At 37.6% G+C, this 72089-nt stretch overlaps 4 protein-coding genes and 2 long non-coding RNA genes across 10 annotated transcripts; 3 read left to right on the top strand and 3 right to left on the bottom strand.

Moving 5' to 3' along the window:
• The first annotated feature begins 18291 nt into the window (after positions 1–18291).
• Positions 18292–19014, top strand: LOC147487507 (uncharacterized). The gene has a single exon (XM_086574051.1). It carries the CDS (start codon positions 18292–18294, stop codon positions 19012–19014), a length of 723 nt encoding a protein of 240 aa, XP_086430177.1.
• Positions 19015–23297: 4283 nt separating this feature from the next.
• LOC147487506 (ABC transporter E family member 2) lies at positions 23298–28593 on the bottom strand. The gene is made up of 13 exons (XM_086575028.1): positions 28463–28593; positions 28192–28347; positions 28018–28103; positions 27846–27943; positions 27654–27771; positions 27459–27548; positions 26087–26391; positions 25765–25960; positions 25494–25679; positions 25071–25337; positions 24650–24895; positions 23804–23937; positions 23298–23698 (listed from the first exon to the last, which is right to left on the bottom strand). The coding sequence occupies exons 2-12, from the start codon at positions 28292–28294 to the stop codon at positions 23818–23820; spliced, it is 1815 nt and encodes a 604-aa protein (XP_086431154.1). The 5' UTR covers positions 28295–28347; positions 28463–28593; the 3' UTR covers positions 23298–23698; positions 23804–23817.
• Positions 28594–31805: 3212 nt separating this feature from the next.
• On the bottom strand, positions 31806–34370 carry LOC147487505 (uncharacterized). 4 transcript variants are annotated; one of them, XR_015203105.1, is made up of 4 exons: positions 34231–34370; positions 33805–34128; positions 33606–33729; positions 31806–32251 (listed from the first exon to the last, which is right to left on the bottom strand). It is a non-coding gene; the product is annotated as an uncharacterized LOC147487505 (long non-coding RNA). The 4 variants fall into 4 exon arrangements; XR_015203106.1 differs by lacking the exon at positions 31806–32251 and adding an exon at positions 32258–32407; XR_015203107.1 differs by lacking the exon at positions 31806–32251 and adding an exon at positions 32281–32398.
• A 4518-nt stretch (positions 34371–38888) lies between these two features.
• Positions 38889–43812, bottom strand: LOC147487504 (glucomannan 4-beta-mannosyltransferase 1-like). Of its 2 annotated transcripts, none has more exons than XM_086572098.1 (9): positions 43377–43812; positions 42213–42311; positions 41847–42099; positions 40957–41067; positions 40623–40759; positions 40338–40451; positions 40007–40206; positions 39625–39852; positions 38889–39442 (listed from the first exon to the last, which is right to left on the bottom strand). In XM_086572098.1, the coding sequence occupies exons 1-9, from the start codon at positions 43686–43688 to the stop codon at positions 39283–39285; spliced, it is 1614 nt and encodes a 537-aa protein (XP_086428224.1). In that variant the 5' UTR covers positions 43689–43812; the 3' UTR covers positions 38889–39282. The 2 variants fall into 2 exon arrangements, with proteins under 2 accessions (XP_086428224.1, XP_086428225.1); XM_086572099.1 differs by lacking the exon at positions 43377–43812 and adding an exon at positions 42665–43013.
• Positions 43813–44732: 920 nt separating this feature from the next.
• On the top strand, positions 44733–46404 carry LOC147487503 (uncharacterized). The gene is made up of 3 exons (XR_015201450.1): positions 44733–44996; positions 45408–45596; positions 45823–46404. It is a non-coding gene; the product is annotated as an uncharacterized LOC147487503 (long non-coding RNA).
• A 1818-nt stretch (positions 46405–48222) lies between these two features.
• On the top strand, positions 48223–66577 carry LOC147487502 (transcription factor-like protein DPB). The gene is made up of 9 exons (XM_086571717.1): positions 48223–48606; positions 48682–48761; positions 48838–48881; positions 55915–55977; positions 56085–56231; positions 56326–56394; positions 56497–56595; positions 65796–65866; positions 66124–66577. Exons 1-9 carry the CDS (start codon positions 48365–48367, stop codon positions 66359–66361), a joined length of 1053 nt encoding a protein of 350 aa, XP_086427843.1. The 5' UTR covers positions 48223–48364; the 3' UTR covers positions 66362–66577.
• Positions 66578–72089: the final 5512 nt, after the last annotated feature.

Genomic DNA, 72089 nt, shown 5'->3' with positions numbered 1-72089 from the left:
GCTTTCATCAAGGCTTCTCAACCCCCTCTAATGGAGGTTTAGCCGAGAATCATGACGCAATCATTTTCGACTAAATTATAACTAAACATAATATAAATAATCGAATTTTACTAATCTAAATTAAACAATAATTAAATTCTAATTAATAACTAAGAATTGAATAACAAGTAATAAATGAAATTAGATCTAACAATTGTAAATGACAAGAATCGAAATTGACAAATAGCTATTTTATTTATCAAATTAATTAAGAACAATGATTCTAAGAGTTTAATCTAAAACAAGAATTGAATATAAACTAAACTTAATTTAATTAAATAAAAACTAGATCTAGAATTATCTATTGTTTTAGGTCTAACTAGCTACTATTAACTATCTACCATTAGCTATTTTAACTAGCTCTTATTTTTATACTTTCAGATCCAAAAATCGTGCATGGGCTTGGAGCCATGTTTTGGGCCAGAGAATCAGGCCCAAAACCCAATTCTTTCAATCCAAAAAGGCCTCTTCAGCTGCAGTTGGCTTCAACAGACTTTTTGTCTACTTGTACTCCTCTGATTGGGTCAAGTCTTAGACCATTGGAAAGCTCTTTCCGATCCGGTCGTTTTGACATAAGGTAGGCCCCATTCCAAGGTCTGAGTCCAAAGATACGACCTTCGGAAGTTCTGCTGACTTTATGTGTTGTTTCTGCCCGCGTCGACTTTTCAGCTTTTGACCGGGCTTTAGAAAGGCTTTGTCTTCTTGAATCTTGGCTTTTAATCACGGAACTCCTTAGTAACCGACCTTTGCTCCTTTATCTCGCTAAAGTAGCACATTTTCGCACATAATGGACTTTGAAGCCCACGAAATGCATAAAACACGAATCGGTGTTAACTCTTAATTATTACTCACATAATTGGTCTAAAAGTATGATGTTATAGGGTTAAAACTACAGTTTTGGGCTCTTATCAAACCACCCCAAACAGCATTTTGCTTGTCCTCAAGCAAAGATGAGAAATTAGAATAAGTGACCAAAATGGAGTTATATCTACTCGTTTCGTTTTTGAGTCGCGATTGCATTGACCATATGCAACAAGGCCTTAAACCACTAGGAATTCCCTAGTGGACGAAGTTATAACCTCGTGAGAGTTTTTCAAAGTGAAGGTACTCACAAACTTCATCTATACTACAATGACTAAGAAATAAAACTATTGTTTTCTTATTCATGCTCTAAATTAACTATACCTCTCACTAGAAATGCATATAGAGTAATCAAGTCGGAACCTAAGCTAATATATGCATAATAATCAATCATCTACAATAAACATATATACAATGAGTAATACTATGAAATGTCTAGCGGGTTCGTTTCAAACTTCGGAATAGCGTCCTTAAGTAGGTTCTCACAATAATAGTCAAGATACAACACTCTGATTTTTCCACTCAAGTTTCGTTACTCCAGTGTGCAGTGGGCACACTTTACCTTACAATCTCAATGACAACAAGGAAGCCGGAGTCGATCAAACACATCTGCCACTTACTATCACACTAGCCTATTCCTAATTGAGCTAGAGGTCTTTATTAGGTGTTGCGGGGATTAGGAGATGGTTTAAGAATGAAGGAAATGGATATTCAAAAAGGACAAGTCTGAGATAATAGAGTCTTCCTATTATGTAACTAGAGAAAACCTTGCTATTTACTTTTGCTTCTACACTTTGTTTCCATCCTTAGTCATATATATATATATATATATATATATATATATATATATATATATATATATATATATATATATATATATTTTCTTTGGCTTTTGACCCCTTTTATTCTATTTTTTTTTGGAGTTTTTATTTTATTTCTATTTTTATTTTTCTTTTCTTTGGATGGAAACTTCTTTTCTTTATTTTTCAAGCAATTAACTAACTTTTTGTTTACACGTGTTTTTTTCTCTTCTTCTTTCTTCCTCATTCTATTCTCGGACTTATTCTAGATTGGGTAGGTTGAATTTTTATTTTGTTTTGTTTTTGTACAGGGGTAAAGGAATTGTGGTTTATGGAAGGCTAAAAGAAGGGCTCAGAGGGGCTTACTAGCGGAATATAATTCATAGGTATGAATTTTCGACTATATCGATCCAAAGAGGGCCTAAATTCTCGCTTAGGATATGGTTTAGTGATCAAGCAAGTGGACGTGTGATATCTCTATCCGGATTTTACTTCTCCTTGTGTCATTTCTCAAATGTTTATTTCATATATAAGGCTTTTAGGTTATATTCTCACAGGATTTGTAGAATAAGTACTCTAGCCTAGATTTTTGAAACTCATCGCTAACAATCATAGATACTCATGTAATATATTTATAAATAGATGCAAAGATTATTACCTACATATTAACCTAAGTTTCTAAAAATTATTCTAATGCAAAAGCCTCATTGAGACTTCTAGATTATTAAGAGCATAGAGAAAGAAAACAATACCAATATTCCTAAGTGTATAGCATAACTTATTTATTTATATTTTTGAATTTTTTTAAATTTTAACTAGAAAACAAATGCATATTATACCTATCTATATCCTAACATATGCCTTAATTACACGTGTTTCTATGCCCCCCCCCCCCCAAACAAGAAGCATGTTTTGTCCTCAAAGCATTTTAAATAAAGAGGGTTGGAAAAATACCATTGAATCGCATGAAATTCGTGAACATCGCAAAACAAGGTTAGAACATACTAATATAGGAAATAAAACCGACGACGAACTCTATAATGAAGTTCTACCCATTATGGGGTTAAAAGAATGAAATTGCTTGGGAGATAAGCAGACACTAACTAGAATTAAAACTTACCTTATCTCCGCTTTTACTCATCATCTTCCTCATCCTCTTCTTCTATAAAGAAGTGAGGTTCCTTCGCGTCCTGCCATGCCATGATAATTTGCCAGGCTTCCCGCCATTTATCGGCTATTATTGCTAACCTATTAAGAGCCACTTGGTCTGATGGGGTGTAGGGTGCAACCTGATGAGGTTGTATCCTCCACCCTTGCCAGTCATCATTGCGGAAAGATCGAATAATACTATTGGTGGGTCGCATAAAGGTTTCGGCCGTAATCCAATCCGTGAAACGTGTACAAAAAATAGGAAAGAAACATAGCATAATACGGGAAATTAGAACAGGCATAAGAAGGTACTTATGCCTCATGCTATGGGATCGAGCTAAACTAGACATCAAGGTTCGGGGAAGGTCATGACACATACGTCCGTGGCTAAAAAGCAAGGAAGACGCGCAAGTGGCATCATTCACGTAAGAAAAACGCCATTCCCCTAAAATGTTTAGCATGATCCAAAACATAACAGTTCCTATGTTCATGGACAGGCTACCAAAGGCGACGTTATATTCCCTTTGGTCCTCGATACAAAAAATGCCCGCGCCATACGACTCATGCAAAAACTCGTAAGTGTAGACATACATATTATCTACCCAATAGCACCATGGGTCTTGTATTTCAGCAGGCATATCAAGTCCAAGAACAAATGCTAGCAAGAACCTGGTAATTTCCATTGGTTCATTATCAATGTTGATGGAGAACACTTGTTCTCCATCTGGTCTCTCAAAGAAAATGCAGTTATCGTAAAAATAATATGCTAGTATTGGAGAATACAAAGGTGCATCAGTCTTACCATGGCGGTTTCGATAACGTGATGTGATCGCCTCGCGAAACGAAGCACCATAAGTAGTGCTTTGGAACAAATCTTTGAAAGACTGTTCTGGTATCAATGTAGGAGATGTCATCTCAAAATTACGCTGCGAATGATCCGGAAACAACCTGCAGAAAACTGGAATTTTTCTGGTCCACGGAAGTCGTAGCGAGTCGCTCTGAAGATTTTGGGATTCCAGTGTTTGAGCGCGATTCGCTCTCCTTGAAGAAAATGCGCTCTGAACAAAAATTCTGAAAATGTGCAGTTAACGAGTGCGCTCCTCCTCAAGCGCAGCGCTCGAGGAGTCTTGAAAGATCGAAAAATGACGAAGCGTGGGAATCGCGGGGAGTGAAAGGTGAGTGATGGAGGTTAGGTGTAGTGTGAGTTGTGAGTGTAGAATGAATGAAGTTTATATAGGTTTTACGTTGCTAAAACGGATCGGGAAGTTGCCAAAAAGTTTTTCGGCGGTTTCGGAAATACTAAAATTTCCAAACCAGCGGAAACAACTCATTTTCTTGATTCTAAAACAAACCTAATATCTTTTAGGTTGAATTTAGGATAGAATCTACCTATTTAATCGAGATTTCATCCTACCATGATACTTATTCATAGATATGCCTAAAACGCCATATTTTCACCCGACTCATAATAACTTCTAAAAACGAAGGTCATATAAAAATCATCTTTGGAATAGATAAACACCCCAAACAATTTGGGAAGGTGGGATCAATATTAAACAACCACGCAAAATTAAAATAACGACATTATATTAAAATTGGCATTAAATGCCTGTTTACTACAAAATCCAAATTACGGAAATAAAACTTACATTAAAATAACTAACAATATTAAAAACTACAAATAAAAAACATCAAACTATACTATCCCTAACCACTTCGGTACTGGTAGCGGAGGGCACATACTCAGGAGATGGATCCTGAGCTCCCGATGGGCCAGCACCATTCGTCTTTCGGCGACGACGCTCGTGCCTCGATGGTGTGTCCTCAGAAGGAGAATCCCCGTGAGGTGGGAATCGTGCAAGCATGTCGGTCCGTCCAGAACTGGCGCTGAGCTTCTAGCTCGGCCCTCATCTGTTCCCACCTCTCATCCTCTCTCTGGGTACGGATCTCGAAGTTATGGTGGATAGTTGCCTGTCGAGTCCGGAGGTCTTCGCAGATAGTGTTGAGCGAACGCATGCCACGATGAATCACAGCCATGCGTTTTGCATCTGACCACCACCTCTCCAAGGCATCCGCATCAAAACAAGTCAAATCCTCCTCATCCTCCGAGTCATTCCCATTTCCCCCATCCTCCTCGTCATTCTCATTTCCACCATCCTCCTCGTCCTCTTCTCTATCCTCAAGTAACCTCCAAACTCGTTGGACACAATCCTTATAGATCCGAGGATTTTGGTGTAGGGTGATGTAAATCCTATCAGACGCCGGAGCTGCTCTCAACTTCAGCATGATCTTGGTTATTAAAACAGGGAGAGGTGCCATCAACTTTCCCACTCCCCTAATTATGCTAAACAAAAACTCCAAGATACAGAACTCATACTTCTGCTCCTGGAGTATCCATAAAATGTGGAGGCAGTTCAGACCGATCTCGCATTGTAGTTCCCTGCGGTAACTGTCACCTTCATCAACGGCTCTACCCCATTATATTGGGACTCTGTAGCGTGACATCGGATGGATTCTAGGCGGAATGCCTAGAATCTCAGCCAACAACCCAGTAGTTACTTCCTTCCTCCTCTTCGCCACCATAACAAAAATTCTAGTCCCCTCCAACTCCCTCGTGTTGTAGAACCGTCGGACTAAGTCTTCGTGGTAAAAGGCTTCGGTTGAGTACCACAAGCTATTTCAATCTCTACTAATCATTTCGTCACCGTAAAACGGCGCGAAGTGGTCGCCAGTAAATGCTTGCTCCGGCAAAATTCGACGTTGTTGAGCCATTGTAATGTTTGGAATGTAGTAGGGGTTTAAATGGGATGTGGGGTTGGAATTTAAGTCAACCAAATGAAACAACCAGTGGTGGTGGCGCGACAGCTTGAATTTTTGTAATTTTCGGTGGTTTTTGGTGATGTAAGTTGGTGGATTTGGTGGTGGTTTGGTTTTAGAGAAGATTTGAAGTGGATTTTTGATGGTTGGCGTGGGTTAGTTTAGGTTTCTTTTTAATTTTTTTTTTTTTTTTTTTTTTTAGGTTTTGGAGCTTTGGTGGGCGTTAATGGAGGTTTGGAAGGATGAACGCGACTGTTGGAGCAAAGGTAAGGGCGCGGGTGCGCTGCCGGTGCGCGCGGGTTGGGCCCAAGCCCAATTTGAAATTTTTGAATTTTTCGATTTTTTGCGAAACTTCAAACTAAAATTGCTGCTTCGTTACCGGTCCGATTTTTGCGAATGAGATATGGAAATGATCAGGAGAGAATTTCCAATCTAATGATCCATAAAATACTTTATTCCGACCATGGATGACATATAAGATAGTGGAAAACGCCTCAAAGTGCGTGCCTGACGTACGTTATGCGAACGACTGAACTCTAAATTCATAGATTATGTCAACCCGAATCGAAATACAATTAAACGGCCTAAGCAACTCTAATGGGACATAAAACATTCTAGGACGGAAACACGAACACCCCACCCCCAAACAAATTTTTTACAACAAAGTTTAGAAAATTTGTTTTTTTTTTAACAGTGGGTCTTTTAAAGTCAGATTCCCGAGACTTCCTAGATTACTATGTTTATTATATATATATATATATATATATATATATATATATATATATATATATATAAAACAATAAGCAAGAAAGACATAATTCACCCCATAGAGAAACATGACTCAAAAATCTGAGAAAACATGCAAGAGTGGAAAATGTGAATTATGTTAAACGTGGACTTAGTATCCGGTACTTACAGCCACACACTCCATAGGGAGGGCCCGGTTACCTTAATGGTGCACTCACCAATATACATAAATGAAAGGAAATGCACCAAACACAAAAGTTGAGTCGTTTATAGTCAGATACTCGAGACTTTATCTAAACATATGTATGAACATGCAGTTTATCATATATCAACAACCGAAATAGTTGAGGATCATTCCATAAATAAATATCACAGAAAATATATCCAAACACAATCAAGCACCAAGATTTCCTATAACGCAACCTAGTGAACTGAAAGCGAAGTTGGATAACCCTATAACGCAACCTAACATGCACCTTCTTTTTCATTTTTGAACGAGAGGGTGTCCTAGTGAATAAGTGTGGAAAAGTGAATGGTTGTGGAGAATATGGTGGATATGGATAAGTTGTAGAAGGAAAGCATGGAAAAAATGAGGATGTGGGTTTAGCACAAAACTCATTCATAGTGTAGGTAGGGACTGTCTCAAGTCTGAAAATGAAGGTGTCAAATGGTTTGTCCTTCTGAAGTATTTGTTTACTAGGTGGATTTAAAAAATTATGAAGCACAGGAGAAACAAAATGATCGAGTGCAAACTCGAGATTCCTTTGAAAGGGTGGAAGGAGGGAAGTCGAGGTGGATGTTGTGCAAAGTAGTTCTTGATAGGGTGAATCATCACCTGCTCTAAGAAACTCATTGAATTCCTCATCTAGGTTGCTCATATCTACATTACTATGGTAGTCCTCTATATCTTTGAGAAAGTCATCTATCTCGTCCTCATCCATAATATGTGTATCGACTAGTGTAGGGATGAAAATGTTGGAGTCTGAACTTCCAAAGGAAAGAAATTTGGGCATATGATTATCAGGGAACGTGTTGTTGAAATAGTCTCGAGCGAACCTCTCGATCATGCTAACCTCTCCATCCATAGACGAATCGGGTACATGTGTTTTTTTAAAACATTTACTTTAATGACAAGATGGCCAAAAGACATGGACATTGAACCATCGCGGCAATTAATGAGCACATTGGCAGTTGCCAGGAAAGGACGCCCTAAGATGATCGGGACAGAGTCGTTAGCAACTTCTGTATCGAGGATTACAAAATCAGCCGGATAGTAGAAATCACGAACTTTTACCAAAGACATTTTCGACCACACCCTTAGGATACTTAATAGACCCGATCAGCTAATTGCAACGCGTCATTTTAGTGGGTTGCATCTCGTCTAGACCTATTTGTTTATACAAATAAAACGGAGTAAGTTAACACTAGCCCCCGTGTCTAATAACGCGGTCGTCAGATAAGAATCTCTAATGTGCATTATGCGATGGGGCGACCAAGGTCCTTGTACTTAACAATTCCATTATGTTCAGATAAAGTTGGGAATTATTCTGTTAAAAAGGCGTCTTCTGGTATATTGGTCTTACGCCTAGTGGTACACAACTCCTTAAGAAACTTAGCATGGTGTGGTAGCTTTTTAATAGCTTCGAGGAAGGGAAGGTTTATAGTTAGATTCTTGAAAACGTCCCTAATCTCCTCATAATTTGTATCCCTAGTTAACATGGCTAATTTTTGTGGAAGCGGTGGTTTACGTCTATATTTAGCAATGGTATCACTGGATGTTTAACCGTGGGCTTTCGTTTCTTAGGTTGTGTTGTAACCGGTACCTCCTACGGTGGTAGGCTCTTCAGTTTCTATTTCGGTATCTAGTAAAATAGCATGTGTAGGGGCTATTGGTGGGGTAACTATAGGCATAGTTGCTTTGTTATCAACCACTCTGCCAGAACGGAGAGTGGTGATGGCATTTAGCTCACCTACATTTTCATATTCATTACTAGTATTATCGATTACCTCAAAGGTCGTGTTTGTTGTTTTAGGATTAGGTATTGCGTGACACGGCAACACACCTTTGGGTTGGGCTTTATCTTGGGCCATTTGTTGGGTTAAATTATTAACGGCGGATTGAAGAAGCTGTTGGTTAGATTAAGCCATGGTTTGGAAAAGTTTTGGCTCACTTGTATGAAGGTGTCAAGACGATCCGGTTGTGTGGGTGTAGTAGTCACGGGTGGTGTGACTGGAACTATTTCACGTGAATTATTTATGGGTGGATTTTGATAATTATTATTTACCGGAACGATACCTCTATTAGCATTATAATTATTATAACTATCTTGACCTTGTGTTTGACCTTGTCGAGGTTGCACTTGGTTGTTATAATTATTAAAATTACCCTGACCCTGTCCTTGTCGTGGTGGAGCTTGGTTAAAACTGTGCGTTGGCTTAACATATTGATTATTGTACCCTAGAGTAGGGGTGGGCAATGGGCCGGGTCGGGCTAGCCCGGCCCTAAACATTTAAAGCCCTTGAGGATATTAGGGCGTCGGCCCCTAAAAGTCAGCATAGAGATTGGTCGGTCGGGCCGGTCACAAGTCTAAACCTCAAGCGACGACCCGAACCTCTAGCCCTATTTAAAGGCTTTTAGGGCGGGCTTTAGGGCGGGCCTATATATTTTTTTTTTTTTACTACATCAGTTTTAAAACTCATTTATATTACAAAAATGTACAATAATCTACAAACTCAAAGTCCAACCAATCTAGTAATAATCTGTATAAGTCCAAAAAATTTAAAATGCACATCCACAATCTAATGAATCAAGTACATCGAGAGTTCGAATTTGTTCTTCCTTGTACTCAAACCTCACTAAAATTACATTTAACATTGAAATACATAGACAAATAATTATATTATCATTTTAAAGGAAGAAGTAATAGATATAAAGAAGAAACATAATAGTTTTGGTTAAGGGTCATGGAAGTTGTTAAACTATTTGTAATATCATAAATTATTTCTATAATAGATTCAAACAAATATAATATTACATTTCTTCTAATTTAAAAGTGATTCAAGCTTTGTATATGGAAATGAAAATATTGGCTTTTGAACAAGTGATGGAGAAAGGTTTGAGATTACAAATGTCATTTTTCTGACAAATGTTGTTTTTTGGTTTCTATGTTACAAATGTCCGCTCAGATTTTGCTTTTAATGGTGTGGAAGGAAACCTTTAGTTTTAGACTTGGCTTGGATGTGAATAAAAATATAATTTATAAGAAATGAGTGAGAAAAGAAATTGAGAATAATAAGTTATGGACTTTGACTTGATGATCAAAGGAATAAAGTCTTATTTTTTATTAGGCTAGTGTTCATTGTTCTTCATGGCTGCTAAGTTGACAAGTTTTTGTTATATAAAACAAGTTATTGGAAGTACCCTTGGGTGTAAGTGATAAATTACAAAGGACAATGTTATTTTAATTGAAAATATTTAACAAAAGAGTTGGACAATTATGGTATGTGTATTTATAGTGAAAGTATGAAAACGGGGCGGTTAGGGCTTGGTTAGGGTCGGGCCTATGTTTTAGAATCTTAGCCCCTAGCCCTGCCCTAGAAGGCATAGGGGGCGGCCCGCCCCGCCCTAAACTCTGTGAGGGCTTTAGTTGTGAGGGCTTTATAGGGCTTAGGGTCGGCCGGTCGAGGGGCGGGTTAGGGTCGTTAGGGCCAAATTCCCACCCCTACCCCGGAGGTGTGGCGTGTTGGTTATTTCTCCAAGTTGGGATTTTGTCTCCAAGGGCGTTAGGTTCACTATTAATGGAAGAAGCCTCGTTCATAGGCTATAGTGACGATGGGAGTCGGGATCTTTGAGGGCTCCAACAAAACTACATGAATTTGAATTTACATTCATGACGGGGGATAGGCTTTTGTTGAACGTAAATGGCATCTACCTTTTAGTTAGTGATTCGATTAGAGTTTTAAGCTTCGGGATCGTGTTTAATTTCAAACATACCGGCCGGCCTTAACTATATTAGAAGAACTAGCGGAGCGTGGATATCGTCACTACCCCCGGTTGTTATTTCGCTTTTAGTTTCATCCTCTAAAAATTTATAAGCCTCCGAGGCTCCTTTGCTTAAGAAACTACCCCATTCATTATGTCAAGGACTTCTTTATGGTGGTGTAGAAGTCCTTTGAAAAAGGCACAAACTAACGGTCTTTCGCTAAGTTATGATGTGGACACTCTATAAGGAGATCGGTGAAACGATTCCAAGCCTCGAAAATGATTCATGAGGATTTTGTCGAAAAGAAATGAATCTTGGAAAGCATCTCATCCGTCTTGGGGTGGGTAAAATGTTCCATAAACGGTGAACAAGTTTAGCCCACGAGTCCTGAGAATTAGGCTTTGGGCAGTTAACCAAGGCGTCGCCTTTATCCGCTAAGGTGAAAGGGAATACCCTTAGTTTAATTTGTTCGCACCAACCGTAGGATGGTGGAATGTTGTTAGGACTTGTTCAATCCTACGCGTAGCCGATAAGGTTTTCATGGTCTAAACCATGAAAACGGGTAACAAATTAAAAATATTTGAGGGATTCGAAATCCCCCCAATCGGGTCCGCTAAAACGATGCAAGATTTTGGGCTATCGCTCGAGGCTTTGTAGAAGTCGAGAGAGGAGTCTCTCCTTCTTGGGCATTATATCGGTGGTGTGTGTGAAATAGTAGCTAGAGGTGCGATGGGTGGTATACTAGATAGAATTGTTTGTTGGACGTTGTTGTGTAATTACGTTTGGTGTTTTTGTTCGACCGGACCTTAATCTCATACAAGGCTAAGACCAAACTTAGCTAAACACATCAACACTCCAAACAAATCGATATACTAGTATAAACCTCTAACAGGAGATGCGAGGTGTGGAAGAAAGGAATACCTGATTGCGTCCTTGCTTCGCTTTTATGAATAGCGTCTTGTTTGGCGTGTTAGGTGTATATAACAAGTTAGAACATTGAAAGACTTGAAAAATCAAAGTTGAATCAAACCGTAGAAATCCGGAAAAATTTAGCTTAGAGTGGCGCTTCGCCCTTAGAAGCTTGATCGCTCTGCGGTAACTTCAAGTTACATTGATTTAGGGGTCGCTCCACGGGGGGCGGTCGCGCTCAAGGTTCCAGGCTTTTGGGCGCAGGTGCGCTCCGTTTGGGCGCAGGTGCGCTCAGTGTAATTTTTCGCGAAACTTTTCAACGCTGAAACGGACAACCACAGTATGAATCAAACAAGGGTGGGTGGGTGAAATGGGACTTTAAGAAAAGTATTTATACTACGAAAACAATGCGAAAGTGAAACTAAGACGGCAGCGGCGCCATTTGATAACACATAAAAATGATAGTTTACCTACGAAATGAACGATAAAACTCAAAACGTAAGTAAACTAAAACTTTATGCGAGTCTATATTTTCATCAAAGATTCTACTCTCTATCTATTGAACAGATATAGTGGAGTAGGAAGTTCGTTCCACTCCTAGTCCTTCTGCATGCTGTGTTCTCTACGTATAAGTAAACTTAACTCTAAAGTCTAATGAGAGATTTACGAAATGGCAACTAGACTACGATGCAACTACCCACGAGATGCAACTAGTCGACTATTAGAACAACTATGGGAATGCTACGTTGATTCTATGATAAGGAGTTAGAGGGGATTGATTCCACCTTAACTTCGACTTAATCCTACTAACGTCGAATCATTCAGAATTGAATTGAACCGCTTCACGTAACAACAGTTACTCCTAATCCCTAATTACACATGGCATTTCTACCAATTCATAACTAGCATGTGAACGATTACACCCATTCTCATGGTGAACTAATCGTTTCTAGAGTGGAAGGGAAATTACGACGACTCTACGATAATCGGAATCAAGCTTTCATCAAGGCTTCTCAACCCCCTCTAATGGAGGTTTAGCCGAGAATCATGACGCAATCATTTCCGACTAAATTATAACTAAACATAATATAAAGAATCGAATTTTACTAATCTAAATTAAACAATAATTAAATTCTAATTAATAACTAAGAATTAAATAACAAGTAATAAATGAAATTAGATCTAACAATTGTAAATGACAAGAATCAAAATTGACAAATAGCTATTTTATTTATCAAACTAATTAAGAACAATGATTCTAAGAGTTTAATCTAAAACAAGAATTGAATATTAACTAAACTTAATTTAATTAAATAAAAACTAGATCTAGAATTATCTATTGTTTTAGGTCTAACTAGCTACCATTAACTATCTACCATTAACAAAGAGTCAAGCTCTTGTTTTTATACTTTCAGATCCAAAAATCGTGCATGGGCTTGGAGCCATGTTTTGGGCCAGAGAATCAGGCCCAAAACCCAATTCTTTCAGTCCAAAAAGGCCTCTTCAACTGCAGTTGGCTTCAATAGACTTTTTGTCCACATCTGCTCCTCTGATTGGGTCAAGGCTTAGACCATTGGAAAGCTCTTTCCGAGCCGGTCGTTTTGACATAAGGTAGGTCCCATTCCGATGTCTGAGTCCAAAGATACGGCCTTCGAAAGTTCTAGCGACTTTGTGTCTTTTTACGCCAGCGTCGACTTTTCAGCTTTTGACCGGGCTTTAGAAAGGCTTTGTCTTCTTGAATATTGGCCTTTAATCACGGAACTCCTTAGTAACCGACCTTTGCTCCTTTATGTCGCTAAAGTGGCACATTTCTCGCACATAATGGACTTTGAAGCTTTGAAATGCATAAAACACGAATCGGTGTTAACTCTTAATTATTACTCACATAATTGGTCTAAAAGTATGACTGTTACAGGGTTAAAACTACAGTTTTGGGCTCTTATCAAGATGGATTGGTTAACTGGGTTTGACTGAGTTCGTATGGATGAACTGCCTACATATCAAGTTCTCTCTCTTGGGGGGGGGGGGGACTTGAATCAGCTCAGACGTAGTCCCTGTCCCCTTTATATAGAAAACCTTGGTGGTTCTTCCTTTTCTTTAGCGTCAGGTCAGATCCTGATCTTCAGGTCATGATGGCAAGTTATGGCGATTGATGAGATGCGCGACTGAAACAGCGGCCTTGAATGCATTAGTGAAGGCGTGCGTTACTAGCCGTTATGGAATGGGGTGAGCGAACACTATGGAGGTCACTCCAGGACAAGGTCGTCCATTCGAATCGAGTCACTTTGGAGTGAGGTCGTAGGGTGAGTATATGAAATCGTTAGGTGAAGTGAGTCTATTGGTTCGTTGTGAAGCGATTTGTCATGAGTTCGTCGGGGAAGGTGTCTTCTGATAGTGTCAGTTCGTGATGGAGAGACAATTAGGTTCGCTATGAAGTGAACTGTTATGAGGGGGGAGTGCTCTTTTGATGAGTTGTGTTGGACACGTGTATAATATACATTGGTTGTGTATATTAGCCCCTTCTCATTAGTTCGTTCCTATCCATTGGGGCGAGTTGATGAGAGTTTAAGTTCACACGTGAGAAGCAGATATATAAGGTAACGACTAGCTGTCCAGAGGAATTTGTGTGGAGTGTAAGCTGGATAAACAGGTTTCTTCTGTCCTCTAGGGTAGTTTTTGGATATGGAGGAGGTGATTATGGTAATTCTACCGCCAAATTTGAAAAGGAAGGTCGGTGATGCTGCTGATAATGTGAGGACCGTCGAAACTTGTGATGGGAAGGTGGCGATAGATGATCCATCTCTCTCTAAAACTATTGACCTTAGTGAGTTTGACTTGGATGTTTTTGATAAGGAGGTCCTCTACCTGGCATGAGTTACTTTGGAGTGAGCTCGTGAGGCGATTTCAGGTTGATTTGCTCCTAGTTTCAGATCGTCCTGCATATAAGTACCGATCTGTAGGTTGGGTGGCACTTCAGTAGACTGAATGGCCGTTCCAACATTGAGTTTCTTCTGGACGAGGTCATCCACCCAGCTTGAGTTACTTTGGAGTGAGCTCGTGAGGCGATTTCATATTGATTTTCTCCTAGCTTCCGCTCTCCATTGGTATGATACCATGATAGCTCGATCCTGAACTGGTCCTAGAAATATAGGTCCCCAGCTGGCGAGACTATTTACCCAGCTGGAGTCACTTTGGAGTGAGCTCATGAGGTAAGTTCATGTTGAGTTGCTCCTAGCTTCCGCTCTCCATTGGTATGATACCATGATAGCTTGATCCTGAACTGGTCCTAGAAATATAGGTCCCCAGCTGGCAAGACTATTTACCCAACTGGAGTCACTTTGGAGTGAGCTCATGAGATAAGTTCATGTTGAGTTACTCCAAGCTTCCGCTCTCCATTGATATGATACCATGATAGCTCGATCCTGAACTAGTCCTAGAAATATATGTCCCCAGCTGGCGAGACTATTTATCCAGCTGGAGTCACTTTAGATTGAGCTTGTGAGGTAAGTTCATGTTGAGTTGCTCCTAGCTTCAGATCGTCCTGCATATAAGTGACCGATCAGTAGGTTGGGTGGCGCTTTAGTAGACTGAGTGGTCGTTCCAACGTTGAGTTTCTCTTGGACGAGGTCGTCCACCCGGCTTGAGTTACTTTGGAGTGAGTTCGTGGGGCGAGTTCGTGATGAGTTGATCCTAGACGAGGTCGTCCATTGGTATGATACCATCATAGGTCGATCTTGAATTGGTCCTAAAAGTTTAGGTCCCCAGTTGGCGAGACTATTTGCTCGGCTAGAGTCAATTTGGAGTGAACTCCTGAGGCAAGTTCATGTGATGACTGCTGAATTTGATTAAATCTTTTGTAAGTATTCAGCACGGCGTTTTAGTTGGCCTAAAAAAGAAATGCGACCTTACACGTGGCTGTTAATACAGACTAATGGTAGAAGATCCGTCCGGATTGGTGAGGTGCTTCTATCGGTGCATTTGTTTATTGGCGAATTTGCACTGTGCGACTATGATTATACGTTGATCTTGGTGTGGGCATATGACTGATATCGATCTGCTCTGAGTATGTGAGATCAGGGGATGTTTGTGGCTCGGACGTATTGGAGCGTACTACTAGTTGATTAGTACGCTTCGTACTATGTGGTTTGTTGACGTCTCTCTTGAGTAAGAGTGAGTTTTGAGTTAGTTAATGTGTTTTTCGTATGGACGGAGTTTCTTGGGTGCATCGTCTTGGTGTAATGTTTGTCTCCCTTGTTATGGGGGATTTGAAGTGTGACTTCTTGGTTATCGTAGTTCGTTAGTTGTTCTAACGTGTGTGTGGAAGCGAACTGGTTTGACATTGTGAACTAGGTATTTTTCTATACTTAATTGTAAGTATGGAGAAAAACATGTTCCATGAAAGAGGGATAACTTTATTGATGAACAGAAAGATAAGACATTGACGAAATAAAGAAAACATGTCGAATGGACCTTTGTGAAAGCCTAAATACTCCTTTTCTTAGATGATAATGGTTCTTGGCGAATTGTGTGTACCGTGCTGAATTGGCTGATGTTCGCTGCCATACATCGTCGTTGTGGTAAGCGACCTAGCTATAGGTCGGTGAATCTAGACAATATGGGTGGACCCACTTGCGAACTGGGAGTGTGGAATGGGGGGAGTCATGTTCTAATATGGTCTTGACTGTTGGGACATGTGTTTGAGTAAAAGCTGCAGTAGTTCGACCTCTCTTTTGTTTTTGTGGTTCGCCACTGTTGGTGTTCTGGTGGACATAGTCCCTTTGTTCTCGACCTCTGCTAGGTTGTTGCAGTTCATTGTCAACGAATTTTTTCAAGAGTCTTTTGCTGATCAGGTACTGTATGTAATTTCTCAAGCACTTACACTTGTCGGTGTGATGGGAGTGAACTTGGTGGAATTGACAGAACGGCTGACCGGTAACGTTTGGAATTGGTTTGATGTCTGGTTTGAAAAATGGAGTGTTTCGGATGCTATTGAAAATGTGGTTTAACGATTTGGAGAGTTTCACAGATTGAGTTGTGCCATAGGGGGTAACCAGTTCAATTTCTGGAATCGCTAGGTACTCATATAGGTAACCTTTATTGAGAAGGTCTTGAATGTGGCATTTCAAGTGTTGACATTCATTGGTGTGGTGATTGCAGAGTTGGTGATAATGGCAGAAGCGATTGCCTGGTTTCTTGGGGAGCTTGTCTGCTCTTAGGGGGAGGGGTTGAAAAAATGGAATGCGTTTGATTTCCTCAAGGATTTCTTCCATTGGTTTGGATAGCGAGTAGAAATGTCTGCTCCCTCGTCGTGTTCCTTTCTTCTGGTGGTTTGAAGTTGCTTCAGACTTGGGTATTGCGTTCCTCGTGCTATATCTGTTGTCATGGCTGCGATGGTTCTCTAGTTCATATGGAACTGGAATGTATGGCGTGGTCCTTGTGGTTGCGCTAGTTCGGTCTTCTGAGTAATCTTCTAACTGGAGTGGTTCGTCGGTGTTGAGGGCGTTAATGCCGGATGCAGGGTGCCTGGTTAGGAGTGAAGTTCTCCTCAAGTTTTGGTTGTCTTATTCTAAGTTTGAGATTGCTTGTTGCATTGTACTCATGGCAGAGACAAGTTGTTTGACTGAATCCATGAGGATTTCATGCTTCGTGGGCCTCAGAATAACGACTTGATCATGTTGTTTTCACTAGGAAATCTACCCGCAGACGGCACCAATGTAAATGTTATATTTCGTCTAACCTAACTAGAGTGAGTAATTTGGGGGAGATGGATTGGTTAACTAGGTTTGACCGAGTTCGTATGGACGAAATGCCTACATATCAAGTTCTCTCTCTGGGGGAGGGACTTGAATCAGGTCAGACGTAGTTCCTATCCCCTTTATATAGAAAACCTTGACGGTCCTTCCTCTTTTTTAGCGTTAGGTCAGATCCTGGTCTTCAGGTCATGATGGCGAGTTATGGCGATTGATGAGATGCGCGACTGAAACAGCGGCCTTGAATGCATTAGTGAAGGCGTGCATTACTAGTCGTTATGGAACGGGGTGAGCGAACACTATGGAGGTTGCTCCAGGACGAGGTCGTCCATTCGACTCGAGTCACTTTGGAGTGAGGACGTAGGGTGAGTATATGAGGTCGTTAGGTGAAGTGAGTCTGCTGGTTCGCTGTAAAGCGATTTGTCATGAGTTCGTCAGGGAAGGTGTCTTTTGATAGTGTCAGTTTGTGATGGAGAGACAGTTGGGTTCGCTATGAAGCGAACTGTTATAAAGGGGGAGTGCTCTTTTGATGAGTTGTGTTGGACACGTGTATAATATACATTGGTTGTGTATATTAGCCCCTCACAAACTGTTACTTAAGGATGTAACTGAAGACAATGTGGTGAATTGCATCCAAGTTTCCAAGTAGTTGAAAACTTCAACACTCCTTCTGAGCACATTCAAGTTACGAACAATTTTGAATTGTTGGGAGAGGAAGACATGGTTCCATAAATTCATAGTCAAGTTGCTAATGAAGTTAACACTGTATATGGAAGATGGTTTGATGAGCCAAAAATTGAGGACCCTACAATTCAACAACTAATGATTAAAGCCACCAAGAGAGGGTGACCTAAAGGAAGCAAACAGGGACAGGCTGCACCCAATGTACCACCCCTAGTTACAAGGTTGCAAAATAGGATGCAAGACCCCTCCACAATTGTTCCCCAATGAAGATCATCTTTTGGAACATTAGAGGTGCTAGAAAGGAGATTGTAGTTACAAGAATAAGAGAGATGGTTAACTCACTTCAGCCTGAATTGGTATGTTTAGCAAAACCTAAAGTTACACCATCCTTTTCAAGTATAGCTCGACTTGGTTTATATAACTATGACTGTCAATGTATTCATAATAATATTATTGGCAGGATTTGTAATATCTGGATTTTATTTAGAATTGATGTGAAGGTGACCCTAATATCTCTGTCTCAAACAAATTACTATTTCTATTGATGGAAATATGGTGACAGTAGTTCATGCGCATTGCCTCTTTGTTTATAGAAGGAATGTATGGTCGGAACTAAAAGCAATAAACTACCTCATTCCATGGGTAGTTATAGGTGACTTTAATTGTGTTATGAGATATGGGGAGAAGAGAGGTGGCCAACATCCTACTAGATCTTCTTTACTTGATTTCTGGGAGGTCATCAACTTTTGTAATCTCATAGAAGCACATTCTGAAGGCATGCAACTAACATGGACCAATAACCAGCAAGTACAAAGGAGGGTATTCAATAAATTAGACAGGGCATTTGTGAACAATGCATGGCTAATGAAATACAATGGTTGGAAATACAAAGTCGAATGCAGATATGGTTCAGACCACTCACCACTTGTAGCTCTTAATGTACACATTCCTCAACCTCCAAATACTCATTTTTGCTTTCTTAAATGCTGGATTTCACATCCCACTTTCCTTGATACTGTAGAGGCTTGTTGGAATCAAGAAATGGTTGGTGGTCCTATAATGATAGTTAAGAAGAAGCTAGAAAAGCTCAAAGTTGAGCTTAAAACTTGGAACAAAGAGGTTTTTGGTCATGTGGATAATAATATCGCAAAAGCACAAGTAAAGTTAGCCTTTTTACAACTCCAAGCAGATGAAGTAGTGTTAACTGATGACTTATGCAATGATATTTACCAGAAAGAGCACGAACTGAATACTGCTTTGAACACAAAGGCATAAATGGAGAACACAAGGAGCACGAAACACAACATACTTCCATGCTACTTACAAGTTACGGCAAGGAAGAGCACTTATGTCCGATGACTCTATTATTACTGATACGGAGGTTCTAAAAGATTATGTTGTGGAGCACTTTAAGACAATGACTTGCATGCAAAGGGTAAAAGAACTGAAGGTTTATCACACAATCACTGGGATTCTACCTGGCCAAGACAATTGATGATAATTGTGAATCATGTGATATGTTTTTGATTTTATGGTGTGGACTCATAGGGATGAGTGTTATTTGTCAAAGTGATGAAACAAACAGATCTTGGGGTATACACACACTCTCCGAATATTAGGTTTCCGGATTCGTCTTCTTTAAGATCACTTTCATGGTAGATCACTGTGTCGTGTTTTTCATTGCGACTTGCTACTTCACAGATATCATTATACGTGTGCTAGGCCGGGTCACACGAACTATTTGCCATGTGAGACACAAATGGTTGAGCATTCTACTTAAATGCTTCTCTTAGAAACCTTCTTCGCCGTTGTGGGCGAGTAGGAGATGTTGGAAATAAAAATTTGGATAAGCGCCACCGGGATAAGGATAAACCACCAAGATAAGGATAACCACCAAGTATTAGGATGAGTGTAGGGCTATCCTATCGATATTATATGAGTATAGGACTCTATCCTATCGATATTAGATGAGTATAGAACTACATCCTATCAATATTGAGGAGGTGGGAGAGCTCTAAATAGACCCCACCCCTCACATATTGATCATCAAACAAAGAAAAGCTCTCTCTCCTTTAATGGTGGCCTCAACATTTTTCTAAAGAAGAAGCTAGCAATTTGTGGAGATTCCATAGGTGGTAACCTCCTAGCCATTTGTCGGTTCTTGGTTCGTGAACAAAGGTTGCTTCCGTTAAGTGGTTGGAACTTGACTCGGCTAAGTTGAGAAAAAAATCTTGAGTGTGCCAAGAACATCATCTTCTCACGTAGATCAAAGCTTGGAACTTCAAATTGAAAATTTGTAACCAAAGGTCACGATCTTACGTTTCATTGCGCTATTTTATGCATATGATATAGTGTAATTATACATATCGTAGGAATCATGCATGAGATATCGGTAAAAACCCTACATTGGTATCAAAGCTTATCAGTGGATATATGTTGTAGATCACAAGATCAAAACTACAAACAAAAGCAAGCAAACCATGGAAAACCTGGCTCTGATACCAATGTAGGGTTTTTACCGATATCTCATGCATGATTCCTACGATATGTATAATTACACTATATCACATGCATCAAATAGCGTAGCGGAAACAGAAGATCGTACCTTAGTCACAACTTTCAATTTGAAGTTCCAAGCTTTGATCTACAGGAGAAGATGATGTTCTTGGCACACTCAAGATCTTCTTCTTCTCAACTTAGCTGGAGTCAAGTTCCAACCACTTAACGGAAGCAACCTTTGTTCACGCAACCAAGAACCGACAATGGCTAGGGAGGTTACCACCTATGGAATCTCCACAAATTACTAGCTTCTTCTTTAGAAAATGTTGGAGGCCACCATTAAAAGAGAGAGAGCTTTTCTTTGTTGGGATGATCAATATGTGAGGGGTGGGGGGTCTATTTATAGAGCTCTCCCACCTCCTTAATATTGGATAGGATAGAGTCCTATACTCATCTAATATCAGATAGGATAGAGTCCTACACTCATCCTAATACCTGGTGGTTATCCTTATCTTAGTGGTTTATCCTTATCCTGGTGGGCGTTTATCCAACCTTATTTCCAACACACTCCGTTCCAAGGAGGTCTCAGTATCAAAAACTTGAGGGAGACAAATATGGCTATGCTCATGAAGATTGCCTGGAATGTTCTCAATGATGATGGTGACTTTGATGAGTTTATGAGAAAAAAATTCTTTAACAAAGATGGAGAGATGATTCACTACCACAAACCAAGCAGTATCTAGTCTGGCATAAAGATGGTTTTAGCTGAAATATTACCAAGAACTCAATGGTACATCAGCAACGGTAAGAAGATAGATTTATGGAGAGACAATTGGGTGCATGGACAATCTCTGCAGTACATTATGAATCCCAGTAGCGATACTCTGAAAGGATGTAATGCTACACTTAATCTCATTGTTGAAGAGAATAATTGGATGATTCTTGATGAGCTGCAATTACTGCTGGACGAACATGGCATTGACATCAATTCACTGCCTAAACCAAATAGTGTCATGGAGGAAGAAAGATTGTGGATGCCTGATCTGAAAGGGGCCTTTTCGGTCAAATCAGCTTTTGAGGAGATAAGAATGAAGAAACCTACAGTGGGGTGTAGTCAGATAGTATGGAGAAGTTTCATTCATCCACAGCTGTCCCCAATTGCATGGAAACTAGTTCATAAATGTGCGCTAGGAAACAGTTAGAAGAAAAGGTATACATCTTGCTTCAAGATGTTGTGTTTGTGCTACAGATGTCGAGGACATTGATCATTTGTTGTGGTTTTGTCCCCTAGCTCGCAAGTTGTGGAATTGGACAGCAGCAAAATTTCATGTCACAATAGATTTTTGGAACTTCAATGATGCTATAGACAAAGGGAAGAGTTCCAGTTCTTTAATTTGTAACATTTGGCTGGCGGCTATACTAGGGGGTATGGTGGTGTTATGGAAAAACAGAAACAAAATTTTTCATGAGAACTCTCAAAGTAGTCTTAGTTTTTGTAAGAGTTTTGTAAGAAGGCAGATTCTCACAACTGCCTCTCTTTTCCAAAAGCTTCAACAAGCCACAAGACATGGATGTTCTCCATAACTGGGGAATTGATGGTAAAACAAGAAATGCTCCACGCATTATGCAATGTAGATGGAATTTGCCTAATGCAAATGTAACTAAAGTCAATACAGATGGAGCTGCAAAGAACAATCATGGAGAAATTGGTGTTGGTGCTGTTGGTAGAAACTCAAATGGTGAGTTTGTCTTTGTCTACAGTAGAAACATTGGCATTGCAACAAACTACATGGCCGAGTATACTGCTATACTTGAAGGCATGGAGATTGCATTTAGTAAAGGTCGAGCATCCATTTGGGTCGAATCCGACTCAAAGGCAAGCTGAAACAAAGATGGAGAGAATTGCAGGCCAAATTGACCCTTTGTACCATCACTAGTACCTGGTGAGAGGTGAAATTTTACTAATGATAATTAAAGCCGCAAATTTTGGAGTAGAATTAGGTACCAGTAACAGTTACATATGTGATGGTAGACCCCCATGGGTCTATAAATGGGAGGTACCAGATGAAATCTACTATAGGTTTACTTGAGTGTGCACTAGTGATGTAGGAGGCTAACACTCCTTACTCTCCAACACTATACAATTCTTTTCTTTTCTATTTTTCTCATTAATGAATTTCAATCCTACTTAGCAAAAAAAAAAGTTAACCCAATAAGGCTTATTAGATTCAACAAGACAACTTTTCTTTGATCTTCAAATCTTTATACCACTTCACAGTTCACAGTTCACACTTCATTTCCATATTCCTCCAAGTTCTTTTATTTGCACCATCCGAAAGCATAAATTATGATGACAGTATAAGTTATTTGTTTAGTTATTTTCAATTGCAAACCCCATACTTATTAGACATGTTTTATTTTACTTAATTTTTGTGGTTGGATCACTAATATGCATTTTTAAAAAATATATAAAGTTAATTTTATTGTTTATATATATAATTAATTAATTAATTAAATAAAACCATCTAAGAACCGTCTAGAAGGCATAGGCCTAGGCGCCCGACTACCCCCTAGTGTTTTTTAGAATATTAGATACGCCTAATGCTAACATTAATCTTCTCAAAATCTACTTCGAAGTTTTAAAAAGTCCGGCTCTTCTCTGTGTCCACTACTCCTCAATGTAGTTAAAAAGTCCGAATACATCCCAAAGTTTTTCGACGAGAGAAAATAGTAGAATATTGCAATCATAACAGTTCTATTCTATATAACCAGCGAGCTTGAAGCACACAGATGACGTTGTCGTGATCAGCCTAGGCTGCAAATTGCTAGTGGTCTGTACTAGCATAAAAAATGATTGAAGTGGTCATAGATTGCATTATTAGCAGCTCTTCAACTGCAAGCATAATTTTTCAGGTGCACCAAAATCAGCTAAACGAACATACATAGGGATAATTGTGGACGTCTGGACGACTGTTGTATTTATTTTTTAAACATTTTGCTGTTAAAAATAGATAATACATAGCCACACGCTCAAGTGAAAGTTGCAAGCAGCACACACAAGGCCAAAGAAATATCAAAATTGAAAACTTCCCGTCAAACAACATTTCATAAACATCCTCAATATTCTTGTATGACGATAACAAAACTAAATGCTAAAGTTACTCTTTAAATGCAGTTTCCCTACAATTTCTGACATGTCTTGTGAATTGAAAGAGATGGCACAATCAACAGTCTGATCAAGATATACTCACTGAATGTAAACAAAACTGAACCCAATATCAAATCCAGACGAGATCATACTATGGCAATATTACTACATGACTGCTTGTGCATGCCCTAAACATCAGGGCACAACTTCCCCCCACACATTGCCCTAGGTTAGGATGTCTGCAGATGCTTCAGTCGGAGTCTTACAATCAGCAAAGCGTGATGACCGACTAATCTTGCAAAACAAACATACCTACAGAGGATGGAGGAAAATCAAAACCCTAAGTTGGCAAAAGAAAATAAAAGCAAATGAAAAGGATTACATGTATGGAAACATTTTTTTTTTTGGAAACATTACCTGTATGGAAACATTCAGTCATCAAGATAATAATAAGACCCAGCATGCTTTTGCTCTCTGTCTTTGAGGGAGTCCAATTTATTGATCCGTGGCCGAAAATTAGTAGGGTCCCGCCTGAATGTAATATCAAGATGCTGCATCCAAATTATAGTGAATAAATTAGAACATAATTGGCCCGCAATCTGTACATATGAACATCAATAAGTCTTCGCTATTAATATGGAAACTTTTCCCTTCCAAAGGGTACATGCAAGTTTTCTAACAGGTTCTCTTGTTGTTTTGTGTTTCTTCATTTTCCCCCTAATCTCAGATGCGCTTCACTGCTTCTTAAATAGAGTATTAAACTATCAAATAATGTTGAAATGATGCTTATCATACTGGACGAACTATGATTTGAAGAACATTATTACAATATCACCAAGGGAACACTAATACCCCTGCAATGGCCCCACAAGAACCGCCTTTAAAGACTATATTTCAGACCTTTTACAAGGTATCAGAGCAGGCTATATCTTTGGCCCAAAGGACCCGTTTGTGCTTCACGTCACCCACTAATCAAAGTCCATGTGCTATGCTTATGTCATGCCACACAGTGTTGAGATTAAATCCTCATTGGGAGTCTAAAACTTAGCCAATCAGTAAATAAATTATGGGGCCACTCCACTCATCACCACTTGGTTTTTGAGTTGGATGTCCACATTTAATAACTTCTTGTTCCTCGTCTTTGTTATGTGAGATTTCCCTACTTCTAAGAACAGGCTCATGTATACAGTAGAAGGAAATAAAATACTGCAATATTCAGAACAATAGTTGATTAGAACTAAGGAAACAGGGAAAGCGGCTTACAGATAAGAAAAGGTTCATCCCTGTCAACAAGGACTGTGGAGCATTGGCAGTACAATCAACTGATGCTTTACCCTCGTATACGATCACTCTGTCAGCCAAATAAGTTGCCATAATGAAGTCATGCTCAACAACAAAAGCAGTCTTCTTGGCATGGAGAATAAACCTCTTGATGACTTTCGAAGCAACAATACGCTGCTCCGAGTCAAGATAAGCACTCGGTTCGTCTATCAGGTATATGTCAGCTGGCTGCATAAACACCAAAAATGAAGCCATCAGGAACCTAATACAATTGTCTTCCACCTCCCACCATTTTAATTTGATCACTAAACCAGAACTTGCTATTGATATTCAATAGTACTTCAGACATCAACATTCTCATTCAAGCACCAAGAGAATCGAACAAACAAGAAAAGAAACACACCTTTCCCAGGCATAGGCACAATGCAACTCTTTGCAACTCCCCACCAGACAGATTTACAACTTCCTGATCCATTAACTGCTCAATTTGAAGTGGTTTCATGACATCTGACATGAATTGAGGATGCATGTACGAATCACGAATTTTTTGATGCAGTAGGGCCCTGACACTGGATTGAAATTTTGGGCTGATCTTTTGTGGCTTGTAAGAGACATTAAACTCTGGTATTTCTGCCTCGCCCTCCACTAGATCGGGTTTCAATAAACCAGCCTGTCATACCAACAGAACTAAGATACATTATCTTCTATGACACATATTATCACAAATGTTATAGTGAGAATGATACACAATGGGATTACCAAGTAAACGAACTTGATTTTCGATCATTACAAGAAATATGTAAATTCAACGAAAGAAAAAAAGTACCAGCATACGAATGAAGGTTGTCTTCCCAGTTCCATTCTCACCGAGCATAACTATAATTTGAGAATCAGTGAATTCACCTTCCATACAACGAAGCCTAAAATTACCCTGAGTTTTAGTCATTGTTGGGTATCTGTATCGTGCATATGTCTGAATTTCTTCAGCACTTTCTTGCGGAGTTTCTGCAACCTGTAAAAAGGATGGATACTTATCATCACTAAACAACTTACGAAAGAAGGTCATATCTACGACGACAACAACAATCTACTGTCACCTTAAACGTAAGTGATTCCTCTCGGAAACGTAGATTCTCAGTAGGGACAAAGCCAGCTAAGAAGATATTAATTCCTTCCCTAACTGAGAATGGAAGAGTCACAACACCGTATGCTCCAGGCTTTCCATATAAGCAGCAAATGAAGTCTGATAAGTAATCCAGGACACTGAGGTCGTGCTCCACAACAATCACATAGCTGAAGACACAAACATCATATGTTTTATAGAGTGAAGTTATGTGAGGAAATCAAGAAAAGATGCTTGACGGTTATGTGAGGAAATCAAGATAAGATGCTCAAAGGCTGAACACAGTCAAACAATACCTGTTAGGTCTGAGCAGAGATCGAATAACTTGGGCAGCTTTTAGCCTCTGCTTTACATCAAGATAACTAGAAGGTTCATCAAACATATAAATCTCCGCATTCTGTATAGCAACCACAGCAATAGCAAACCTCTGTAGCTCTCCTCCTGATAAGTCGCCAACATTTCGATCTATAACCTGATTTAGATCAAGATCCTTACAGAGTTCAGCCTTCATATCTCTCTCATCTTTTTGGTCAAGAACTTGCCCAACATTCCCTTGCACTGCCTTCGGAATGTGATCAACATACTGAGGCTTGATGATTGGCTGCAGAGTTGAACTCATTCAGCAGTTGCAACAACAGTAAATTATGCCACCAATTTCAATTGCGAAGGAAATCTAAAGAAGCAAAAACTAAGGAATTCGAACATATTAGATAGAAGGAAAATCTCTTGAGAAAAGTCTTGCATCTTGTGGGGCCAAAACTAATTGCTAACAACAATTTGGACAACTAAACGCTAAGCAAACTAAATACATCTTCGTCTTTCTATGGTCGGAGTTTTGGGAGGAGTGGACACAGACTTTATGTTTAGATGGGGTTCCTTGCTCGGCCATCCATGATAAAATCTTTTGCTTTAGTTTTTTCAGTTGTAGATTTTTCATGTTTTGCTCTTGTATTTGTCTTTCCCTTTCTTGTATCTGATAGGGATATCTCATTCTACAAAGTACCTTATGATTATATGTATAAAATAAGAATAATCAACCTACAAACAAATAGCATTGTTATTTTTTACTGATAACTGTTTTTGTCTAAACCTATGTTATTTGACGAAAGAAAAATAATCAAAGAGGGTCAGATGCACGAGCCCTGAGATGTAGGGATGGTGGGATCCAAATCGCCCTTCCATAGTAGATAGAAGATATGTAGACACAGATATACATGAGTGATTGAGTGTGGGTTTGTTAGTGATTGGCTTAAATATAAACAGATTCACGTGCTTTACACATGAGTGATTAAGAAAAGGATGTGTTCGATTGAGCCATTAGGGCAGTACAAGAAGATCAGAAGAGACTTTGACTAGAACTATACCAATATAACAGCAATGGCATATCTCAGACGTCTATGGATAGTTGAGAAAATCGTCCATTTTGGTTAATAACATAGTTAGTGATATCACATACTCATATACAAATCTAAGGACGATGGATCCCATATGTCTAACAAGGCTGATGGAATGATTGATGATATTTTGAACTTCCATCCAGTTATGATCTATAAATTACATGACAACCCTGTTCTAAGCTAAAATATAACTAAAAATTAACGGTTCATGATGTGACATAATTACTGCAGTTTGTTAACTAATGAAATACGCAATTGGATAAGGGGGCACCTTCAGGTTGTCCTCTAGTATACGAGTGAAATAATTCTGGAGCTCAGATCCCCGGAAATATGTCAATATTTCTTGCCAATCGGGAGGATTCTGCAAAGGCATCAAAGATAACAAACAGATGGTTATGCAATCGCCAAGGGGTTGGCACTTGGCACTAAAACAGAAACAAATTTCACTCTTTATTATTATTATTACCTTAAAACGGCCCAAGTTAGGTTTCAACCTTCCAGCCAAAACTTTAAGAGCAGTCGACTTCCCAATACCATTTGTTCCAACTAAACCTAAAACTTGCCCAGGCCTCGGAACTGGTAACCTGTAATTAATCTTCTCAGTCACCTCCAATAAGAAATCAATAATGTAACCATTTTACAACCTTAAAAAACTAACCTGTGCAACTTGAAAGTATTTGGGCCGTAACGATGAGTTGTATCTTTATCCAAATCTTTGGGCAAGTTGATAATCTGAATGGCTTCAAATGGGCATTTCTGTAACAAAATTCAATAACTCAGTTTTCCATTCCACCACACACTCATAACTTGGAAATTTTCAAGCATTTTACCTTGACACAAATACCACAACCAATGCATAACTCCTCTGAGATGTAAGCAATCTTAGCTGCAGGAGTTACTTCAATACATAGTTTACCTGAGAAAGAAAAATCATTACACTTTAATCAGTATAAAATAATATTGTTCGATGGGCAATTAAGTAAAAATAAACAAAGAGTGTGTACCGGTTTTCACGACGGGGCAGCTTTTTTTGCATTCCTGACGACACTTTTTGGGCTTACATCTATCCGAGCTGACGATAGCAATACGAGTCAATCGATCCGACATCTTTCTTTCTTTTTTTTTTTTTATGAGATCGAGAGACTGCCTCAATATATCGTCTGTTTCAATTAACACACGTTTTTTTTTAATTATATTGTAACAAAGATCCAGCGTGGAATATTTATTTGTTTAATTAAAAAAAAAATTGATAATGAAAATAGATTTGTAACATACCTGAGCGGCGGTTTTGTTGTGGTGTGTGAGTGAGCGAGAGAGGAAGAGGGTTTTTAATTGGATCGCGTGGTTGGAACGCTCGCTTCCCTTTTGTCCGAGTGGTTCGATATATTGGAGTCAAGTGTCGTGGGCTTGGATGGATCCAAGTCTGTCTATCGGTTTTAGAACAGAGTCCACGGTTAATACCACCCGGGTTGTAATTTACTACTAGCCATTTGGCCCGGCCTATGGCCGGACTTGCTATATAGATAGCTAATGACTCAAAAGCCTAAAGTCTACTTGAATAAATAATATATGTATATTGATAGCTAATGATTCATTGCTTATAATATATGTATACTTTGTTTGAAGGGTTTTATAATATATGTATACTTTGTTTGAAGGGTTTATACATTCTAATTCACTGGGATAGATTTCATATTGGGAAATTTCATTGTAAATGATGTTCATAACTACATATGTTTAGACACTAAATTTTGCTATTGCCCGAAATAATCTAAGGATTGCTTCAATGTATCATGTACTTGAAGTGACTTAGAAAAATCTTGCAAAACCATATGTTATTATGGGATATTGTCTTTATAGCCGGCTTGATCATTTGGACTTCATGATCAATGCCTCATTTTAAATTACATCATATTTGACACACGTCAAACACCTATTTTTGAAAATTTAGATTACCTATTAGTTTACTCATAGGTGAAAAGGTCAATTAAATGTGTCGCTAAACTTGAGATAGTTAGCTGGGTGCATGAAGCGGCGAGCAACCAGCAACCATGCGGCCCAAGGTACCATCTTATGAGTATTACAAAAAAAATACTCCCTTTCAATAATTCTATTGCTCGACTCATGCTTTGTGGTGAGCTGTTTTGTTCTTCTCTTGTTGTTCGTGGTGAGGTGACATTTGTTGTTGATGCGGCTTCAATTGAAACATGTTAAGCTTGTTAGTCTGTTGATGCTATTCTTTGGAACATCCGGGGTTTATGGATAATTAAAAAGCAAAGCTGGAATTGTGTACTTCTCCACCCAATCGTGTTGTAGCCGGAACCCGATCATTTGGACTTCATGATCAATGCCTCATTTAGAAGCGCCATATTTGACACACGTCAAACACCTATTTTACTGAAAATTTAGATTACCTATTAGTTTACTCATAGGTGAAAAGGTCAATTAAATGTGTCGCTAAACTGTTCGATTTGGTTCCATTGTCACAAAAGACCCCAATCAATTTGGTTCCATTGTCACAGACACTTAGACCCCAATCAATTCAACACAAACAATGATAGTTAGCATTTCATAATAAGCTTTTTTTTTTTCAATTTCGAATTCATAAAATCAGATAAATGATAAAATGAATAAATCATCAAAAAAATAAGAATGGGGTATAAAAAAACTTTAAGTTCTAGGCATGTCTTTAGAACGAAATTGTCTAGTTACAACTCTGACTGCACCAACACCACTTGTGAAGTTGACTGCCTCAAACGTCACTATATTTCATGTCTCTAGCTCTTCAATTTTGGTGTACAAATGCATTTGTGCATAGATTAGGTAAGTAGGATTGTAGTACATTCTTAGTTGATACGTTCTTTGTCATGAAAAAATCAGTAGCAATGCATTTCATAAGAGAAAGTATTTCATGGTTGACGTTTTCACTAAAGTTCTATCATCTCTCAATTTGCAGAAGATGAGCCAGCTGAACCCATCAAATACCCAATTGATGATCTTCTTGTGCAACCCGATGTTGATGATCCAGTCCTCACCGATCGCCCCTACTCCATCAAAGGGATTTCAATGTTCCAATGGATTGTGTGGGGACCTTTTAATGGTTTGGGATTTACGTTCCTCATTTAGCAAATGCAACTGTCACCATTCTCTCTTGAAGACTTTGAGAATGCACCGCCACAAGGACAACAATCTTATTCTCATTGTAGAATCACATGCGGCCAGTTCTTAAACTGGCGATCAAAGAGGGAGAATACTTCACGACCATACATAATAAGAATCGGAGTGGGATGGTAGGAATTTTCATTGTAGTACCTTATGTTTCAGTACATAAAATGAGATGAATCTCTCTTGCTATCTTGTTTTATTGCTTCGGCGATAAGTATGATTTATTGGCCTTTTTTTCGATAGCGTCGCATTTCATCGATTCACGATGATCAATTGGACAAACTATGTGTGCGACTTCTTAGAGATGGTTGATGTACCCGGTGCCTCAAACTCGACCGCACCAACACCAAGTTACATTGACATAAAAGACACCACACCTACAAAAAAAATATTCAAAGGCAAAACAAAACAAAACAACATACTTAAATGTAAAGTAAACTGCGATTGGGGCTACCAAGCTAGTTAAAGTGAAGCGAAGTTAACACCGATTCGCGAATTACGAAATATTATGTGATATATCCAAGTATCTTTGGTACTATCGGCTTGCACCCAAAGGGCCTCGGAAATGAAATCACCGGGGACCTTGCCATTTGAAAATCGTCAATCGGTTTACCTCCAAGTGAAATCCGTCCATATGGCTGAAATCGCTCTTAAGTCTTTGTCAAAAGATGATTATTGTTACTGAATCAACTGAAGAGTCACCGAAGATGATATTTGCTAGAACTTTTGCTCGATGTGAAAAATTAGTAATTAGAATTGGGTTAAAAGAGCCATGGCACAGTGCGATAATGTGCCATATATATTTTGAAATCTCAAATGATATGTATGGAAGTAAAAATAGCAGTTCTTATAGCGAATAATGTGATGAAAGTGGTAGGGAAGAAATCAAGAAAGTCGGGTTTGATTGAAGTTGGAGGGAGATATTTGTTGTGTGCACTTGTGCTTCTTGATTTCGTCTAGCAAATGTCACATTTATACCTTTATATATGCACCAAACTTCTCTCTCTTCTTAATTACATGCCGACTTACCTTAACCAAACTTAAACATTTGATCGATAAGGAAGAGACAACGATATTTACTAATTAACGTCCGCGATATCGATCCAACAACAATAATTCTATATATCCAAGGCGAGGAGGGATATTGTTCCAATTCACGAAGATATATATGGCTGCTTTTCTCCTATTCATAGTAGATTATGAGATATTATAGGCCTAGAAAGCGTTGGCAACTTCGTTAAATGGGCTTGTTATTATTAGGATTTGTCTATTTCTTTTCTAGGCACTTTATGTACTATTCATTATCACCACTTTCGAGAGAACAAATATTACGATAAAACTATTTTTAACCTTAGTGAAAATTATCAACTTCAATCAACAAATTATTGACTTCATATCCTAAAACCAAAACCATCACACCCCAAACTCATAAAAACAACAACAAAAACAAAAATTCCATAACAAAAATAATATATATACATTACCTATGCAAGACCCATTTCTTATGACAATAAGCAAGTCCTTTCGAGTCATTTGAATATCTGGCGAAAGAACAATATTGCGATTAAAAATACTTGACTTCTAAATCACTTACCACTTATTTGGTAGTGTATCATTTATATGTAATGGCACTTTATGCAATACTGATGAAGGCTAGAGCAAAAGATGTATAAAAGAAACATATAATGCTTCTTATTTGGGCAAGATTTCACCTTTGCTAATGTGTTGATCTTCTTCCCCGCTAACTTCTTACGGATCTTCCGATGATTCGGATAACTTTGTGTTTTGCATCTATCTCTTCCATAGCGGTTGAGGATTCCATATTGGGTATGGGTGACTCTTTCGGATCATCGGTATCATCATTTAGAGATGTTAAGAAAGACAATAGACCAAAAGGAACTGGATCTGAAATCAGTGGATGATTAAAAACAAAAGCTGTTAGCAAAGAAACCATACTTAAGGATACAAAGGAATCTGTTTCAGCATTTACACTAGGAGAACCACGTTTGGATTTCTGGACACTTGACATGCAATTTCTACTATCACCTATAACTCCTAGACCACTCTGATATTAGCATACTTTCGATAACCACTTCTACACATGAAAACTTATGGTTGGCGATCACAATCTTTAGCCAAACTTTGTAAAGGTCGGGAGAGGGGGAGCACCTTTTACTATTGTGAAAAGTAAAATATGTTATATACTACGACGAAAGAAAAGGAAGTAGAGTATGAGATATTCTACAACACAAATCCAGTAGTGCAATAACCAAAAAGAGAGTCACTCAGTCATCCATTCATAGTTAACAAAACAATACTGCTGAATTGTTCCATGTAAATGCAACCAATAAGTTTTCCATTTCATACACCACAACATATTTGGAGGGAAAAAAAAAAGTCTGAGGAAAAAATATTTAGCAGCTGAGACATGAAACTTAAATACATCAACTCCCCTTAAGGGAAAATTGTAGACTATATAAATTTGAAATTTCTTATTTCCATACCTGATTAAGAATCCATACAACTTCATATTTTTTTGGGCAAGCTCATAGCTACTTATTATAGAGTGACAGTTTGAGATTTTGTCGGTAGACAATTGCACAGCAGGTATGACCATGAATGGACTGATGTATCCAAATCCACACCTCTTACTTTTTCACACAGTCAATAGAGGCATGGTGTTAAATAAATCAACTCAATTAGTATAAGAGGGGTCAATAGAAAAACATTTTTAGGCAACCCCTTTGAATGGTGGCTGTTATATCCCCTATAAAAGAACGTTCTATGATCACCTCTATGTTTAGATCAAAACATTCTAATTAGATTAAACAGAGTCATTCTATATATTGCTTACCAATTAATCATTACAGTGAAAAGGAGAACTTAGGAAAAGGCGCAAAACTGTCTACTTGTACGCTGACTCAAAACTTGCAATCTTTCTTAAACTTGGCCTTGCAATTTAGTTATGTTTTGATTATAAGACCTCGCATTCTCTTGCTAGGAAACATAACGTCACTACTATCCAATCAAATTGTAAATCAATTACACATCGCATCAGAACGCCTAATGTTAAAAAAAAAAATCTAAATTGTTGAACCATTCTATGTCACAAATTTTTGTATGGGATGTAGAATTTCAGGCATTTTGGATAAAAGGGAATTCTAGTCATCTTCTCTTATGCTAAAATGGTTTTACAAAATAAATTTCGATAAAACTAATGAATTTTGCAAGTTGGATAAAATAATATTCATACCTGCAAGAAATAGAAAGGGGAAGGCAAGGAAGAGAACCCAAGGGTGCCAGGTAAAATTGCTCTTTCAAAAGCTCTCTGAACACGTACTCTCTTTATGGCTAAGCTTTTTCTTTAGTTTATCAACCTGCAAAAAACCAGATTAATCAGTCAAAAAAAAACATTTGGTTCAGTGAAAAAAATAAAACATTCGGTTGAGCACCTTCTTTATGGATCCAAGGTAATACATCTTCTAGCAAAACAATTTTCTTCTCTGTGCCTGAGCACCTTCTATATATATTTGGTTTCTCAGAATCCAGATATCTTCCCCCCGCTTTCTTTATTCTACACTTTCTTCACTCAGTAAAAAAAATTCTGGGAATCGAGAAAAATTATGAAAACAGTGATAGGTGAACTCGCAAGTTCAAATCTTCAACTTTGTTCCTCATCATCGCCCATTTCCCTTTCTTTTGCTGCTGCAGCAGCCATCAATTGATCAATGTTCTCCATCAATTGACTAATCTCGTGACTCAAAAGCAAAATCTGCCTGTCAAGAGGAACAACAAAGTTTTGGTGAGTCACACACTGCTTGTATATTACAACATATATGGCAGTTTGAAAATCTTAAAATCAATGCATAAACTATCACCCTGTAGAATAAGATAATAGAGAGGGTTTAAAGAGATGGAGTGTTCCGTAGAATTGAAAAGAGAATATGGAAAAAGTGGAGATAAGATTTAAGAAAGAGGTTTTTATCTATTTATCTATTTTGGGTTTTTATGTATTTTGGGTTACGAACAATTGAAATCGCCAAAAAAAGGCGTAGAATTCATTTTTTTAAGTAAAATCTGATGTGGCAGTCTGAGAGAAAAAAAGGGGGCTGACGTGGGTCACTGGGAGCATTCTCAACTACTCAGTATTAATGGTCTTTGATTTCCATTGAATTAGTTGAAACCAAGGCCCAAAATATCGAATTCGGTGAATATTTCGGTGTACCCAAAAACCGATATATATCAAAAATATCAGAGATTTTTTTTTTGTTGACCAGTCAAAATTTTGTTTTGTATGTCGATATATCGGTCAAAGTCAACAATATTTAGTCAAAGTCAACAATATCGGTCAAAGTCAACAATTTATATCGTATATATCGGTCGATATATATCGTTACATCGGAAATTCCGATATATATCGAGAAAAAAAGGGTTCAATATTCGGTGGATATATATCGATGTCAATGTACAAAAAAAAACGATATATATCAGTGATATATCGGATATATCAACGATATTTTGGGCCTTTGTTGAAACATTAATTAGGGCTATGTCGTTTGTTTAGTGGCAAACCTTTAGAGCAAGTCCAATAGGGTGCTACCAAAATGTCATTCCAATGGGGCTGTTAAAAAGCTCTTAAATTTGGAAGGTATCATAAATCCAGCCCAAAATTTTGGTCTTCGCTAGCCGTTGCCATAATAAGTTGTCGAGAGACGGACGACATAGTTTATGTCGTCTGTTGGTACGTAATTTGTGGACGGACGGTAGAAACTTTGCCATCTGTCTCCCATTTTTGCTTCGGGCAACCGATCTTAGATCGTTGTGCCACTTCTTGAAATTCTCTCTGAAGAGAAGATAATTCTCACTCACCGGTTGCAAGCTCGTTGGATATGTATTGTCCAAATCGAGTGGACACCAAATCCTTGCTTTTTTTGTTGTTTTCACCAACTCTCTCTCGAAATTTCTCATATATTCTCTCCCGATAGTGTGTGACTCATTGCCCCGCACCAATAATTGGATCTTCATTAACATATATCCACGCCTTGCAAAGAGCCTCATCCTCTTGAATTGAGAAATTTGCAGACCGTTGTAATAGATTTCTTTTCTTTTGATGTAGTTGTTTGTTCATTTGGATCCATTGTTGTAGTTGGAGTAGATAAAAATTTAATGAGAATTGTGAACAAATGGTAAAAGAGTTGTGTAAAGTAGTTGCTCTAAATACGCAATTTCATAAAAATATAGCCGTTTCTAGTCGTTGGGATAGTATGGACAATACAGATGACAGAGTTTCTGTCGTCCGTTTCCTGAACTTAACAATTGCTAAAAACTGTCGTTGGAATGGTTTTTGGAGTTTAGACTGCCAAATTTGGCTGGGCCTGCTAAAAGGCCTATGTGGCACCTTTTAGCAGTCCATTATAGCACCCTCCATTGGACTTGCTCCTAGTGGTAGAATATGAAATTGGCTAGTGCAAATTTTTGTAGTGGGAAAACTTTTGTTTGCTAATGTTTGTTTGCAAAAACATTTAGTGGGAAAATATTAGATTTGTCGGTGTTTGTTTGCATGGTTTTTTCCCACCGCAAAATAATATTTCGACTTTTAGAAATATATCTTTTTTGTTTTCAAACTCAATGAAGTATGAAGTATAAGAAAACACAATAAATAATTATAAACAAAATCACTCGGCGAACTTCTCAACAATACTAAATATCTTTTTATGTGTAATTGTGCAAAATAGTACTAAAAACATATTCAACCATATAATTTTATCTATTAACACCACCGTTACATAAATAAAAAACTAATGAATGAAATATCTTGGTACCACCACCACCTTAGGATACATGAAGATGCAATCTCCCAAGTGATATACCATTTGAGTTAAAGATCTGTTAGGTGCTAGTTTTACTTAAACATGTGTATAACCTTTTTAGACCTATTATCAACGTTCATCCTCAAACATGGTTTTAGATCAATAACATTGTAGCATAAAACAGAAGACAGACACATTAAACACATCAAATATTAAGAACGGTTAATGTTTAATGTTTATGCTATATATTGATTGACTCTTTTGATAAACGTGCGAGGTTTTTTTAGTACTCTTTTGTAGATGAATGAATATACATGAGAGTTAAAAATGGTTGCAAAAACTATACGAATCCACACAGAAATCCGTTTATAAATATTGATTCTTTTAATTTATAGGAACAATGGATGGATGGTCCTCTCGTCAAATTTAAAAAAAAAAAAAACACACACACACACACACACACACACACACACGAAGATGAAGCGAACTCATCATATACATCACATATCAACAATGAGTTTAATGCATATACTAGCAAATTGGAAATGAAATTTCTTGCGTCTTCCAAATTCAACAACCGATGGAAACATGCTTCAACCACGGCAAACGAGCAACACGTCATTCTTGTCTGGTGTGGTAGTTTTTACACGTACTTTTACTTTCGGTTCCTTTATCTATATATAGTTGATTTTGGTTCTCAATTGATTGTAAATGAACTTGAGTTTGATTTGTTTTTGCAAGGATATTTCTCAATGTATATGAAAATCGGAAGTTTTCGAAAGGTGACCAATTTCTCAATATACGATAATCGAAAGTTTTCGAAAGGTTTCTTACTAAGAATAGTATGTCCCTGATTGATTCATAATTTTTCAAATTTTCTTGTGTGTGTTTTTTTTTTTTTTCTTGCCACTATTGAAGCAGGGAACTGAAAAAATTTATGGGAGTTGCATTTTCTTTCACAATTGTTGATTGTTTGCTTAATCATGGCCATGTATTTACTTCTTATAGTCTTAGTCTGAGGACATAATTTAGACTTGTTCACTGGCAAAATGATTGAAGCTAGGGCCTTTATTTTTTTCCCAAGTGATTGGATAATTATATTATTGGCCCAACAGTAACAATTCAATCTAACTATCTTTCCCTTATATTTGCATCTAACTATCTTTCAATCTCTTTCTATTTGCTCTTATGAAATTGAGCATAGACCTGCATGATCGATGTTTGAAATTTTATGGTATTTGCGACTATGAATTAATTTTCTTTTGTTTGTCATGTTCTCATATGTATATTGTTTGACTTCTTGAATGGATGGAGGAAAACGTCATAGACTCTTGATTAGTGAATTTATATAATATCATTTATAATTTTTATTCTATATTTATATCTATATCTTAATATTAAAGCTCCCACAAAGGGTATTTTTCGAACTCTATTAAAATTTCACATCATCATCTCCTATTGAAACTGGAATTCCTTTCATATTTATTAGACACTTATAATTAAAACGGGAATCAATTTCCTATTAAAACAGAAATTCCTCCTCTATTAAAAAAAAATAAATTCTAACACTTCTAATTAAAACGGAAATTTTTTTCCTATTAAAATGGGAATTCCTTCCCTATTAAAAAGGAAAAATATAGCATATTTAATTAAAACAAAAATCATTATCCTATTAAAATGGAAATCATGTTTCTAAATTAAGTCAACTATTAAAACAGGGTTAAAAAATGGGTTTATAAAACTTAATTAAAACAATTTGTTAGAAAATTAAATCGGGTTTTTAAAACTTAATTAAAACGATTTGTTATGAAATTACAATAGGTTAGCGACTAAAACGGGAATCACGATTTGTTAAAAAAATTCTATATGTATATAGTTATGATTGTTGAACATGTTTTCAAAAGAGTCGGTGCGTATGTACAGGCCTACTTTATAGTTTTAATATTAAAGCTCTCACAAGGGGTATTTTTCGAGCTCTATTAAAATTTCACGTCATCTCCTATTAAAACAGAAATTTCTCTCCTATTTGAAAAACGGAAATATTTTTTTTTAAAATGAAAATTCCTCTCTTATTATAACGGGAATTATTATCATATTAAAACAAATTATAGCACTTCTAATTAAAGCGTGAATATTTCTTTTATTAAAACGGGTTTTTATAACTCAATTAAAACTTCATTAAAAATAATTTGTTAAAAAATTAAAACAGGTTAGCGATTAAAACGGTAGTCCCAATTTTCTAAAAAAAATCTAAATGTTTTCAAAAAGCGGTGCGTATGCACGGGCCTATAAGCTAGTTCTAAGTATTAATTGTTTCTATTTGTTTATTTGTATGAACTAAATATATACTGTTAGTAGTGCTTTGATAAAAGTTATATAATTAAAATGTTATAATATACATAGGCTTATTTACTTGTTTGGGCTTCATTCTTTATCTTTGGGCTTATGCCCCTCCAAAAATAAATAAATAATAAATAAAATAATAAATAAAATGGTAAATTTATGTGGAAGCTGTCGTAAAGAGGTTTCCTGGAAACAAATGGGAAGGAGGAATTTCCTGAAAACTCCGCCATCTGTAATCATCAAACTTGTCAAATAGCCATGTAGGGAGTTGTGCCTTTTAGTATTTATAGAAGTTATCTATAGCAAGGAGGTCGTAACATTAAATTTAGATCCATATATGAATCCCCCCGGAACGTATGGATTGTTAACGAAGTATCTTGGTATTTGCTTCTCAATCAATGTTGAGCAATAGCACAAAAGACGTGCATTTTTCACATTGCTTATAACATCATATACAATTAAGCCAATTTACAGGTACAAACTTACAACCAACTCATGTACTAATTCGTATAAGGATTCTTTAACGTTGTGATTCCGTAACTTCAATCAGAAGTCGCTGTTCTAGAGCTACCTAGCTAGTAAACTACATTAATTATCGCACGATCAGCTCAAACACATGCAGTCCTACGCCCTACGTCTTAATCTATTCACAGTTGACTAGAATTGGAAGGGCACAACTGAGTTTTAGTTGGGCATGGGAGTGATATATGTAGAAGTGATCATGGCCAATGAGAGCGTAAAAGAAGTCACACTACATCAAATGTAGTTGACATGCATCTAGTTTGACACGAAAGTTCCCACGTATCCAACTCCCATTACGAAGAAAGCTGTTGCTTGAAGGAACAGGTATATAAAGAAGTGGCTATGACCAAAGAGAAAGTCATAAATAGCACAATACAGCAGAAATATCCCCATCACTAGCTCCATTACATGAATCCTGTTTTAGCAGTAAAAAAGAAGAGCATAAACTTGTGTAGCAGAAAAATATTTGTGTGCGTTTAACAATTTAAATTGTATCAGGTTAGCCCTATCTAAAATTTGACCAAAGGTGAACTGCAGGCCCAACCAATATGGTTTAATTTTTGTGAGAAGTTGAAAAAAAATAAAAACCTTGTATACCTTTCTCCAATGCGAAATTTGACCACATGTCGACTTTCAAGGCCACATAATCCACATCTCCTCCTTAGTGGTTTTGTATTCTTTTGCTTGATGGTGTTCCCCAGCTTCTCAGTTACAACCCACTCGTTTACACGGTTAGCCTCTAGGAGACCGATAATCGCTGCCTTGGTACGGTGGAGGGACATTACATTCTCAAACAGTATCCAGAAGACAACCAAATGCAAAGACCTACATAGCCAAAAGATATGTATGTTTTGTTTCACTAATAAGAACGTCCTCAGAAATTGAAAGAGGCCACGTAAATTCCCACTTAAGTAATTTCCAAAACCGCATAAATGGAATCGTGTCTGAAGCAATTAAATAGTAACAAAACATTTCTTACCTTGGAGTACATATGGCGTTGAGAACGGTAATTGTGGCTGGAATGTAAATGGCAATGGCCTTAGGGAGATGGACTTGAGGAACCAACACTGTCAATGGGATAATTACACAGTAGAAGAAGAAGGTGACCCAATGAGCTACTATTTTCCTCACAAAGAAGAATGAGTAGATGACATAAATTTTCTTCCAAATAGTAACTTTCTGCAAAATATAAAACAGAACATTGCAAAATTGTTAAGTCTCTTGTATTTAATCATTTGAATATAAGTTCTTTGTTCTTGGCATTGATCTTAATTTGTGATTATGTAGGTTGAAGAATGAAGATCGCTCACCTCACAGAGTATAATTTCCTTGGACATTTTCTTGAAAAGATTAGCAGGTCCACATGACCAACGATGTTGCTGAAACCTATATGCTTTGAAGGTGCTCGGAAGTTCATTTTTCACCTAAAAATATGATGCTTCCATCATTAGAGTTTGGCGCATTCAAAGCTTACTACTACGTTAGCCCAGACCAATAATCAGTTAGCCAGACCAAACAGCTAACTATTATTGCGTCCAAGACTCGGACATTGACATGTTTACTCTGGAGTTCGTTTGAAGAGGATAAAAACTCACACATAAGTTTCCCACAAAGAGAAACTTCCAGCCCTTGAGGCTAGCTCTTACTGCAAGATCCATGTCTTCTACCGTGGTTCGTTCTTTCCATCCTCCAGCATCATGAATTGCTTGGATCCTCCAAACACCAGCGGTCCCTGTGAATGCAATTCATAATTACATAGTTAACTAAAATGGCCGCACATGATTGTCCTACAATAAGAAACAACTGTGGTAGTCCCATGTTAATAGAGTTAATTATTATGAATTTATAATTATAATGATCACACATGATTTATCTACAATGCGAGTAAGAATCGTGCTATTTTATTATTAGTAACATCAAGTTGTTTACCATTGAATCCAAAGAAGGAACATGTAGAAGAACCAACTTCTTGCTCCACAGTGAAGTGATAGTCCAATGACATTTCTTGAAGCCGGGTCATCAGACACTCATTGGCATTCACTGTAGCATAATTGAAACTAGTAAGGAAATTTGCACAAACAACACACTCACGCACACACAAAAAAAAGTGACTCAGAAAATTAAAGGGGAAACCGCCTTAGAAAGTAAGAACTTGCACAATAGTAACCAATCCAAAATCAGAACTTTCAACACATGATTCTTGACTTTATATATGCAGCTTTTATTTAGTTACTTCGTTTTTTCAAATTCTTTTGAACTAAGGTTCACTTATGTTTAATTTTCTGAAGTAATTACAGTGTGTAGATATTTTATGGCAAGAAGATCTTATGCTGGAAATGTTTTGACTTGTTACTCCTTTGGAATCCAATTTGGGAAATGCTAAGAGATGACAAATGGAAATAACTGTTAGGTTCCAGCGACAACTTTTTCCCTAGAGGCAATACAGATTGGATGTAATGTATTTTGGACTTGAGATGAGGTGGCCTTGAGTTAAAACAAAAGTACACCGCTTATGTCCACAAACGCCATTAAACGGATGGTCTACCTAACCCAATTTTGGAGGGCCAGTAAACGGTGAACAAAAAAAAGACCGCAAGTACACATTTTTATAGGCAAAAAACTTTTCAGTACTGTGTCAATGAGCACGTATAAAGGGACTCACAATATACAGTCCTGATTTGATGAAAAAGTTCCTAGACATCGTAAACAATGCCATATATGGAATGGTCACAACTCACAAGTAGTAAACAGAACCACCCACATGCACCACTAGGGAGACAGGACCAAACTTAAAAACTGCGCAAGTGAGATATTCTTACCAAACTTCCACCTAGCCTGAACCAAGGCAAGCTCAGAATTCTCGAGAAGAAAGGGAACAGTCCTCCAAAGAAAGTCACATTCTGGTTGGAAATCTGCATCAAATATTGCTACGAATTCGCAGTCCTTGACATATTGTTGCTGTAATCCTTCTCTAAGTGCTCCAGCTTTGTAGCCATTTCTGTTGTTCCTTGTCTCATACTTTACATTAATACCTTTAGCTATCCATTTTTTGCACTCCAGTTCTACCAATTCCTGTATTTATTAAGTGAACAAAATTAAAGAATAGCAATAGAATGCATTGATGATCAACGGAGTTTCTAAATAAGGAGCTTCTCTTCGGCGCATATCATTAACTAAGTACATACCCGTAAGACTATGTTGGTGGAGTCATCGAGAACTTGGACTATGAATCGGTCTGAAGGCCAGGAAAGGCTGCATACAGCTCCTACTGAAAGCTTGTAAACCTGATCAAGACACAAGAGGAAATAATTAACTCAGTTGCTAATCATCTTTTGTCTTTCTATTTTCTTTTTCTTTTTGTTGGTTAGCTCAGAGAGCCTATAATCCGCGTGTTCATGACACATTAATTAATCAATTTCTACAGACTCGTGTTGCATGTGAATATGCTCAAGTACAACATAAGATAAGATATGACTCATAAGAAAAACGAAACTGGATTTATATGAATTGAAAACCAGGACAGATACACAAACTATCTTGTCGATGTTGCTGGCGCCAATTTAGATCCAAAGGACTGCATGTGAAACTTTCCATAGTTTGTGAGACCTTTATAAAATCAGGGCCCGTAGTGCCTTACCAGTATCTGCAAGTCTACGCCCAGAGAAGACATCAGATGCTTGTTTCGCTGAAGATCGGAGAGTGTAGATCATCTAAATGCTTATCTATATCATCTTTTTTGTTTTGCCTGTTTTAGATGTTGTATATGAAAATACTTTAAAAGTCTTGCCGGTGAAAACTTAAAACTACTAAACTCGAGTAAAAGCTTAGTAAATTTCCCTATAGAAAATTCTTCTACTAGAGTGTATCTATAATCAATTTTCTTTAGCACTTTTGCGAGAAATTCTGACCAGTTATATTACTTTGAAAATTTCTCTTCCAAACTCCTTATATTTCATATATAGAAGTATTTATTACTCTCTTTACTTACTAATTTTCTTTGCGTGCAGTATAATATATGCACTAAGTACCTGTTCAACACTCGGTCTGTAAAAATCAGAGCAACAATATTCCACGCCCTATGCGCGGTCTACTATTGACTATGCTCACACCACCTCTTTGAAGGCCAACTATGATGAGTAAACATTTTCCCATTTTATGACTTGTATTAATAAAGAAATTTAAATAACTTTTAAGGCCACGGATTCCTCAATGGAGGTATCCATCATCAACTGAAGGTCTATATGGCCGGATATAGATGGCACATACAGAGCATATAAGAACACAGTTTATAGTAAAAGAATTGGGAGTAACTATATATAGTAGTTGTATAGAGGAGATAATATGTATACCTCTTTTTCATTGTACATGGGTATTTGCACCAACACCATGGGGCAAGTGTTGTTATGCTCTAGATCTTGCTTCATGGCTTCCAGTTTGAACTTTGTATACCACTTGCTTCCCATCAACTTTACCGTCATGATGACTAATGCCATGTGAACTCGCTCTTTGAAAAGCATGATGGACATCACAGCACATATAATAATAGCAAAGCGGAGAAATGGAACCATAGGGGACTCTAGTAGTTGCCATACAAGCCTGAAATTGTCTGTCACTCCATATAACATTCCCATTCGAGGCTCTCCTAGACCTAGAGTTCTCATGGCCACTGCTTTCACTTGTTGCAGAAGAGAAAAGTGTCAAATAAAGAGATAGGACAGGTACTACTGCAGATGTACTTGATCTATATATGGCTACCCTGGACAGGGAAAGCTCTGCAGGTGTGTAAAATGCTACGCAGCCAGCTTTACTTTATATAAGGTAAAGTTGTTCAGAGGAGAGGACGAAGACAATGGCTAGGGAGGATTAGGTGTAAGCATGTAGTACGATGAGAGAACCGTTTCAATTAGGCCCTTGACATTGAGAGACACACGGTTCGCATGCAGGTGAAGGCGTTGCAACGTATACCATGAATAGCTGGATTTCAGTTCTTTTCTCGCCGACAATATATGATCAAAAGATTGTGAACATTCAAACTCATAGGTCAAGAAGTAAATAACAGATAGAGAAGAGGAATGCAACAAAAATGTTTTAAAGCTCTCCAGGTGGCATCCCTTGTTTCTTCTTATGCAAATTTTAATTGAGGAAAGTTGGAAGTGTGATATACAAAACGTATTGCCAGATAACCACAACAAAATCTTAAGTGTTTTTTTATTATATCACTTGATTTCTTTCTTATTTGGACTGTACTTGGCATCACTCAAAAGTTTATATCCTTGGCTGCCCTGTTATCAGATAAAGAACAATACACGAGTGGGTGAATGTGGAGCAAACATTCGGGAAACTGTCTATGCTCAAGAATAATGCTTGGGACTATACTTGGCACCTTGTAATTGAATCTGGAATGGTACATAAGCTAAGTAGTAATAACTATTTATAAGGACTTGTAAAATCGCGCCAAATTTGTAACAAAGTGGTTTGAAAGAGCTTATAACTGCACCTGGAAGTAACACATTTCATTGTATGTTCAGACGGTATTGCTAACGTTCTGCGCCATCCAAGCCCTTTTTACCTTGTCCGTGAGCGTAGCAAACTCTTGAGGTCGCTTTTCTAAAGTCACCCAAAAAACCACTTGCTTCGTGTCACCCTCTCCTTTGTCTGTCCGTACCCCCAAATAACCCTTACTTTGTGTCTGACAGTACCCCCCCCCCCCTCTTCTCTCATTTTCTTCGCCTCCAACCTCTCCCAATCTCTCCTCCATCCTACCGCTACAAACCTGTTCTCACAATCTGCTGCTTTACACAACCACATCCGACCTCGTTGGATCTAACTCTCCCGATCCTCTCTCTATTCTCGCTCTCGTATTCGCTCTTGGATTATTTAAGGGAAGGTTGTTCCACTGGATTCTTCTTCAATTTCTACGACTCCCCATAGTCAAGACAAGAGATGCAGTTTCATCACAGTCAATTCAGGTATGAAGAATGTCGACTACTAATTTGTTTACCAAATTGTGTTTGATATAATTTGTGGAGTTCTTTGGTTTCGCACAAATCTTTGCTTCTCCCTCAAAACCCTTTTGCCTCGAAGAAGACGAACTAGAGAAGAGGTAATTTTTTTTTCATCTTCTTATTGCTTTACTTGTTTGTGTTAATATATAAACAATGGGATTGTATAAAGGGTTTTGAGGAGATCCGGTTACTGATTTTGACACTGGTGAGGTCGTGGTTTTGTGTTTTTTTTTCTGTTTTAAGTCATGAATTGTTTATATCATATCTTGTAGAATTCGTATGTTGTTGTGAATGGTGTATTGTTGATACTTGGTATTAGAGCCATGATTGGACTTGGTGATCATAAGATTCTTTTGTTTGTCAACTTTCTTCTAGGGAATCCATGGCATCAAAGTTACATCAATTGCAAACTAAAGCAGTTTAGGCCTTGGGATTTGTGGCCAAGTGCGGGAGTGCCTATTACAAGCAGTTGTTGGAGTAGAACAAGCAGTACATTCAGGAGCCTCCCACTGTGGAGAAGTGCAATTTATTGTCAAAGCAGTTGTTTTATACCCGCCTTGCAAGGTACTTCTGTTGATATCCATTTTCCACTTGCTAGATCTAATGATGAATCGTATAAAGATAGGAGTAACTATTTGATATATTATTTCTGTGAACTTGTAGTCATGTTCCATCATTTGTGATATACTTGGACTATTTTCCTTGTGCATTGTCTTTCTATAGACATATATTGGTCTTTCTTCTAAATTGCATTTTTACGCATAATCCCTGGACGTGCGGAGGCATTCAGGAAGGAAATTGATTATGTGAAGCATATGTGGAGGAACAAGCAGGACCTGAAGGTTGAGGATGCTTCCAATGCTTTGCTCTATTTGGCCTCGAGTGCTTTTGTTGGTTTTGTGTTGGTGAGATCGTGGGAAGAAGATTCACATTCACTGGTTACTGTGTTTGAGCAACTGCTTCGAGGAAAAGGAAAATAAAAAGATCAACAGTGCCTGTCGGTTTGCATTTATAACCATTTTTTTCTCCAAACCAAATTTTACATGGAAATTTTGTTGTTGCTTCAAAACATTATAAGCTGTTTAGTAGTCTGCAGGATAAGTTGGTTAGCCAGCTAATTACCAATATTCTATCCTCATACTAGGTTCTCATAATTTGAAATATTCACATTACAATTGATGCTGATGAATATTTGCATGAAGTAAAAAGCTTCTATATATAAGAGAAGGGCTTTCTTGTTCTTCACTCCTGTTCGTGTGTGTTTGTGCGTGGATGTCTTGCAGACTAAAATGGAAGCGGACATCTTACAACTTGGGAAGATTGAGGAAGAGATCGATATCACTGTTAAAAATTTGAATGAGAAAGAGGAACCGATTTTCTTTGAAGGAAAAAGAGGCAAACAAAATCGGGATGTGAAAGACTACGCTTAGTTTCATCGCAATGGCGAGATCGGCTGCCCTCGAAGTTAGGTGACCTTGAAGAAGCTAACACTTTACTTGCAGAGGCTGAAGCAGTAGACTCCGAGGCAAAACAACTTCAACAAGCCCATGATTTGAAAGAGGAAGAATTTGAAAATACAGCTAAACAATTCATCTCAATCGAACTTATTGCCAATCTGGGACGCAGACGATTAGCTTAAATGGCCGCATCCATTTCTGTCTCTGCAGTGTGAGAATTGCAGTTATCAACATCTGGAAGGATCAGTGGAGTTAAATGTTGTTGAACTACAATTACCCTTGCATGTTGCTATCCAGTCCAAAGGAGAAAGTGGAGAAGCCCGAAATAATTATTTTTATGGCTGAATGCCTACTGATAGAATCAATTCTAGGGCGGCAATTGGACCCTGGCTGGGAGCGACATACCAAATGTACAGAATGCTTCTATGGTTTTCATAATTTTTCCAATTTTGCAGCTTTGCCTATTTTGTTTCCGACTTTTCATGATTGAAGTATGTATGCGTGCTTTTTTACCCTTGTCACACTTCTCAAGTTTGTGTAATGTAAATGCGATGAGGGCTTATATCATTTGCCAAAAGTTTATGGCAGAGTTACTGTAATAAATTATCATGCAAAGTTGCAGTGCAATTTGTTTCGTTTGTTCAGTACTTGAATAGGTAAAGCTCAATAAAAACGATTAAGTTGTTATCAAATTCTTTAAGTCTGTTTTCTTCCAGTTAGGATTTTCCTTTTACATGTCTAAAGCATGAGAATGGCTAAATGTGCCATGGAAATAATGTAAGCTTTGATTGACTTGATTGGGATAGATTCGAATTCGGGGAGCTACTTGGTGCTATGTGTTACGGATATCTTAGAACTTCTTTCAAGAATTCAAGCCTTTTCTTTAGGCATAGAATGTCAAGTAATTTTTTCATGCGTTTTTTAGGGTTAGATAGACTTACCCCCCCATTACTAGTTGCCAATTAGTATTACCCCATTTTAAAAAATATTAGTGATACCCCCCCATTTGTAAGATCCAACGGTTATATTTATTCATCTAAAAAAAAAAATCATCTCGTAGCCGTTGGATCTTGCAATTGGGGGTATCACTAATATTTTTTGAAAGGGGTAAGTCTAACTAACCCCGTTTTTCATTGTATAGAATGTTTATGACTTATTTAGGTTTGAAAAGAGGCTTGCTGAACTGGGGTTTGATTAAAAGAAGAAGATTTTAGTGTTGTGCTTTTAGAATTTGAGGCGATCTAATGAGATCATTTGGAAATGGGATTATTTGGTTTCGGTTTCATTGTTTGGTTTCGGATATTATGTGACTTAGCTCCAAACATAAAATGGCTCTATTAGGGTGCCCATCGTAATGCATGGCTATTTAACTGGGAAAATTTCTGTAAATACTAGCTTCTTTCATTGTTGGGATAATAGTCTACTTCTTTACATTTACCGTACATGTAATTATTGATAGATAATTCTGTGTACGTGCTAAAGTGTTACACATATTAATACACGACTGTTGGTTCAAGTACGCAATAAAATAACCGTAGCAAAAAGATTCAATCAATATTGTTACACTTGAGTAAACTACACAATAATATAGTCTATTTTTCTTAATTTATTTGTCTAATTATCAAAAAATTAATCAAGTCGTGGAAATAAATAAATAAATATAATATATATAAAAAATGTGAGCCAAATAAATGGTATACTATGCTCACGCTACTAATATATAACATATTATTATAAGGTAAAAAAAACAGTTTCAACATTTTACCAATGTTTAAGTAAAGTAAAATTCCAATTCTACCCTCCAAAATCTTCCAAGTTCCATCTACAAAGCAAGCCCTTTTGCCATAGAGAAAATTCCAATTTTGCCACAGAGAAATGGTGATCATAGAGAAGATTCAAGAAGATGAAGAGAAGAAAACAGCAACAAAAGTAGGAACAAGGTCATGGGGAACAACTGTATCAGCACAATCAATATCAACAAGTGGAAGTATTGGGTCACCATCATTAAGTAGAAGTGGTGAACCAGGAACAGCTACACCTGCTAGAGAACAAGCTTTTACTAGATTACATCATCTTAATATTCAAGACGATGATGTTGGTTCTCCCAATGTCGAAATGTGAGTCCTTTTTTTGCTTGGGTTAATTTTTTTTTTGCGGTGGGAAATTAATTTAGGAATTGGTTTTTTAAATAGTGCCAAGAAGAAGAAGAGGGGTCAACGGGCAGTAGGAGGTGATAAAAGTGGTAATGGACTACGCCAGTTCAGTATGAAAGGTAATGTTTTACTGCATTTGTGTTCTTCTTTTGTTTTCGTAGAGCATTTTCTCACTGAATTTTTATTTTTTTCTAGTCTGTGAGAAAGTGGAAAGCAAGGGGAGAACTACATATAATGAGGTACTAGCTTTCTTGAATAATAACCTTATCTTCATTTTATGCATTGTAATGGGGTTTTTAAACAGTTTTTTTGTTTCAAGGGGAACATATTGATCATTGAATATAAGACAGTCGTAGGGGTCGTTTGTATTTTTGAGCCTCTGAATGCTGAATGCTGATTGCTGAACTATGAAAAACATGTTTGTTTTCTGTCAGAATGACCTGGCTCTGAATGCTGAATATAAATTATTTTGACAATTTTACCCCTGTTATCCACGCATCATCGATCTTTATCCTAGGAGTTGGAGCGGATTTCTCAACCAACATTGGGAGTTGCCTTGTTCTTTCTCTTAACCCGTAGAGTTAACTTCTCCTTCCGAGGACCCATGCCTAAAGTCACTCAACCACGTAATTCCACGAAAATTTAATCAACACATAGCATACATGGCATAGAAAAAAAAATACTTCCAATTAATTAAAGATGTGAACCCTCCAGCACAATCTATTCTAACATAACTCAGTCAGAATCAACACTCGTGAACTTTTTCTCCACACCAACTAGGACTCAAGTTTCATACTTCCACACATACACCATAAACTGTTAAAGAGAAACTAGTTTAATTACTTTACACATAGATTAGTTTTTCATACTCCAACACAATACCAATTGCGTAACAGACACATGACAAGTACACAACAAAAGACAAGTCAACTTAATAATAGCATAAGAAAAGCACATTACAACATCCTTTTTATCAAACTTTGATCCAGACTATGATATCTCTTACTGCATTAATGCATGCAATTCACAAGGGAGTTGCCAACACATTCGGTGTTGAAGATCTATGAAAAATTCCGCAAGCAAGATAAATAGTAGAATATATTGCTCATTAATCTTAATGTTTACTTTGTGAACATGCATAACACTAAGGAGTCATTTATTTGTTTTATTTTGCTAATTGAAGATTTGATTTCTTACAAGATTAGACTGATAGGCTTATTGCATGCAATTTCCAAATTATCTTTTCTCTGCACTTCTTCTTCTCTTTTATTGATTAAAAAACGTACTCGTCATGTTAGAAGTAGTTCGTTTTTTAGGTGTTTAGTGTATACCAGAGAAAATTAGATATGTTATAAGTACTTTTCTAATCTATTGGACTGAGAAACTCTAAAACTATGCTCATTTGTTTTCAGTCCTAATACTAGCAAGACGAGCAACAATGTCGGTCGAGATTGGGAAACCAAACGCTCCTCCTATATTGTGTAACAGACCCCTAAGCCCTAAGGAATAAGTCAATGTATAAATGGCGGCATAACAAAAGCACGTTATTACTGTCTATATCACTAGATGATTCTACGTATCTACTCATGTACCATCGTCAAACACAAACCCTAATATCAAGAAAGAAATAATAAATTTGTATAGTATACAAGATTACTGACCTGAAAAACCTTTAATAGGGTTATTTTGATGTTCCACTGGGATACCTGATGGAGAGAAGGGAGAGCGGCTAATGAGGGGCAAGAGAGGAATGAAGTCTTCAACAATTTTGTTTTTAGCATTCAGGAGGTGTGAGAGACCTAGAAGTCAAGAGCAAATGTCTCATTTGAATGCTAAAGTGAACTAAAAAAACAAACAACCGGGACAACCAACCGAATCTTTGGAAACTTACTTTTTCTGCCTCAACAATTGAAAACCGAAAAAACAAACAACCCCGTAGTATGCAACACAATTTGAACTTATGTGAAGAAACTTTAGAGTTTTTTTTTTTCTCGGTAAAGTGAAATATATCATTAATAAAGGAGAAGTAGGTTGAGAAGGCCTACATTACAAGAAAGAAACAAGAACTAAAAACATTTACAATTAAAGAAACTACATAAGAAAAAATCAAGAACACCACCATCACCCCATGTCTAAGAACATAAGACGATCCCACCTAGCTATAAAAGACTCAAAGAAACATCCTCTAAACTCTTTGAAGACTTTAGACCACTGATATAATAAGATTTTTATCGATAGAATCATCTTCTTAAACGAAACTGAGATGCCTTCAAAGTGACGACGGTTTCGCTCCAGCCAAATGCCCCACATGATCGCAAAAGGTAATAAGTTCCACATGTGATTTCCTGAAGAAGAGAATGGACCATGACCCCAACCCTTAAACAAATCCAATACCCGGCCCGGGCATACCCAAGTCACTCCCGACTCTAGAAGAAAAGGCAGACCATTTTTCCCACCATCCTTTCCACACAACTGACACTAATTAATCAAACACATTTTATACTTATGCCATCTGAGATTGTCTATGGTGAGGATGTGTTCCAAGGATGCACACCATGCAAAGAAAGCAATCTTGGAAGGAATTTTGGATTTCCAAAATAATAGGACCAAAAAAATCATGGATGGGAACAAGACTTAGAATTAGACAACAGAAAAAAGATAAAAAAATAAAAAGACTTGATCGAAAAGGTACCTTTATTGCTGGGACACCACACTCTCTTATCACCAGTATGTGTATTCGGGATAGCCACATCAGGCCTTACCATCAGTGAAGCTAGATCTCCGATCTCCCAATCATTTAATGCCCTGCGCAGTCCAAGATTCTAATATATGCCTCCTTCGGATCTAACTATACATTCCAAAATTGATTTCCCTTTACGACTAGATAGACCAAACAACAAAGGAAAAGCAGTGGCTAAAACCCCACCACCTGTCCAATAATCTTCCCAAAAATGAATCTTATTTCCGGTCACAAAACTGTATTTAATACCTCTTACGAACAAACAAAGGGAACACATTAAGAATTGTCCTCCACACTCCACAACCATACGGTATAGAAACCAGACCACTCTCCCATCCAAAATGCCTCTCTCCAAAACGAGAGACAATCACCTTCCTCTACAGACTTTGTCTCTCATCTCCAAAACGCCATAACCACTTACCTAAAAGAGCTTGGTTGAATGCGACCATACTGCGTACATCCAAACCACCAACATTGTTAGCCAAGCAAAGAATCTCCCATCTCACAAGATGATACCTATGTTGCTCCTCAGAATCATCCCATAAAAAATTTCTAATGATGACCTCGATTCTATTAGCAACACCTGGGGAATGACAAACAAAGACATAAAATGTATAGGTAGAGAGGATAAAGTACTCTTAATCAATACCAAATGACACTTTTCGAGAGATACCTACACTTCCACCCTGCCAGTTTATGCTGAAATCTCTCAATAACATGATCCCAAATGTATTAAGATCGGACATCGACTCCAAGAGGGAGACCTAAGTAAGTACAAGGAAATGAATCAGCTTGACAATCTAAAACTTTAGAGTTTCTTGGCTTTTGTTTTGTTTTTGTTTTGGTTATATTTATGTTTGTTTACTTGTACTTTTTGTTATTTTTATCTAATCCTTGAGAATTCTAGTATGAAAAATTTGCTGCTACATATTTATATAAGCATATTGTCCGACTTTTCATATGCAATTGTAGGAAAATGTTCATAGTAAGGATGTCTTTGAAGAATGTGATCGAAAAGGAAAACATAAGCTTGACACGTGTAATTTCTTGTTTAATGTCATGAGGACGGGGAGAACACGTACTGTTGCTTATAGGAATTAGAGTCTACGAAGCACATACACTGACACACGACACCGATACAACCCAACGCAGACACAAACATTTTTCAAAAACTAGGACACAGATATGTGAAGGACACTTTAACAAAAACTTATAAATATATTTATACGATTGAAAATTAACATTCTCTACCAAATCCAATCTAATGATCTAACTCAAAGCATGTTTTGAAGTTTTTGTCACTGAAAAAGCCCTAAACAATAAAATAGTGCCCTGTGTCGTGGGTGTGTCCCCAGTGCTCTTAATCTTGTTCGATATTGTAAAATATATTTATTATATCGGATTCTTCAAACAGAGTATCGGACACGTGTCGGAGGCATATCGGGAAGTATCATATCCGATACATGTCGGACACAGATACTTCGCCTCTGGAGAAGTATCTGTGCTTCATATATTAGAGTTTGATGGTTGAAGTGGATGTTTTGTTGGACTTCTATACGATTACTGTCTACAATTAACTTGGTAATTTCTATGAGATATAAGGGTGACTAGATTTTATGGAGAAGAATGTGGTATGGCGAGGAAAGAAGACATGGACTTAGGATGTGTTTGATTCACCACAGAATATATGCTTGCAGGAACCACTGGCTGGTGGAGATTTTTAGGGGTTTGTTAGCTTATTTAGTCGCCCTTGGTGGAACTTTTACCTCCTGAAGAACTATAATGGTGTGAAACTTTCTCATAGCTTCCCCCAAGTAAACTTCCCCGCACCAAAGGGCATGGGGGTGGTAATAAGCCCGCAGCTCTTCGATATTTCAGGTCAATCATGAGTATTTATTCACTTGAAGTTGGTTTCTTGTGATAGTATATCCTCTTGCAAGTATTTATTGACATGAAACTGTAGCAGAAACTAAGATGTTATGATGAATGGCTGAAGACACTAGGAAGGGTAAAATTAGGACCTAGGAATGACTGCTTTGGAGAAAGCATGGACATAGATATGTGAGAAATTAGGTGATTGTTGATTAAAATTGTTTGAATATGTTCACAGTGGACCGCGGAAGATTCAAATTAGGAGTGTACAGGTTTAGGTTTAAAAGGCAAGAGGTCGGCCAAAGATGACATACTTTTTTATTGTGAGGGCGAGTATAAGTGGACCTCAGATATTAGGAATGAGAAAGTGTAATAGACCCACTGCGTGATAATTAAGGAAAAGTCGATTGAGATTATTTGAACATTTGCATCATGGACCACTGAAGACCCTAGATGGATGGAGCATAGAGTTAAAGGACTAAGGTTTATATGAAACATGACACAGACATCAGAGCTGACAGCAAATCTGAAAGGACTTGAGTTAATTGCATTTATGGTTTTAAAAGGATTAAGTGGAGGCCCAGAATTTTCTCTAATGATTGGATAGGGCAATGTTATTGTTGTACTCAATTCCTTTTCCCAAGTCAAAATATTTACCAAACTAGTGTGATTTAGGTAAAGAAGACACTAATCTAATCCCTTACAGAAAGTTGAAAACTATTTGAGAATCCTAGTTAAACTATGGAAATTTATCTCGAATTGGTACTTGATGTGTTATGTAAGGAAAGTGGCTATTTTTGGTGTTATTCCCTTATTGCACCCCAGTGTCGAGTCCGTGAACCATGTCCTGCCTTGTAAATTTTGTTGTATGTAATCTAGTCTGTATCCTCCTTTCATTTTGGATTTGCCCATTCATATTGTTTTAGATATTAATTGTTATTGACCAACCACTAGTTCAAATCTCTCTCTCTTCTTGAAGGTGCGTGATTGGAATACCAAAGATCCCTAAGAATTTAAGAAAGGAGGCCAATGTTATGGTGATAGAAAAAACTAAAATGTTAGGAATAATTAGATCAAAATTTTAACTGGGTTCTTGAGTGATTATATCCTTGAGCAAGTGTAGAACACATGATTAGTGAGTTGCTAGTGTTGGGTGTTTTTTGTATCGGTGGGTTTAAGCCCTTTTTTGTTTCTTGTAGGTGATTTTGATATGAGAAATGTTATCCTCACTGTCTTCCACTCTTTATTTTGCTTTATCAATGCATAATTTACCCTTTTGAGGCAAAACTAATCCACCCTGAAAGACATGAGGTTTGGTTATGCGAAATTCTTTGAATCCATTAGGAAACCTGATAACAAAATAGCAAATAGTGGAATCGGTAACTTCATGTGGTTCAGCAAAGCCTACGTCCACAATTCCTCCTTCATGCGGAAGTAACCAAACTAACCATTACGTTAAGATGATGGAACTTTTACATTGATCTTCCAGTGTATGAGATGAGTTGCCAAATCTATCGCGAGTGGTCTTTTGACTTCCTAGGGAGAGTCCGTCAATCCCTTGATTTACAATAATTTTTTAACTGTATATTTGGGTGATTCTTAATTTGTGCCAATGTACCCATAATTTGAAGCCTCCCAAACCTATAAAGATTCTTGATAAGAACTGGGCTTCCAGTTCATTGTTGCGGGGCAAAGAAGAAAAATCTGGCTCCAAAGAGTATGCAACAATTGGCATTTTTTTTTTTTTTTTTTTTTTTTTTTTTTTTCTGCCGAGTATGGTAAGAGTTTTAACAGGATGATACAGTCAGATGAAGATCTATTGTCAATTTGAAACTCAATCAATTCTTAACACAAATAATACTATATATGACACTGTATATAGCAGCAATTTGGTGTATCCGAGTATCTGACTCTAGCTAATTACAATTCTTGTATAGATTGTTGCATAACATAATAACAATGGTTTCCCACTTTGCAAAGTGAGTTAGGTGAGTGTGGATCATCTCCTTCTTACTTGTACCTTTTTGAAGGAGATTTGGGAAATTTTCTTCTCATCTTTCCTTAAGCCTTGGAGGATGCCTTCCAACCATAAAGAAGTGGCAAGTTGTAAACTCATACTACCACCACTTTCTAACAAGTCATGGACTGCGGAACACCTTCCTAGAGCTATTGTTTGGAACTCGTGGAAGGAAAGGAATGCAAGGATATTTGAGCAACTAGAAAAAGACATTCACAGGGTGTGGAAGGGATGAGGAGTACATGATTGGGCATGTGCTAACCCATGTTTTTAAGGGGTGACCTAACAAGACTTTATTTGTAATTGGTAACCTTAGTACTGTAAAATGGCTTGTAACCGGGTAGAGGGGATCTTCTTACGCATAATACTATAGCTTTATCATATTACCGAATTGAATTTTACCGATCTAAACAATTTTTTTAAATTAAAAACAATGTTCTTCTAGGGGAATGCTTCTGTATCTAGTAGGATTTTTTATTTTGTCATTGGCTTGTTATTGCTCTACTCATCATCTTCTATTGTTTATTGTATACTGTTTAATTATGTTTTCTGATGTATGTATAATATGAAGAAGTGCCTACTGTGGTTCATTTTGATCATTGTCTATCTTAAACTCAGTGGTCATACTCATACTATTCACCAGGTTGCAGATGAACTTGTAGCTGAATTTGCGGATCCTAACAGTAGGCAGTCATCACCAGACCGGGTAAATTTTTAAGTGAAATCAGTTGAAGTCAATTTGGTTTCCGTTTTTCTTATGGGTGTTTCTGTGGTAAAACCGGAACTAAATTTGCCAGTTTCTTTTTCTTACAGCAACAATATTATGAGAAAAATATACGACGTAGAGTATATGATGCTCTGAATGTTCTCATGGCCATGGATATTATTTCAAAAGATAAAAAAGAGATACAATGGAAGGGTTTGCCTCACACTAGCGAGAGTGATATTGAAGATTTAAAGGTTTGAATTGGTTTAATAGCAAAATTGGCCTTTTCCGTCGTCAAAGTTATAACTGTAAGATGAGTTTCTTCTTCCTTAATTTTGATTGTTACAGGCAGAGTGTCATGGACTTAAGAGTAGGATTGAGAAAAAGGCTGCATATTTACAAGAATTAGAAGAACAAGTAAAGTTACCTATTGATATTCTTTGTGTGTTCCCTTGTTATTCTAAATGAGCTGAACTAATTACAGGTTAAATGCTCACTAACGTTTTCCTCTCTTTCAAGTCGGTAGGTCTTCAGAACCTGATACAACGTAATGAGGAACTGTATGGTTCAGGGCATATGCCAACAGGGGGTGTCTCATTACCTTTTATTCTGATTCAGGTACAATTGTTTTTCTGTAATTTCCACTTCTTTTTTTTTTTGGTTGGTAAGCGAGGTTTTTAGAGAGGTCCCCTACCCCTTTTATTAGAATAAAAGTTGTAATAAAAAACTTGTTACATTTCACTCTCTCAAGTATTGCTTACCCCTCGCATCATCATATATAATACTTTTTACATCTTCTGTAAGCAATGTTGGCACTAACTCTAAAAAATTACATGATGGAATTTTAGCTCAATAGCATCGAATATTAGATTCTCTGAAAACGTGAACAATGGTAATCTGTTCAAATTGGGCCTTCATTCGCATAATAGCCCGAATCATCTTTTTGGCCTGCCATGGGTGCTGGCCCCTTTCATTTAAGAAGGCTATTATGGTCATTGAGTCGGTCTGTACTTGAAGTCGTCTTGTTCCCTGCTCTACTGCTTCCAATTCGATAAGGTCGATCGATGGCTTGCTTGCTCTACCATGGCTAGCCGCTAAAACATTCCCTTCATGATCTCTAATCACTGCTGCCCAACCCCCTAGCTGACCTTTGAGTGTTCCATCTGTGTTGAGAACATGACTACCCACTTCTGGTTTCTGCCATCGCACAAATTGGTGCTTCCTTTGCTTTATTGCTACCTCCACATTCCACTTATCAGTGAACATCTCTATCTCTGGTCCATACTCCATTTTTATGTCTACTGCCTTCAGCTTTGCTCTCACATCACTAAACAACAGTCGAGACATCTGCTGAACATTCACTGCTTTGTTTTCAAAAATCCTATCATTCCTTGCTTTCCAAATCCAGTAATTGAACCCATTCCACATTAGCCTCATCACATCATTCTCAATTCCTTTCCCCTGCGACACCGCTTCAACCCATGACACCTCCTGTTGCCAAGTAGGTTCTATTCTTCTGCTGTAACCCATTTTCTGCAGAGATATTTCCCATAAGGACTGTGGTATAAAGCAACCATGAAAGAGATGCTCCTCCGTCTCAGTTTCTCTCCAGCAGAATATACAAGTATCTGAGTCTACGACCTTTTGTTGTTTCAGTTTTTCCAGCGTTTTCAAACCCCCACTTAGCGCCATCCAGCTGATGAAGGAATGCCTGGGGATTTTGTTTGCATACCAAACCAGCTTATGCCACTGAACTTCTTGCCTTACTCCTCTCAGACTCTCATAAGTATCCTTCATGCTATACTCGCCATTCGTAGATGCAGACCATACTATGTTATCCTCATCACCCATAATCTCCACTTCATTTTCTATTGCTGCCGTAATCTCACCTATTCGATTCCTTACATTACTCGTGAACTCCCATTTACCATCTATTATGAAATTCGACACTGTAGCCTGCTTGTTGCAACTCGAATCATATAACAGTCCCTGCGGAAACTTCTCTCTTAATATCCCAAATGGATGCCATGGTTCATTCCAGAAGCTCGTTCCTCTACCATTGCCTATCTGGTGGAATACTATAGCTGCTGCTTCCTTTCTACCTTTGAGTATATTCCTCCAACTCGACGAACAATCATTTGGTGTTTTTAGCAGCCAAAAATCCCTTCCTCTGACTAGGTTCTTTTGTACCCACTGTACCCACAGGTTGTCTGCCTTGGTGATGAGCTTCCATAGTGGTTTCATGGTAGCAGCTTGATTAACTTTCTCTATACATCGAATTCCTAACCCACCTTCCTCATATGGGTAACAGATATCATCCCATCCTATCAATGCATGAGATTGTTTACAGTCTGGCCCTGTCCATAGAAAATTCCTAAAAATCTTATTGATGTCATCAACTGTCTTTTGGGGTAGTGTGAATGCAGACATCCAATACACACTAAGGTTATTCAACACTGCCTTCACCAGCTGTAATCTTCCCGCATAAGAAAGTAATCTGCCCTTCCAGCTTTGAATACGCCCTGTGATCTTTGATATTAATGGAAAACAATCTGTGGACTTCAGCCTCGTAGTAATCAAAGGCAGCCCTAAGTACTTTACTGGCAGCTCACCCCTAGGAAACAGCAGTGTCTGCTCTATGGCTGTACTTACCCTATCATCCATTCCGGCAAAGAAAACATTGCTTTTTTGAACATTCACTTCCAACCCCGAGACTCTGCTGAAAATTTGGAGATTATCCTTGAGTTTAGTGGCTGTTCTATTATCTCCATACATGAACACCATCAAATCATCTGCAAAGGATAAATGAGTAATAACTGGTTCCGCACACTTAGCATGTAACTGATACTGGCCTTCTCTAACACTGTGATGCATGATTTCCGTAAATAAATCCATAACCAGCACAAAAAGATAAGGTGATATTGGGTCACCTTGTCTAATCCCTCTTCTTCCTTTGAAATAGCCATACGAGGACCCATTTATCATAACAGAGTAAGAGGCTGTCTCCACACACAGTTTCACCCATTTAATGAACCTTTCTGGCATCCCAACTCTTCTCATTGCAAACTCGACTGATTCCCATCTCACTGAATCATACGCCTTTCTTAAATCTACCTTTGCCGCACATCTTGGTGGATATTCATTCCTGTGATAATTATGCACTAATTCTTGAGATAAGAGGATATTATCCTGGATACTTCTTCCACTTATAAAGGCTGATTGGTTGAGATTCACTAACTGCGGCATTACTTCATTCTTCTTGTCATTACCTTGGTTATGCACTTATATATAACCCCACAACAAGCAATATGTCTATAATCTGATAAGGACAGAGGTACTTGTAGTTTTGGTATGAGTGTAATACACGTAACATTTACCTCACTGAGTATCTGACTTGCGATGAAAAAATTCTGTATGGCCTTAATGAAGTCATCACCAATGATCCGCCATGTGCATTTGAAGAAAAAAGCAGAGAATCCATCACTTCCCGGAGCTTTTTCATCACCAATGTTTGATAGAGCATCTATTATCTCATCTCTAGTTACATCTCTCTGTAGGTCCTCATAGTTCTGTGAGGTTATCTGCTGCCTTGGGCCAATATCTCCAAAAATAGAAAAGTCCATAGCCCCCATCATATTAGGACTGTAAAGGTCTTTGTAATACTCCACACATTCATTACCAATCTTATTGTAATCCTGTATTACATTACCCCCTGAGTCACGTAGACATGTGATCTTGTTTGTAGCTCTCCTTGCTTGTACCGATTTAAAGAAATAAGCTGTATTATTATCACCTCCCCCTATCACTTGATCTCTGGACTTCTGTCTATACATATATTCCTCAGTTGTAGCTACTTGTGTATAGGCTGTAATCACTTCTCTTTCCTTCATAATAATCTCACAGTTTTGCGGCTGATTTTGTAGTTGTGTTTGCACCCTATCCATCTCTTGCTTTATTTCTTTCACCCGGTCCACTACACTTCCCACTCTGTCTCTATTCCACTGTATAAGAGCTGCTTTCGTAAGTTTTAACTTCCTCATGAAGGTATACATAGGATTCCCTACCACCTCATTTCCCCAAGCCTCTGCCACTGTATTCATAAACTCCTTCTCTCTATACCAGAAATTAAAAAATTTAAAGGCTCTTTTCTTTTGATTCCTTTGTACCACTGATCTCACAATCATGGGTGTATGGTCTGAGACAGCTCCGGCATTCAGGAACTCTACTTCATGGTCCTCATATGCCCCAATCCATTCTGAATTCCCCATTACTCGATCCAGTTTACAGCTGATCCGTTCTACTTGCCTGTTATTCCAAGTATATAAATTGCCTTTGAATTTAATATCTACTAGTCCAGCTTGATTAACACAATCCATAATATCTTCGAAGTTCTGTTGTCTAACTTCCAGCCCACCCACTTTTTCATGAGAATTCAATATGGAGTTGAAATCACCCATTAGCATCCACGGCTTCTGAATTTGGCATGATAATTCCACTAAGCTTCTCCATAGTTCTCTCCTCAATCTCACCTCTGTACTCGCATATACCACTGAGACAACCACCTCATCTCCTGAAATAGTGCTCACCTCCATTGTAATGTGCTGCGTGTCCTTTTGTAATAACTTTGCTGTACAAGTTCTCGGATCCCAGCAAAACCATATATTACCACCATCGATATCATTGTAATTGTCCTCCGTCTTCCACTGATTGAATGTTTTCTGTAGAATTCTATCTCGATTCTTCTTCTTTACTCTTGTTTCTACCAACCCCATCACACTAATGTCATACTTCCTCACCATGTCTTTCACTTCAACTTGCTTAAAAGCTTTGTTGAATCCCCTAATGTTCCAGCAGGCGTAATTTATCATTTACGGTGTTGGGTTGGTGCTAAGAGACTTAGCATAGCCTCCTCTTTGTTACTGCCACTACTGCCCTCTGTACGCTCTATACATGTTTCCCTGTGGTCTGCTGAATTCAATTGTGCCTCATCACTTAAAGTTTCATTCAGTCCCCCTTCCTCAACAGTCCTTACGAACAGATGTTTGTACCGATTGTCTCCATACATCAACAATACCCTCTTTTTATCAGCCTCGATTTCTGCAGAGTTTCGGTCAGGATTTCCTTCTACTTGATCACTGCTGCTGCCATTACTCTTGTGTGCTGTATCGCTATGGCATTCTTCTTCCTTGCCCCCATTATTACTTCTCACTTTATAGCTATTTTTCCTCTTCGGAGATTGCCACTCTGTGTCCTCACTAACCGAGTGAATTTCCTGTATTTCTGTGTCCTCTGGCACTACAGTTTTTTTCCCCTTACCACCATCTGTTGTGCTTTTAGTCATTACCTTCGCATCCTCTATGATACTCCCCTTCGCACCCTCTCTGTCAGTATCTTTGCATTGTCTTCCTTCTATATTTCCTTTATCTTCTTTTTTCAGCCATACTCTTTGCGCCTTTGCTTCTGGTTTTATCTGCCTTGGGCAAGAACCATCAGTATGCCCAAATACCTTACAGCCACTACAGCAAGGTGGCTTCCAATTGTACTCGAACTCTATCTTGTACGCTCTTCTTTGATCCAATACTACTGGGATTCCCTTTGGATACGGGCATGAGGTATCTATCTCTATGCACACTCTCGCATACGAAGTTCTTGCCATATTCTCCGTTAGGCGATCTGTGAACATCGGTATCCCAATCGCACTCCCCACTTGGCTAAAGCCATTCTTATTCCACATTTCCATAGGTAATCCTTTTACCACTACCCAAATAGGTATCGTTTTCAACTCTCGCGTTTCTGCCTCGACAAAAAGTCTCCAAGGCCTAACAACGAACAGCTTGCTTGCGATATGGAAGGATCCAATATCTAACGCCGCCTTGCGTTCTTCTTCCTTCTCAAACTGAAAAGTGAACATTGTATCTGCATAAGGCTTCATAATAAACTTCTTTGTCCTCCATGTTCTCCCTACTATCTCCTTAACATAGTTGTAATTCATACGTTTTCCCACAAACGACCCAACCACCAAATTCTCGAATTTTTTATTGAACTCAGTGAACTGTGAGCTCTGCACATGGATAATCTGCTTTCCATTGACAACAGTCGGTGGAATGTAAGTCAGTTCATCTTTTCCAGCAGCCCCTTTCCCAATTACCTCTGCCCAAGAGCTTTTGATTCTTGATGTTCCATTAACAACATTAATCGGATTTCCACTCTGTTCAGCCACCGTACTCTTTCCAATCACCTCTGAAATATCATGGTTATCAGTCCTCTCTTTTCCCCTTTCTGTTTCAGATCCTATAATATCGGTGTTCTCAGCATTGGTGATACCCTCAACTCCTCGAGTTCTTGTTTCCTTACCATAGTACTGTACGTCTTCTTGTAGTTTCTTCAGCGTTTCTTGGGTGCTCAGAGACGTACTTCCCACTACCAAGTCCTGAGTTTCCTTTCCCTTCACATCAGTATGCTCAAGACTGCGCAGCGCTATATCAAGGGCAAGGTCCTTTAATCCTTGTTTTTCTGTTCGAGTTATGTCCCCTCTAGCAGCTTCAGCCTCTGCAAAGTCTATTCTTTTCCTGAATCTTTCTAACGAACCTACTCCGTACTTCTTGATGAAAGCAGAGTTTACTAAATCCATATTACTCTCCTCACTCGATGGTGAAATACTAAAAGAGTCATCTTCCTCATCACTAACTCTAGCTGGTGTGCTAGGGTTTATTGCATTTGAAAAACCTAAACCGTGCGTTTTTTTCATGTTTTTTGTGTTTATTTTGTAAAAAGACCTAACTACCCCTAAGGTTTAAAATCACCCCTTAGAAGTCCCCATTAACAACTAAACAAGCTTTTATCTTAAAATTCAAGCTTTAGAAGGAATAATTTATTTCGACTAATGTACTAGTAGGGTGCGCTTGTTTATACCAAAAGAATGCGGAGAAACTTACTATTAACTATGTTTAATATCGTGATATGAGTAGGTTAGCTTGTGATTATGTCCTGATATAACTTGCCTTTCAAAGTCATGCCATGGATGGCAATTTTGATGGAGTTCTTTGCATTTGCAACAAAGTTTTGATTTCCATCTTCGCCAGATTTAAAATTCCTGGGTAATCAGGAGATTTATCAAGCTCATGAAACAGAATTTAAATCTTTCAGCCTTTATGAATAGTTGAAGCTGTATCTTAGGTCTTAGGTTCAGCCCATCAATAGAAGCTTCTTGATTGTTCAAAGTGCTAGGTTACATTGACACGGGCACGTGTGCCTGTATCCGTGTCGGATACGGAGTGTCTGACACGGCGAAATATAAAAAATTAAGGCATATCACACAGAATATGTCTGTGTGTGTCCAACACGGACACATGGATACATATCCGACACAGATTATTTTTGAAATATGGCATGCCCATGTAACGTAGGTTCAAATGGCATTTAATGAGTTTTATGTGTTATAATGGGTTCAAACAGCAATTAAATAGTATTATTTGTAATTGCAAATACATCCTTTGGGGTTGGATATCTCATCTTCCTACAGTTAGGAATTTGAGTTTTGATTCAATTGTAACTGATTGGGAAGCTATAGTGCAACTTTGATGTAACTATTATAATGGTAGTGTGAACCTCTCACAGTGATATTCTAATACAGTATTGTTTTTCTGACCAAAAGAAAACAAAAGAAAATGGTTAATGAGTCACATGTACTTTATGCAGCACTGTAGGAGATTAGAACGACCTATATTTGAGCCCATCACGCAGGGGATTGAAGCTATCTTAATGAGTATATGACTAACATCTAGCCACTAATTGGAATTCATTAGTAACTTATACTCTCTAACATGAAAATTAGAGTGATCTATATTTTAGCCCAACAAGTTTATGACTAACAGCTAGCCACGACGGGAAATCAATAGTAGCGTATATGTTCATTAAAATGGAATTTTGTTAAATATTCAAGTTATATTTTAGTAGTTAGACAGCATTAGAAGACCAGTAGCAAACAAATACTGGTGTGAAGGACCTGCTGGGGGTATCAAAGACCTAGGTTTGGAGGTCACAGAATGAAGCTGAAGTGCGTAAGAGTGAGTAGGAAGAACAGCAATGGAGTTCTTGTGGGAGATATAGATGGAATTGGAATCATCAGGAAAGAGATTGGAAGGAAGATAATAAGACATTCTTTATGGATTAAGGATGCTTGGGAAACAAGTAACCATAAATCTACTAAAACACTAGACTTTCTTAAATCAATAACTAATGTACTTACCAATCTACTAATTGTTTCTAAAGAAAAATCTAGAAACAAGCCGTAAAGTCGTAAACAGAATTGGACTGAAAACATTCATAATAGCAACCTAAACAAATTGTTAGGGTCCTGGGTCTTGAGGTTCGATAAGGTGGGTTCTTTGGCTGGAGCGGAACTGGAGATATTTTGATGATAAAGCAAACTCAGTGGAGGAGGTGGTTATTTTTATTAAAGGATTTGTCTTCCTTTGGTCAAAGATATGGCAGGAATGGTGTTATACTCATTTCTGGGATTTTATATTGGGTAGTAATCTTTAATGGGCTATGCTTCGCGAGATCTAGATATTTGGTTTAATTTTCTTTCAGCTGCTCTTGTATTTGTATTGTTATGTAGGACATCTCATCCCACTACTCTGTACACTTTTACTATATGTAATTTATCTCTGTATCTACCGATCAAAAAAGTAAAAAAGCAACCTAGTAAAAATTATGAGTTTCTGATCAGATTAGTTCTAACTTCTTTGTGGCAGTTTGAACTAATGCTGCAGAAAATTGAAATGTAGTGTATGATGTCCTGTGCATCAACCTGGGAATTGGTGGGGACGACTATGGAGGGAGACTTTTTCACTTTCCCCCAAAGTTAGAGATATGGAAGGAGATAGGGACTAATGTAGATACCCTTTATCACCTTATGTCTGCCTTTTGTTATTCTCGTTTATGAAATTTGTTTTTATAATTTTATTTGAAAGATACAGAAACTTTTCGTGTATCACTTACTTTTTTGACTTGTTGGAACTCATCCCTATAGGAAAGTATCAAAACTTATAAGCTCCTGAAATTCCACTTGTTGTTTGAAAAATTTGGATCACCTCTGTTTCCGACTTTCTCTATACCTTCTTTGATGTTTAGTTTTCTTTTTCTTTTTGTTTCTTTGTTAATGGGGGAAATAAAGAAGTCCTTGCATCCCTCCAATTCAGCACAACACCAACCTTCTCGAAGTGCCTTAACCGTGAGGCGTGAGGGCATAATTTTTTTCAAGTCAACATTCTGGATATTTGATAGAGAGAAATTGATGACAACCATTCATTACATTTTCCAAAATTATGCACTCTATTTATTCCAACCAAATGAACCAATAAGTATTCCATTGCCATCTGCCTTTATTTTTTTCCAGAAGTTACCAGATTATGTTGAGAAAATTGGTTTACAGAATTCCTGCAGCAGCAAAGTTTCTTCTGCTTTATTGACTCCCTCTTATTTACCTTTTCTGCCGTGCCAATTTTTTGTAAAGAGCTGTGTCTCTGGAGATTAGATCCTAGGCTCATATTCTTGGAAGGCTCCCTATGCTAAAACCCAAATGCCAATGGGTAATTGGTTAATGTTTCGGCCAACCTACCGTTAAGGAGTCTTTTTTTGTGAAGCAGGGTTGTGTTGAAGGACTATTGGTAATGAATAGTTTAAATGTTTTTCTTATTACATTTTATTACCTTGTTGATTGATAGCTGTGATTTTATTGAGAACTTTAAAGCATAATTAGACGGTCCAATCTGCTTCCTAAATTGACCTGTTCATTTGGCATGTTTGAACTGTAGACACGTCCTCATGCAACTGTTGAGGTGGAAATATCCGAAGATATGCAGCTGGTGCACTTCGACTTCAATAGGTAAGGAAACTTATTTTGCATTCTGCGTAGTGTGGTGTTCTGTTTTTGTGTTTTCGGGCAGTCTTTCCTAACATGTGAAGCAGTAAGTTGATCCCCCCCATCCCACCACTCCCCTTCTAATGGGGCTCACCACTCTATGTGCTTTGATGAACTCAGCTAAGAGCTGTTGTTGCTATTACTACTATTTGGCCTTGGCATCAGCATACCACAATTCGCTATATTGTCCTTATTTGCACTAAATTAGTATTAAATTGCAGTACCCCGTTTGAGCTCCATGATGACAACTATGTTCTTAACGCAATGAGACTTGGTAAAACTCCAGAGGCTGATGGTGATGCCCATGCCCCTAATTCTACAGCCAATGGCGGGGAGAGCTCCAGCATCCAAAGCATGTCCCAAGCCCACACTCCCTTGAGGTCGAATGCTTCTGGTCGACATCCCACATCACCTCCTCTTCCAGGAATCTTAAAAGCGCGTACGAAGCATGAGCATTAGTTAGTAATTTTAAGCTTTATCATATGATCTGTAAAGTGTGCAAGTAATATGCCAAAAGGTGCCGCAAGATCTATATAGTTTCATTTACTGTGCTAACCAGTTGATAGTACTGAAAATTGGGCAAGAGATGCATTTTCTCGAAACGTTCAGGGCATCTAATGTGGCTATTCTCGTTTACTCCAAGATTACTCGATGTAATTACAGTTGTAATTTTTACGTTCTTGTTCCTGATATAGTAGTACTAAGAGAAGATCGACGTCCAACTAAAACATGGTCTTTAGAATTGTATCATCTCATACACTTAATCAACCCTTACTATGACCAATTTGCATGCTTCTTCTCCTCGAGTTGCAAGGAAGGTGTCTGAGTGTCTCTCCTTTATAATTTGAATACAGATGGGTTTATGTAAAAACTATCAAGAGCAGAGTTGAAACTCTTACTACTCAAAGGAGGCAGCTGAGTTGACAAACTATGCGCCAACTCCACGGAGAGAAGGAATAGAAGAGGCCACGGGAAAAGTGCTTTGTATGGTGGTTGTGGAAGAGGTTAGTGATAGTGGTTGTGGGCAGTGCTTGGTGGTAGTTGGTTCTTGGATATTTCGGGGATAATTACTGCTTACCTAACTGAAGTAGGGCAAAACATGTAGAGAAAAATTAGAGGGTACTCTAACTAAACAAGACAAACTCCACTGCTTCTCAAGTTATAAATCTTATAACAGTTTGTCACATTGATGGGCTTAGTTGGAGTCCTGGAGATTTTATTAGGTTTCATACAGTTTGTCTTCGTATCCACCATTCGACACAGCTATATGCCGATAAGATGTTTCTGCTTTTGGAAGTTCGATAACTGTATAAGGGAGTGACTCTAGAGGACAAATCGGCCGAAAAAGGAACTCTAGAGGACACCTTTTTTTTTCAATCACGCATAAGGACCGGGTGGATGAAAGTTCAAGTTTACCCTTGACACGAAATAACAACGGCTCGGGTAGATGAAAGGTCAAGTATACCCCGAAGAAAAAAAAAATAACCACCCAACCCAGGCCCAACCGAGTTTCAAACAACCGGTTATGAACATTGATTCATACCCAAAATTAAAACAATAGGTATGAATAATGATTGTTTATACCTATCCATTTTTGAATGAACATTGATTGTTCATATATACCCCAATTTTGAATATTAGCTAGGTAAAAACAATGAGCTTTGATTTTACAAAACCAATATCTATTTGATCTAATATGTTATGACCAACAAAAGTCAGGGTTTTGTTCATTCATATCCAAGTTCCCTATCATACCCCAATTATGAATATTAGCTATGAACAATGATGAACATTGATTGTTCATACCTACCCATATTGAACATCAGCTATGAATATTGATTGTGGCTATGAAAACATGAACCCAAAACAGATATGAACAATAACTGTTCATACCCAAAACATATATGAACAATAATTATTTATACCCCCAATTATAAACATTAGCTATGAACAATGAATGTTCATACCTATTGAACTATGAACAAAACAGATATGAACAATAAATGTTCATACCCAACACTGATATGAACATTGATTGTTCATACCTATTAGAGCTATGAACACTCGTGAACAATAAATGTTTATAGCCCCAATTATGAACAATCATTCCCTCCATTGGAGTATGCACAATGCGTGTTCATACTTATTGAAGCTATGAACACTCATTGTTCATATGTTTAAGCAGGTATGAACAATAATTGTTTATATCCCCAAATATGAACAAGGATATAAATAATATGAACATTAGTTATAAATAAATAGAATATAAATAATAATAAGAGAACACATTAAAAATACCAATATTTAACTTTCATAAACAAAATATCATTGTGCACAAAAAACACCACAAAATATATTGTTTTTTGTCTTCCTCACATTCATTCAACAAACACTCTCTTTCTAAAATCTCACATTCATTCAGCAAACATCCCCTTTCTAAAATTATCCTGAAAATCATGATCATCTTTACTTCAGCTTCTCGGCAAGTCTGAAAGCATTTTGCATGCAATGTGAGGGCGCAAGTTTTGTATTTCCTCTTCATTTATCAATTGAGAGAAATCCATATGACCTTGTTCATACAAAATTTCCATCATTTTGCCGACATGAATGCCACAATCAACGCTGCAATTTAGAGAATACACAACCAGTGCTAAAATATGAGGAATCATTGTATTCATACGTATTGGAGTATAAACAAATATTGTTCATAGTTCCTATGGGTATGAACTATGATTGTTCATAACTATTTGATGCATGAAAAGTCATTGTTCATACCTATTGTATACCTAAATTTAGAGAATACACAGTCAATTTAGATAAATACACAATCAAATCACAATCATTTCTAAATATGACGAATCATTGTATTCATAATTTTTCATACCTATCTAAGGCACGAACAACCAATGTTCATAGCTATCTGAGGTATGAATACTCATTGTTCATACCAATAGGTATGAACAATCATAGTTCACACATGTAACACAGGAGAATAAATAAATAATTACCTATTGTTTTGCTGCGGACATTTTGCTGAAAGTATTATTCCTTTATTGACGACAATTTTGGATTTTCAAATCCCCATTTCTGATAAGATGGTTTATTGACTCAACTAGTACCTTCTTCTGCAAAATTACAATAAGTTATTTCTTTATATTTCAACATAAAAATTTTATGTAATTTAAGTGTTTATTGTCGAACTCACAAATTCTTTTGCAACTTCCAACCCTTTTTTTGTGTGGCTTAGGGAGTTGAAGTAATACCATCTTGCTTGTTGTCCCTCCACCAACTCCAACACAAGAAGAGTCTAATGATTGTCCAAAGGAATTGGAATGACAATGAATTTTAAAGAGAAGTCGATTCTCTTCAATATGGTTTCCAATCCTACTTCTTCCAACAATCTCTGTGTCAATAAGTGTGTGAAATAATAAGAATGTGACAATAATAATAGATGAAACAATATTTTTTTTGTAATAAAAAATTCACTTTAGAGTTTGCAGATACTAGACAAGTCTCTGCTTTTCCAGTCTTCCTCTGTTGAAGTTCTATCGCCCACCAAATTATTTGGATATGTTTTTTTTTTTTTTTTTTTTTTTTTTTTTAAATTGGCATCACATAAATAACTCATGACTATGAACATTGTTCATAGTACAGTATGGATGTGAACAATGAGTGTTCAAAGCTAAAGACTACTATGAACATTCATAGTCCAAATGTGGTATGAACAAATAATGTTCATAGCTAACGACTATGAACATTTATTGTTCATAGTCCAACTGTGGATGAACAAAGAATGTTCATAGCTACTAGATTCTTGGGAAGTTGCTGGAGTATGAACAATGAATGTTCATACCCATTGCTGGAGTATGAACAAATAATGTTCATAGCTACCAGATTCTTGGCAAGTTGCTGGAGTATGAACAATGATTGTTCATACCCATTGCTGGAGTATGAACAATGAGTGTTCATAGCTAAAGACTACTATGAACATTCATTGTTCATAGTCCAAATGTGGTATAAACAAATAATGTTCATAGCTAACGATTATGAACATTCATTGTTCATAGTCCAATTGTGGTATGAATAAAATTTACCTGGTGATCAATTTCTCTATCAAAGAGAATATCTTCAACTAGAACACCTTGAATTTGTAAAGTTCCATTTGACCAAGCAATAGCTCTTTAAAAACCATAAGAAATAACCATTAGTCAAACAAGATATTTACTCAAAATATTATTTTTTGGTATCTTAAACTTACCCACTGTGCACAATTTTGAAGAACGTGTCAATGACTTCTCGATAGGTTTCTTCCAAACCCACATAGTATCGACACGTCTTCGGGTAAAGCAGAGGACGAACGTTACTGTCATCAACAAGAGTTTGCTTGCCAGTGTCACCTTTCTTTCTTTTTTTCCTCTTATCACCAGTGAAATCCTCGCTAATCATTTTAGTTTTCCTTTCTTTATTTTCCTTCACTCGCTTTACAAGTGAGCAAGGTTTCTCGGCTCCCTCAACATCTTTCTCCTCATCTTTATCTGGAGGTGACAAGGTTAGGCGTAGATCAAATGATGGACCATCAAAGGGTTCTGCGACATACTTACTCTGCTGAACTTCATCCGCGACTTCAGTTGTGACTTCATCAGAATGCCCCTACTGCACTTCAGTCGGGTGGACTGCATCCGTGACTTTATCAGGATACCCCTGCTGCACTTCTTTAGGTAGGTGGACTTCATCCGTTACTTCATTAGGTTGCAATTCAACCTTATCAGACATATCCCTCTCTTGCTGCTCCATTAACTTTTCATTTTCATCTCTAGAATACATAATTTGCTTTTCAAGCTCGATGACTCTCTCCTTCAATTCTTTGTTCTCCAGTTTCAATGCATCAATGTTTTATGCAGTAAACTGGACTGTTACTTCATTATTTGTGACTAAATCACTATACATGTCACGAAGTAAAGTCTTTTCAGTCTCCGTTGCTGCTTCAGCATCAACAATAATCTGACTTGCAACTATTTTTGTTATTGGTGTCTTTCGGAATGCATCAAGCAAGGTCTTCAAATTCCACCTTGCACACCTCGGGAATTTGATTTCATGGTTCTCTACCTTCTTGATGACTACAGAGTGCTCACAAAACCAAAAATGTAATGCACGTGACGAAAGCCATATTAGTTCACACACCAATAAACCAAAATATTAAACCAATCAATGTTCATACCCTAATAATAGATATGAACATTGGTTGTTCATACCCACCAATAGCTAGAATATTGGTTGTTCATATCCACTAATAGGCATCCATGTATGAATATTGGTTGTTCACACCCACCAATAGCTATGAACATTGGTTGTTCATATCCACCAATAAGTATCCATGTATGAACATTGATTGTTCATACCCACCATTAGCTATGAACATTGGTTGTTCATACCCACTAATAGGTATCCATGTATGAATATTGATTGTTCATACCCACCAATAGCTATGAACATTGATTGTTCATACCTACAAATTGTTATAAAAACAGACAAACAACCATAAATTAAGGATATTGAGTTAAAGAAATATACCAAAAACATTATAGTGCATCCATTGATTGTTTGTTTTTTTGCTTCTTTGTATTCGATGGCAGCATCAATTAACTCCTTGTGTATGGCAGTTGGCCAAGACAGATTTCTAAGTGTATCCAAGTTGTCAACAGCCTTGATCAATGGCCATGATGCTTTGTAATTGGCATTGCTGAAGAAACATGTAACCAACACGACATTAGCCTTCCAAAATCTTCAGCTGTAGATTGCTCATCAGTGGTTGCCAAAGTTCTCATTATGCCATCTTTAACATGAGACTTGGAATACCTGGTGTTGGCATCACCAAAGTATTTTTTTTAATGAAGATGGTTTTCTTTTCATCATCTCCAACAATCATATTTAACTGCACCAAAGTCTCCGTGATAGGCAACCCAAACATGAGACTACCTACCTCTACAGTTAGCTTTACCATTCTTTTACCAATCTCAAATGCTTGAATGTACCACCTATACAGGTACTAATTTGAAATTGTCCAAGAGATAGAATATTTCTTTGTTTGGCTTGAATGTGTTTCCTTCAACATTCCCACTGTTTTATAACGTATCAAACATAAACCAGAACGGTGTCTTCTTCATTTCATCGACACATTTTTTTGGAA

The sequence above is a fragment of the Coptis chinensis genome, chromosome 7 (genome assembly GCF_015680905.1).
Source record: "Coptis chinensis isolate HL-2020 chromosome 7, ASM1568090v1, whole genome shotgun sequence".
Classification (NCBI taxonomy): domain Eukaryota; kingdom Viridiplantae; phylum Streptophyta; class Magnoliopsida; order Ranunculales; family Ranunculaceae; genus Coptis; species Coptis chinensis.
The sequence above is the reverse complement of the archived record's forward strand: the minus strand, read 5'-3'. Positions and strand labels throughout refer to the sequence as shown.

What these genes read in the sequence shown, in the direction of transcription:
- LOC147487506 (XM_086575028.1), bottom strand. Translation starts at nt 28,294, where the DNA reads ATGTCGGATCGATTGACTCGTATTGCTATCGTCAGCTCGGATAGATGT. An exon ending in CTAACTTGGGCCGTTTTAAG is followed by an intron (nt 27,549 to 27,653) that starts GTAATAATAATA and finishes ATGCCTTTGCAG; the next exon opens with AATCCTCCCGATTGGCAAGA. An exon ending in TACTAGAGGACAACCTGAAG is followed by an intron (nt 26,392 to 27,458) that starts GTGCCCCCTTAT and finishes TCAACTCTGCAG; the next exon opens with CCAATCATCAAGCCTCAGTA.
- LOC147487504 (XM_086572098.1), bottom strand. Translation starts at nt 43,688, where the DNA reads ATGAGAACTCTAGGTCTAGGAGAGCCTCGAATGGGAATGTTATATGGA. An exon ending in CCATGTACAATGAAAAAGAG is followed by an intron (nt 42,312 to 43,376) that starts GTATACATATTA and finishes TGTCTTGATCAG; the next exon opens with GTTTACAAGCTTTCAGTAGG. An exon ending in TCTTTGTGGGAAACTTATGT is followed by an intron (nt 40,452 to 40,622) that starts GTGAGTTTTTAT and finishes TCATATTTTTAG; the next exon opens with GTGAAAAATGAACTTCCGAG.
- LOC147487507 (XM_086574051.1), top strand. Translation starts at nt 18,292, where the DNA reads ATGGTGACAGTAGTTCATGCGCATTGCCTCTTTGTTTATAGAAGGAAT.
- LOC147487502 (XM_086571717.1), top strand. Translation starts at nt 48,365, where the DNA reads ATGGTGATCATAGAGAAGATTCAAGAAGATGAAGAGAAGAAAACAGCA. An exon ending in GGCAGTCATCACCAGACCGG is followed by an intron (nt 55,978 to 56,084) that starts GTAAATTTTTAA and finishes TTTTTCTTACAG; the next exon opens with CAACAATATTATGAGAAAAA. An exon ending in TACAAGAATTAGAAGAACAA is followed by an intron (nt 56,395 to 56,496) that starts GTAAAGTTACCT and finishes CTCTCTTTCAAG; the next exon opens with TCGGTAGGTCTTCAGAACCT.